We start from the raw sequence: 63,045 nt of genomic DNA on the forward strand, positions 1-63,045 counted from the left end.
AATATTATGTGTTGTCTATAGCACACTATGTACTGTTCAGCACAGTGTTGAATTTAATGTTCCTCGATGTATGTACGTATGTATGTGCGTAGGCATGGCGTGAGGCAGATGAGAACAGGATGGGCCGACGGACCGGAATTTGTGACTCAATGCCCGATCAGGCCGGGAGGGAGCTACACATACCGGTTCACCATCCAAGGGCAAGAGGGAACTCTGTGGTGGCATGCTCACAGCTCCTGGCTCAGAGCAACTGTCTATGGAGCTTTGATCATTCACCCCAAGGATGGAGATTCCTATCCCTTTCCAAAGCCCACCCGCCAGACACCCCTTCTTCTTGGTATCCTTATTATTAATTTCTTTCAGACTCTTTTCTTTCTTTCTTCTTGGTGAATTCAGATTGATCATTTATTAATTAGGTGAATGGTGGAACTCAAATCCCATCGATGTTGTGAGACAAGCCACCAGAACAGGAGCTTCTCCTAATGTTTCCGATGCTTACACCATCAATGGTCAGCCCGGCGATCTTTACAGTTGCTCCGACAAAGGTTTGCTTTTAACCTTAACTTCACTTCTTTTGGAGGAAATGGTGAATGTCATCTGCCCTGAATAATTAAGGGTGGCAATTCGGGTTGACCCGATTTTTTTGTTCTAGCACGGCCTAGTTTCAAAATAAGCTATATAGAGACGGCCCGATTTTGAACTGGATCTGAACAGCTAGGTCCGAGCATGAACCTATAACCAATTGTAAACAACAAAGGACTTTATTGTTAAACTACATCTACATATTTTTTTACTATTTCATTAGTTAATATATATATATACATATATAAATATATTAGATATTATATATTAATTTTAAAAAATTGGGTCAAGCCCAGATACGGCCTGATTTATTCGCGTGTTGGCCAGGCATGGCCGAAAAAATTTGGGCCTATTTTTGGAGACTCAAGGACGGCTTTTCCGTGCCAGATTCGAATCGAATTTTCGGTCCGTGCTTATTTTTGTGACCTCTATGAATCATCAAATAAATTGAAACTTTGTTGCAGATACAGTAATTGTCCCGGTCGGCTCCGGCGAGACGAATCTTCTCAGGGTCGTCAATTCTGCACTAAACCAGCAACTTTTCTTCAAAGTCGCCAACCACAAGCTGACGGTGGTTGGAGCTGATGCGTCGTACGTGAAGCCCTTCACCACTTCAGTTCTCATGCTCGGACCGGGACAAACCACGGATGTCCTAATCACGGCAAATCAGGCCCCTGGAAGATACTACATTGCAGCACGTGCTTATGCCAGCGCTCAAGGCGCGCCATTCGACAACACTACAACCACGGCTATCCTGGAGTATAAATCTGCACCCTGCCCTGCAAAGGGTGCCAAGATCAAGCCAGTTATGCCAACAATGCCGGCGTTTAACGACACTGCAACTGCTTCCGCCTTCACTACCAGTTTCAGAAGTCCAAGAAAAGTGCCCGTGCCGACAAACATTCATCATAATCTCTTCTTCACTGTCGGACTTGGGCTCAACAATTGTCCACCTGGTGCCAGCAGCAGCACCTGTCAGGGTCCAAATGGAACTCGATTCACGGCCAGCATGAACAATGTGTCGTTCCAGCTCCCGTCGAGTTTCTCTTTGCTTCAGGCACATCAACAAGGCATACCAGGTGTCTTCACAAGGGATTTTCCAGCAGCTCCTCCAGTGAGATTTGATTATACTGGAAATGTTAGCAGGTCATTGTGGCAACCCGTTGCAGGGACTAAGGTTTATCCACTAAAATTTGGGGAAAGTGTGCAGTTGGTGTTGCAGGGAACTAGCATCTTCACAGCTGAAAACCACCCAATTCATCTCCATGGTTATGACTTCTATATACTTGCAGAAGGTTTTGGAAATTTCAATCCAAGCAGAGACACGGCCAAATTTAACCTTGTCGATCCTCCTCTACGAAATACTGCAAGCGTTCCGGTTGGTGGATGGACAGTTATACGATTCGTCGCCGATAATCCAGGTAGCATGAACATGTGCTCTTTATTTCAATAGGCAGCACACCCGAGTTACCATATACAATACAGGATATAGTCTCACATAACATATACAATATTTGATTTTAGCACATGGCATACTCTCATGCAACACAAGCTGTAATTATGAATAAACAACACACGCCTTTATTACATACAACACAAATGCTGTATGTAATAAAGGCGTGTGTCAGCACCGCAACCTCGTCAATTTCAATGTATCTATTCCAAAATGGAATCACTAACACTTTATAATTACCTTAACTGCAAACAGGGGTCTGGTTGATGCACTGCCATTTGGACGTCCATATCACTTGGGGTTTAGCGATGGCATTCTTGGTCGAAAACGGCGTTGGCGAACTTCAAACATTGGAAGCTCCACCAGCAGATCTTCCCCTGTGTTGATGCTGATTGAATCAAGAGACAGATAGATTGCAGTATTGTAGCCTCCTATCATGCAAGAAGGTTAAAAAAGAAAGTACACCATGATCATAGTATTACTAAGTTTCATTCTTGTTTCCTCTCCCCACATTGGGGCCTGTTTTTGCCTTTTGTTATGGTTTACAAACAAGCTCACTATTCCATTTCCAATAGAACCTTTGCTAGTCAAGCAAATTTTATTAGCCATTGCTCTTCTTGAATGTAGTTGTACTTGTACTACCATTTGAAAATCATGGAAAACACTTATTATTCATAGATTTCTAATGATTCCACTTTCCCATTCTATCGATCATTTTATTTTTTCGATCCTCAATTCACATAAAACAATGTGAAAAAAATCCATACCAACATTCTAACATAGAGTAGCATGTGATCTTCGCATTGTTTTAGAAAAATATCGAAAAATCTATCCTTTAAGAAAATTTCAATCAATTCTTCCAAGTTCTTCCATTCACGGAAAAAGCCAATTTAATCTAAACAAAAAATTTAAGACAGCTAATTTTAAGATAACCAAAAACTATTCCAAAGATGAATACCTCCATTCTTAAAATTCAAATAAGTTCGAAGAACCTATAACTTCAGTAAAAGTTAGATAGCTCCAGAAATAGACTAAACCTTTACATCTTGCGGACAACAAAATTTGGCTCCATTTTTATTGATGGAAAGAAGCTCTAAATTCACCTTTTCCATTATTTGGATAAAACTTATTAGCTTAATTCATGTAATATGACAACGATAAAGAAATAAACATGCAGTGAGTGTTAAAAATTGTTTGAAGTGAATAAGATAATTTAGTTGCTTGATTTAATCATTTTTATTTTACTTTTATGTTGTAGTAAAAGAAGGCACAAACTTTGTAGTAGTATTCAATAGTAAGTTCGATAATTATCTTGGATTTTGCAACATTTGAGAAAAACCTCCATAATGTGTCGTTTTTGTATGAGTCATTATTTATGATTAAACCTATTATTATTATTATTATTATTATTATTATTTTATTTATTTGTTAATTTTTATGTGATATTCTCAATTGTTTCTCTAAAAAAAACAAGTATTTGTGATTTGTATTTACGTGATAATCCCGCAATAGTGAAGGTGTTTCTGACATCTTCAATGGTCCCAGATATCCCTCTAATCCTTCACACAAATGGATGTGCACACACGCTCCACGAGGTAGTCAACATCGAGCCTATCGATTGTACTTATAAAGTTTTACATTATTTGTTCTTCAGTCCCAATTCAAAGTACTATTTTATCATTTTTATCCATTTCACTCAAAAGTATTTCTTTTATTTCTTTAGTAAAAATAATCATAAACTAATACTAAAGTACTCTTAACTTTTACTTAAATTATAAATATAACATTACATATACAATTACTTTATAAATAAAATCAAATGACAAAAATATTGATACATTTTACACATTTCCACTAATCAATAAAATACTATTATTTTTTTAATCTACTACAAATCCTAAATGGATACATTCAAAGTGGACCGAATGAGTATTTTTTCTTGACATCTACTTAAATTAATTGAAAATAATAAAAATAAACAAATTCGATTTTCACTTTAGCTGATTCGCTACCCCTGAATACTTTTTGAGAAATTGCAGTAATAACGACTATCTTTGTTTTAACTAATACTTATGTTTATTTTTATATCATTTGAATAATGGATATTATGGATGGTTGATAATTTAGATGTTAGTTACTTTGGATATGTGTTGAGGAACAATATTGTATTTATATTTTTGACTTGTCAAAAATATCGGATTGACACCATTTTATATGTTTCTAAATGATTTTTGTATTAGTTATAAAAAATAATATTTTTGAAAAAAATTATTTTTATAACAAATACTACTATTTTTATTATTTTTTTTAGATTGTAACAAAAAGTTTGTTACGTTCAGTAAATAATTGTAACGGTTTTGTTGTTACCGTCAAATTTTGTAATAAATACTTATCCTAATGAGTTTGAAGTATTTATAGCATCTTTTTTGTTACAGAACATTTTTTTACAAAATTTTATTATTAAGATTAAGGACAACTATATCGGCTTTTTTGTAACGTATTCTTTTGTTATAAAAAATAATTTGAACCATCACAAATCATTTTAATAAGTGCGTTTTAGAGGCATTAACCATCAACCTTTTGTTACGAAGAGTGCCCTTACAGATATTTTTTGTTACTCAATTTTTGTAGCGGTCAAAATTCATTACAAAATTAACACAAAATTCTTCTAGTATCAAAAAACAAATGACCTCATTTCAGCTAATGCCATAAATAAGGATTTATTATAAATAAATAAAATTTTAAATAAAAACTAAGTGAGAAAAAAAAAGCTATGCACACTACAACCAAATAAACTACCAAAAACTAATTTTAATTATTAAATTAGCAAATAATTCGGAAAATAAATTAGATTATCATTAAATAAATATAAACTAACTATCAATTATTAAAAAATCACACAAATTGATATATTATATAAAAGATAAATTAGACTAAATTGACTTAAATATAGCTTCTTGTAATAATTAAAAACAATAAAAAATTGCTTAGATAAATATATATAATACAAAACCGCACTATCAAACAAATAACCGATCTCATCACCAAATCTTTTCATTCGGGTCGCTTTCAAACTCTCTTAGGCAAGCTCAAGTTGCTGATTACCGTGTCACTTGAGTTTGAGAGGATATTAGTATATAATTTCTCCGTCCAGAAACTAATGTTCTATTTTTCTATTTTGGATGTCCAACAACTATTGTCGTATTTATTTTTTTAAACATAAATTTTACATTTTTACCCTTCATTCATTTATTACTTTTCATCTCTACCATACGGGCAAATTTGTCAATTCATAAAAAAATAATCACCTAAAAAATCATGCAAAGATACTTTAGGACAATAAAAATTGGACGGAGATAGTATTAGATTACTAGTATATATTATTGCATAATTGGATATATATATAAGGACCCAATTGCCCATAATTAGGTTACATATATGATGTGTAAATATTGTGTTATTATTGAAAGAATATTATCAGATTTTTCGGCAAACACAACAACATCTAATTAATTTTTGATTTAATTCACTTTCATCATGATCAGATTCTGTTTCTTTTTCTCTCTCCCCCTCCCTCTCTCTATATATACTAACATCCGAAAATGCAGACAACAATAGAAGGAGATGATCGATGATGACGATGAAGGCAACTACTACTACTGTCTCTCCACCTCCTCCTTTATCTTCATCTTCTTCTTCTTCTTCGCTGGTGCTATCCCCTCTCTTCTTACTATCGTTCATCCTTTCCATGGCGGTGCTTTACTGCACCACCGGCTTCACCTACTTCTCTAGCATCTATTATTTCAATGCCTTCTCTGATCATCATGTCCCCAGTGAGTAGTATATACTTACAACTTAATACCTAATTAATTAATTAATTAATTAATTATATATATATATGTGTGTGTGTGTGTGTGTGTCTGTGTGGTAGAAGTGGAAAGAAAGGTGGCCTTTGCAATGGGAGAAGCAGATGAAGGGTGCGTGGACTTGTTCGAGGGGAAGTGGGTGAGGGACGATGGGGGGCCGCCGTACGAGGAAGGGAGCTGCCCCTACCTTGACCAACAGACCACCTGTCTCCGCCATGGCCGTCCCGACAAGGAATACCGTTACTGGAGATGGTCCAGCTCCACCTGCTCCATTCCCAGGTCACAAACCCTCTAATACATATACATCTATCAATCATCATTTTCCTTCCATGAAATGGACGGTGCGGATTCATCTGGAGTTCGGGAGTCCCTGGAACGCTTATAGAATATAGATCGAAACGTTCAAGAAGATATATATATATATATATATATAGAACATTATAAGTAATTTCCTGATTGGGGAATGAATCAATCACATGCACTTGAATCTCCAGAAAAAGTATTGGTCTGATCTGAATTCAATGATTCGATGCATGATCATTGTAGGACTCAAATTTGGCAATTTTGGATTTGGCTAATATCCACCAGATATGGTAGTTAATCTTCAATCTGTAATTTGTTTCAGTTTTAACTCGACGTTAATGCTGGAAGCCCTTCGAGGAAAAAGAATGATGTTCGTGGGGGATTCTCTAAATCGTGGCCAGTTCATATCCATGATTTGTCTTCTTCAACGAGCCATCCCTCCACATGCTCATTCCATCGAGGTCTTTCATTCACTCACAGTTTTTACAGCCAAGGTTGTTATCTATATATATATATATATATATATATGTATATCATTCATGAACTCCTGATCAGTACCAGAATTTTGTGAATTAGTCTCCAAAAATTGGCTCAAAATTCATTCCGAGACTATCAAAATAAATATATAATATATATTAAATCAACAAAATTGGATTGCCTCGGATTTAGTTAAAACAGTCGCGAAATTTTCGAGGCCAAATTAAATGTATATTTTATTATATTAAAAGGTCTCGAAATTGTCGAAAATATATTAAAAATATATTTTATTTTATTAAATAGTTTCGAAAATTCCGCGACCATATTCTATATATTATTTTATATAGAATACAAAATTATTTATACACTAAGTGGAATTCTCTATCATTTTATTTATTTGAAGTCCCTGAAAATTAATAATGTCATTAGTTTTATGTAAAAAAGTTGTAGTTTTTCAAAAACCTTATTACTAAGGTAAGATATATATATATATATATATATTACTTTATCTTGATGACATAAAAAGAAAATACACAACTCCAATTTGGAAAAACAAAAACAAAGACATTTATTTAAAAAATCATAGCATTAAATAATTTGATATAGTTATTAGGATGCATGTTTTTTTTTTTTTTTTTTTTTTTTAATTTTTGTCCCTTTTAGGATGTAAGAACAACTTGAGCTACAATTCTTTCACAGTTGATAATGTCAAAATATTATATTTTTGCATCAAATTAAAATTTATATATCTGTTAAGAGTGTTAGAATTGTATATATGTGTGTAGGAGTACAATGCGAGGGTCGAGTTCTACTGGGCGCCATTCCTGTTTGAGTCGAACGCGGACGATCCAATTCACCACCATGTGGTCGATAGAATAATTCGAAACGGTTCTATGGAGAAGCATGGAGGTCACTGGAAAGGAGCTCATATACTTGTATTCAATACGTACATTTGGTGGGTTTCTGGATTGAAACTATTAGTGTACGTACATCCTCCTTCGCTCTCCCTCTCCCTCTCCCTCGTGCAATTTTTATATTTCTTCCGTCATCAAGATTTATACTTATTTGATTAGGCCCCGTTATTAATAAATACTACTTTTTTATAATAAAAAAATACAAAAGTAATATAATTTAAAGTAAAATTACATAAATGAGAATAATTTTGTTGACAATAAAAGAAAAATGGATATAAATTTGAATGACCGAGTGCTTTATTTAAATTAGGTTAGAAATTAACTAGTTGGGTAACTTAGGCAAACTAGTCTTGTATGTATGCACTAGCTAGAAATTAACATAAATTGTATTCTATCTATCTCGGCTACCATGTCTTTTTTTACTATAGATACAAAAATTTAAGAGGGGTATAATTAGTAAATAAGTAATAATGTATTAGTTAAAATAATTATTAGATAATAAAAATAATTTTAAATTAAAATTAAGATAACTAATTGGTCTAATTAATTAAAATTTAAAAAACTATAAATTATAAAATTTATGTATAGATGCTGAACTAGTTACCGGCCAGGTTTACCATTCATAACACTAAGATTGTATTGTTTAATGAATTTGATCTTATAGATATGTTGTAATGATACAATAATTTATAATTGAATTCTTGTGTAGGAGAGGATCTTTGAACGACAAAGTAAAAAATGTGGTGCCCCTCGAAAGGGATGAAGGCTATCGCATGGCTATCAAAGAATTGGTTGAGTGGATAGACAGGAACATTGATGCCAAGACCAAAAGGGTGTTTTTCATATCCATGTCACCTACTCATCAATGGTATATAATAATTGGTTAATAAATAAATAAACCCTATATATTAATCCAAATAATTATTAGGGCGACCGGCACTGTGCTGAATTTACTGTGCTGACAACACACACTGCAGCACGCGGTATGTTGTGAGGCAGTATACGGCGTTGAACTAACAACACATATTATAGTCTTATACACCACAATCAATACTTGATTTCAACACATCATATACTGTTACACAGGACACTTGTAATTAAGAACCAACAACACAAATACAACATGTGAACTGACAGCACATACTCTAATCTTATACAATACAAATACTAATTGATCTTAACACATCGCATATTGTTATACAGCACGCTATAATTATGAAGCAACATCACCTGTCATTATTATACGCAGCACATGTTATTTATAATAAGACTGTGCGTTGTTTGTATTGTGCTGATTTTTCCAATTCAGCACATTAGTTCTCAATTATTAAATACTATATATTACACATTCTTCCTCAGGAGCTATAAATGGGGAGGTGATCCAGAGGGAAACTGCTACAAGCAGACAAGGATGATAGAAAACTCGACATACTTCGCAGCGGAGAAGAGCTTGATGGACATAACGGTAGAAGAGATAAGCAGGTCACGTGCAGTTCCCGTGACGTTGCTTAATATTACACATTTGTCCAGCGTTAGAAAGGATGCGCACGTGTCGATATACAAGAAGCAATCCCGGCCGTTGATTGCGGACGAGCTGGCCAAGCCGGAGACCTATGCGGATTGCATACATTGGTGCTTGCCTGGCCTTCCCGACATTTGGAATCAACTCTTGTTTGCCAAGCTTTTCTATCCTTAATGCTATTACTATTATTCAATTAGTTGGCTTAAATTAAATTAAAGTTTTTATTTTTCTAAATGTCACATGCCACTATGGGTGGAAATAGACCAGACTTTGGCTAAACAGATTAGGCATATTTTAAAAAACTAAGAACTAATAAAAAAATTATACAATCTGAGTCTGACATACTTTTAAGCATATTAAAGTACGAGTCTATTTAAAAGCCTAATAATAATTAATTTTTTATTTTTTAACATTTAATATTAGTAAAAAAATATAAATGCAATTATTATTTTATGTATATATAATTATAGTTACAACTAATCAATTTTATATTTGAGTATTATCACTAAATTAATTATACATATAAATAGTCCGGCATGATAAGCTTAAAAGATTTTTCGTAAAGCCTAAGTCTATTCTAATTAATTATATAAGCTTTAAAACAAACCTATATCAAATTATTTGAATAAATAGGTCAGACCGAGCCAGGCCTTATGCAGGTCAGACTGTAAGCCCCTGGTAAACCGCCTGGCCTATTTCCACCCCTACGTGCCACTGCCAGCCGTTATATGAGACTGACAAAGAACTACTACTAAAATGGTTGGCTTATAATTATATATATATATATATTCTATTGGAAACCTATAAAATTCCAAAAATATTTTGTCTAAACGGAGCCTTAATTTGATTTTGAATTTTGTTTGAACACCAATTAATTATTCACTTGATCCGTATTATCCTCCTTCATTTGTTTTTGTTACGATTTATAGAATAAACTCTATTTTCATTGAAACACAATTAGGGTTCAATATTATATTTATACAAGAGATATATTAGGTAGAATATATATATCAATATATAAAATATATATACTCTATATATATCAACATCCCCCCTCAAACTCAAGGTGGAACGGTGGAGCCCAACTTGAGTTTGCTCAAAAATGACTGAAAACGGCCGGGGAGGTGAGGTTTGGTGAATCCGTCGGCCGTTTGATCAGCAGAGGAAATAGGAGACAAGGAGATGCTTCCATGAGCAACGTGATGACGTACAAGGTGACAGTCGATCTCAATGTGCTTCGTACGCTCGTAGAAGACATCATTTGTTGAAATCTTCATGGCGCTCTGACTGTCGCAATGGATAATAGTGGCAGAGGGCTGAGGCACTCCAAGATCAGCCAAAAGCCAGCGAAGCCATAGAAGCTCGGCAGCGGTATCGGCAAGGGCTCTATATTCAGACTCTGCACTGGACCGGGAGACAACCGTCTGTTTCTTGCTGCGCCATGAAATAAGCGAGTCGCCAAGGAAGAAGCAAAACCCGGTGGTCGAGCGGCGATCAGAGGGATCTCCCGCCCAATCAGCGTCAGAATACCCGGTCAAAACTAAGGAGGAACGAGCGGAATAATGAAGTCCACGAAGAAGGGTACCTTTGACGTACCGGAGAATCCGTAGGACAGCAGAATGATGAGTCGTCCGAGGAGCAGACATAAACTGACTGACGATATGGACGGCATAAGCAATATCCGGTCGAGTGACAGTCAGGTAGATGAGACTTCCCACCAGCTGACGATACAAAGTCGGATCATCAAGGGGAACGCCGTCCATCGGAGTAAGACGACAGTCAGAATCAAGAGGTGTAGGAACAGTCTTGGAGTCAGTGAGACCGGCACTAGATAGGAGGTCGGAGGCATACTTGGCTTGAGAGAGATAATATCCGTCGGAGGTGTCGGAGATCTCAAGTCCTAGGAAGTACCGAAGAGGCCCTAAACTCTTCATCTCGAAGTGGCGGTGTAGATGAGCCTGCAACTCGGAGATTCCTGATGCATCATCTCCCGTAATGATCATGTCATCCACATAAAGCAATAAAATAGTAATTCCAGCTGACCCACGTCGAAGGAAGAGAGCCGAATCATGATCACTAGAAGTAAAGCCAAGCTGGAGTAGAGCAGAGCTAAATTTCGAAAACCAAGCTCGAGGTGCCTGTTTCAAACCATATAGGGCACGGCGAAGTTTGCATACCTTAGAAGAGGTAGGAAAACCAGGAGGAGGAGACATGTAGATATCCTCGGATAAATCACCATGCAAGAACGCATTCTTGACATCAAGCTGATGCAGGGGCCACCGACGAGCGGCAATGATGGCGATAAGACAGCGGACAGAGGTGAGACGAGCAACCGGGGCAAATGTCTCCTCATAGTCAATACCATACTGCTGGGTGTAGCCTTTGGCTACCAAACGCGCCTTGTAGCGCTCGATAGATCCATCAGAGTGAGTTTTGATTCTGAATACCCACTTGCAGCCAATAGGTTTCTTGCCAGGGGGAAGATCAACCATATCCCACGTATGGGTTTTCTCCAAAGCCTGCAACTCCTCAGACATAGCCTGCCGCCACAACGGATCCGCATACGCCTCACGAAAGGACCTGGGCTCATGATGGGACAATGTGGCAGAGAAGCAGTGATAATCAAGTAAGTGAGTAGGAAGGTGACTAACCCGAGTGGAACGACGAGGGCCAGGATCAGGGGCTGAGATCGAAGTCGTGTCAGGCTCTGGTGGTGGTGATGTATCGGAGTCGAGAGTAGGAGTAGACTCGGGGATCAGCTGTGGTTCAGGAGGCGCAACCGGGACAGCGTCAGGAGCGGGAGACGGAGACGAAGCCGTGTCACTGGAAGGGAATAGAGGTGGAGAGGACAAGGTAAAGAACGGAGACGAACGATCAAAGGGGACTCTGAAGTGAGACAAGGAAGAGAATTTGGTATCCTCCCAAAATGTGACATGACGAGAAATACGTAGCCTATTGGAAATGGGATCCCAACAACGATAACCCTTATGTTCTAACCCGTAGCCCAGGAAGCAACACAGACGCGCGCGAGGTTCTAACTTAGTGCGCTCATGAGGAGGGAGGAGGACAAAACTGACACAACCGAAAGGGCGGAGAAGACTATAATCAGGGGTACGATTAAATAGTCTTTCAAAAGGACTGACATTACCTAGGACAGAGGAAGGGACACGATTTATAGTGTGGACAGCGGTGAGTGCGGCTTCCCCCCAAAAGCGATCTGGACAAGAGGCTGATAAGAGAAGGGTGCGGACTGTATCGAGGATATGTCGGTGTTTACGTTCGGCGCGACCATTTTGTGGAGAGGTGTATGGGCAGGAGCGTTGGACAGCAGTACCTTGATCAGATAAGAAACTAAGAAATGATGAATCAGTATACTCAAGAGCATTATCTGTGCGGAGAGTTTTTATGGTAGAGGAAAATTGGGTATGTATCATTTTAGCAAAGGTCATATAAATAGATAGAAGTTCAGAACGATGACGCAGAAAGTAAATCCATGTAAAACGAGAATAGTCATCAATAAAAATCACAAAATAACGAGAACCATTCATAGACACAGTGGGCGAAGGTCCCCAAATATCCGAGTGAACTAAGGAAAACGGAGTATCCGCAATGGAAGTACTATGAGGAAACGACACAGCAGGTTGTTTTCCCAACGAACAATCCACACAATTAAAAGACTCAAACTTAACAGAACCCAAACTACCCTGACTAATCAAATACCTGACTTTATTGGAAGACGCATGACTGAGACGACGATGCCACTGAAGGCAGGATGGTGTAGAGGTGGTGGCAGCTGAGATAGAGAGACGAGGGACCTGGAGTGACGTAAGTTCAAATAAGCGGCCCGTCTTCCGGCCCTTCCCAAGAGTCCGCCCGGTTTGCGCGTCCTGAACCTGCACACCAGTAGAAGAAAATATCACGGTGAGACCTTGATCAACTAATTGACCAACGGAAATCAGATTTAAGGTTAATTGAGGGATACAGTATGTGTCGGGGAGGGATAAGGATGAGGTGGATGTATGTCCGGTATGGGTGATGCGCATATGGGTACCATTGGCAGTAAGGATAGGAGGTAAGGATGGTGCGGTGGATGTGGAGGTCATAAGGCGTATATCAGAGGTCATATGATTACTGCAAGCAGAATCAAAATACCAAAGAGAGTTACCTGATGTGGTAGACATGGCGGTATTGGAAGATAGAACCTGTTTAAGAAGAGCTTCCAGGTCCTGAATCGTAGGAGGCGCAGGCGCAGGCGCAGCAGAGGCTGTGACAGAGGAGGTACCAGACTGAGGTCCACGAAAATTCCGAGGCTTGTAGTTACTACTTCCAGAGCGAGACGGCCTAGTGGGGCAATACTGTATAGTATGGCCTAAAACATGACAGTAGTGACACTCCACCTTTGGGCAATGACCGAAGTCATGATCAGAGGACTGACATCTTTTGCAACGATGAGAACGACTCTGAGTAGGAGTTCGGGCAGTGACCGCAAGAGCAGAATCAAGCTGAGGAGCCTTAGCTAGGTGGAGACGAGTTTCCTCAAACAGAATCTCCTGAATAGCTGCATCCAAGGTAGGAAGTGGATGCCGATGTAACAAAGAGGCACGAACTGCCTCATACTCTGGACGCAAAGCCATCAAGACCTGAATGAGGCGAAGATGATCAGGATTGATCTCTGCTTGATCCAACCGATGCCAAAGGGGTTGCACTTGGGCAAGGAAGTCATTGATAGATTGTCCTGGTTCCTGTTTTAGATCGTGGAGAGTGCTCCATAAATGATAATAATGTGCCAAACCAGTAGCACGGAAGCGGACTGCCAAGAAATCCCACGCTGCCTTGGCAGTGTCAAATTGGGCAAGCTGAACATGGATCGCCGGAGTGGAAGTATTGCGTAACCAAGTGAGAATTTGATGGTTTTTACTATCCCAATCTTCCAATTTTTCAATATAAGATTCAACAACTGTGGTGGTAGGCGTAACTTCTCCTATAGAAACCGGAGCAATGGGGGCAACTATATCTCCCGTAACAATTCGCCACAATTTCCGACCTATCAAAAAACTTTTCATCGATTGTGCCCACAAACTGTAATTATCTCCGGACAGAACAACATTGATCGGAATATGTACATCCATCTTTTCCATAGAAACTCAAGAGAAAACAATATCTCAAACCTCAAGCTGAAAGCCGAAACGACAGAAATCGAATCAAACCCGAAACACAAAAAGTCAACCGGATACAAAAAAACTGCTCAAACGGAAGAAGTGAAGATACCATCGCGGAGGAAATCAAATTCCGAACACGACGGTGCAAAGATCGCCGCCAACGGCCGCCGCACGCGCCTCCACGCTCCGGCGAGGCGTCCGGCCGGAAAACACGTCGGGCGCGTGTGTGGCTCACGCGCCGCCGTTCGCCGAATTGTTCCGGTGTCCGGCCGGTCTCGTGACGGCGAAGACGATGGTGGTGGCGGTGACGGTCGGAAGTGGTCGGAAATATGCTATCTGGAATTCGTGGGTTGTTTCGATTTGGTCGGGAAAAAGCATGGCTCTGATACCATGTTACGATTTATGGAATAAACTCTATTTTCATTGAAACACAATTAGAGTTCAATATTATATTTATACAAGAGATATATTAGGTAGAATATATATATCAATATATAAAATATATATACTATGGGTGTGTTTGTTTGAAGGATTTTGGAGGATTTCCACTATTCATCCAATTTTTTTCCCCCAAAAACATCAAATCAAACACCTATTTTTCATTTTTTATATTATACTAAAAATCAATTTTACATTCAAAACATCACATCAAACCCTATTTATATCACATCATACAACTATTCAAATTCAAAATTTTTACTATTCAAATCCCAATCCAAAATCCAAACCCCCAAACAAACACACCCTATATATATATCAACAGTTTTAATGTTTTGATGTGATTATTATAAAATAAATATTTAACTAATTAAATTAATAATAGTAGATGTTGCATTTAAATACGTTTAGATTAAAAGTGTTATTTTTTTTTTGATTGGATAGATTAAAAGTGTTTTTGTTTGATTAGTTGCTTTGAGAAAATAGAAATTTGAATAACTTAGATCTATATTTGATCTCATATAAACGTATATAAATGAACAATTTAATGATAATTTTTTTAAATAAAATTGTTGATGAATAATACTTCCTTCATCTCGCCACAAATAATTGTTTTTTCTTTTCTAATCGTCCCATGAAAGAACCCTTTTAGTAAATTTACTTCTCTTAAACATACTTTAAAAAATATAAATCAATTTAATTATATTTCTAACTTCCCCACTCAAAGTCCTTTATTTTTATCTCTCTCCACAGCAAATAAATATTTTTATATATATTATCAACACAGTTATCTGTACCCACACAAAAAATCAATAAAGGCTGACTGAAATAGAAAATTAATGAAAAAACACACCCGTAAAATTTAACATAAAAGAGATAAGGCATTCCGGTAAAAAAATAAAAGAGATAACGCATATATAAACTGGAATTTTTTGCATTGTTTCAATGATTTCATCATACTATTATACTGTTAATACTACATATTAATTTGCCTAATTATTTTTAGGGTTTCCTTTTGTTTTTAATGAAAAAAAAAAAAAAAAAAAAAAAAAACAACAACAAACAAACAAACAAAGATAAGCGTACATTGAGTATATTATATGTGTGTGTGTGGCCTACAGAAGTTGGAATGGGGGCAAATGTTGAAACAGGATGAGATGGTGTATGTAATCTCGTGCATTCCTTCCTGCTGCTTGCCCACTTGCAAATAATATATGTATATCTCTTTCTCTTTACCAGAAGAAAATTCAAACACTACAAGAAAATAGTATATTTGTAATAGAATTTCGTCAATAAAGTTCACGTAGCTAATGTAATTTCATTCCTAATTTCGTTTTTAATATCATTTGTAACTAAAAAAGTTGATTTAGAGACGAAAAACCCTTGTTACAAAATTAATATTTTCTTGCAGTGAAATGACACAATAAAACCGTATTACGTACAGGGATAATACAAATTACTTAATTATACAACATATAAATAAAATAACAAAGGAAATAATATATATACATATATAGGCGGCTACAAGACAGTGCAATACTGAATAGCACACCATGTATTACCGTACAACACACAGTGTCATTATAAACAACACACAATATACTTTAATATAATATAAATACAGCACATAACCTAACAATATATAATATAGTATCATACAGTACATACAATACTTGATTTTAGCACATGATATACCAACACACACTATAATTGTGAACTAACAACATATGTTTTTATTACAAACAACACATGTTATATTTAATAAAGACGTGTGCTGTTTCCATATTTTATATATGCTGATTTGGAGAATCAATGCGGTGCTGATTTTTTAAATTCAACATTGTAACCTTCCCTATAATAAAGACGTGTGTTGTTTCTATATTTTATTATATATATATATATATATATCATCAAGTAAGCAAGCAAGTTGGGTTTTGTAAGAACAAGTTGCATATTTATATGTATATTTTTGTAAGAACAAGTTGCATATGTATATGTATATCGGTTGTGAACTTATTTTAACATCAAAGTATTCCATGGCCTTGATCCTCACGTTTCAACTAACTCAATTGAACTTTTCCTTCCTTTTAATTAATTCATTCAGTCAACAATTGCAATTAATTAATTCTATCAAATTTCCATGCCTATAATGTGTTCGATTCTGTCAGATGAGATCCATAAGTTTCATCCTTATTGTTCTTCTGCCCAACAAAATATTAGTAATTTTTATATAATATACTCCCTCCTTCCACGAACTAACGTCCAACTTTCTTATTTGGAATGTCCAACAATTATTGTCTTCTTTCTATTTTTATACATAAAATTTACTCTTTTACCCTTACTTTATTTACTCTTTCATTTTCTATACACAAGATTAAGACAAATTTGTCATTTTATAACAAAAACTCTAATTACTTAAAAATACGTGAAAATATCAAATAGAACGTTAGAAAATAGACGGAGAGTATATAATTTGATTAGTTAATTATATTAATTAATTGATGCAACTAGTTTATTTCATTGTTACAATCTATTGACTATTGTTTTTGTACTTCAAAAAAATCAGATGATTACATCCTCATTCTGATTTATATATTCAATACAACATTAATTTATCATTCAAGATGATGATGATGATGATGATGTCAAGTGAAGTTAAAATAGATATATATATATATATACAAATTTTTATTTTTATTTTTTATATAGTCATTAGTCCTAGTCCTGTTCTTTTTACTTTGCTCGTGAGATTATATAATTTCTCAGTCTCAGTGCAAGATTTTTGTTTACTTTTACACATAAATTTTTAAATATTAGTATTATAATGGGTTGCAATGAAAAAAACGAAAGTATCTCTATTAATATTGTGCAATATAAAAGTAATATTATTTATATAATATAATGTAAATTGAAAGGGCATTTATTATGTTAGGTATGTAATATAATTACTAAATTAGAAAATTGTAAGCTTCTTTCGGGACGGATGAAAATGAAAAATTGCAACATTTCAATGGGACGAAGAGAGTATAACAAATTTTATATTTTGTTCGTTACAATTTATATTCTTTTTTTTTTCAAAAGTTTAGAAAATAACACTCATTTTATGTCCTAAAATTTTGTAATTCTTTTTGTTGTCTACTAAATTTATGCACAATTTATTTATAAAAATAATAATAATAATTTTATCTACCTACAATTTTATTAATACTACTTAAAAAAATAATAACGAATTTGCTATTATTTTTTTTCTATTTATCTCACTATATTTTTATTAATTATTTAATAAATTTTCTATAATAAATTAACTTTAGTTTTTATCTATCTAATTTTAATATAAAAAAAATATTATTTTTTATTGTCCACACCCAATCAAACCTACAAAATAATACTATTTTTGTTCCGTGTCATAATTACGGTAGATACGACATAAAATAAAAAATTTATAATTAATAAATAATTAAGAATATATTAATAAAATAATTATATTTAATGTGTAATTGTATTAAATATATATATATATGTATAAGATGTGAAAAAAGATCAAAATAAAAATGATGATATAATATATCAATGGACGGAGATAGTATAGATATATAATGAAGAAAATACATATATATTACTCCCTTCGTTCTACGTAAATTGTTTATATTTTTCATTTTCGTACGTTTTATATAATTTTTCATTTTTTTTTGGACATATAATTATACATTTTAATCATATTTTAAATTTTAAATTTTAAATTTTATAATTTTTTAATCTTAATTGTATTATTCGGTTATCTTAATTTTAATTTATAATTATTTTTATTATATTATAATAATTTATAATAATATATTTTTTAATTATTTATTAATTATATTTTATTTAAATTTTGGTACGTGGATAATTTATCCGGGACAGAGGAAGTATTCGATGAGAGGGAAGATTATAATGAAGAAAATACATATATACCATTTCATGCGATGGTGATCCAATTTCCATTTCCAACAATCTTCATTTAACAAATTAGAGACGAAGAGAAAAGAAACAGTTGTTCGCAAAAATCAAGATCCAAATTCCCTAAATTTACATCAGATGAATAATTAATATAATTACTTAAAACTAATTAGGGTGATCTCTGGCCAAATTGTGAGCGATCTGAGCCAATGAGTGCAGATTGCAGCGCAGGATGGTATCCACAAATGCACACGTCTCCTCCTTGGTGTTTCCCGGCGGCACATCCACCACGTACGACTCCACCACCACCGCCCCGCCGCAGGCCGCCGCATGCACCGTCGTGACGGAGCGGTAGTTGCGGAGGCGGTGGTCGCCGCCGATGACGCTGAAGCTCATCACGTGCTTCTCGTCGTCGAGGATCTCCAGCCTCTCGGTGCTGCATTCTGCGGGGAGGCCGGACACCACGCGCACCTCCCTGAGCGTGCCCACACCGCCCTCCCCGACGATGACGTGGCAGCTCTTCAGGAAGTGCTTGTACTCCTGCGGCCGGTCGAACCGGCGGACCACGGACCACACCACGTCGACCGGAGCCGACTCGATCGCGCGCACCGCCGCCGAGCAGCACTGGTTCGGTCCCATTGGGTGCGTGTGGTGGCGCAGCACGCGTTCCGGCACTACAACATCATTGTCGCCGCCAGTGACGGGACAAACCCACGAAACCCTACCCGACTTCTGATGCCCGACGGAGGCGGTTATTGAATTAATTCTATGAAGGTGAAGCGAGGAGGGCATTTTTGTGCTCACCCGCACAACAATGGATAATTAATCCACGGCGCCGATGGAGATTTGATTTATATACCTGTATATATATATACGTATAAATACGTATGAAAACGTATTGAAAGAGAGGGAGAGAGACATGGAAATTGTGTAGCTCCCTCCCTGCTAGTTGCAATAAAGATAGATAAAGATATTGATAATTAATTAATAAAAAAGTTGTAATGAAAGTGCAAGTGGGCGGGATAAGCAAGTGGCAGAAAGATTAATCTAATCTAGCAGTCACCACACCAGGAAGGAAGGAAGGAAGACTGACTGCTCTGCCCCTGCCCTACCAATAGTCAGCCTGGCAATGGCATGGGTTCGGTGTAATGACCAGAATACCCCTGATGTTGGCTGGATGCGGGGTCGGAATCTGGTCTGGTGAATGGAACTCCTGCACGTACGGAGCAAGGTAAGACCAATTACAGTGCCGCGTTTTAGAATTCCTCCTTCTACAAGACTTTTTTGGCGGACATTCAAAAACTCGCCCGCAAAATTCAGACAATAGTCCGACTGACTCGTATTTTGTTTTAGGGATTCTAAATTCTCATAATTATATGAAATATTAGGGTCTGTTTTTTTTTTTTTAGGAGAATTTAGAATCCTAATATTAGGGTCTGTTTTTTTATAACCTTAACCTCTAATCATTGAATGATTAGTGGTAATTCATCCTGCAAAAACTTAATAAATAGATTTTTTTTTTTCAAATAATGTGCGAAAGTCTCCGTAGCATGCACTATACAAAAAAATCGTTCTTTAATATCTTCAAAATTATTCATAAATTTTACATTTAAAGACATTTATTTTTTTAAAGAATTATCTCAAGCCTCATCAATCAAAAGAGAAAATCATTCATCTCTAATATCTACTAGAATAAAATTCTTCACCTTTGAACCACAAGCACTCATAATTTGTTCATGAATGTATAAAGATGTCAACTGCTTATTTTCTGAAGCATTTAAATAAATTACCGTTTTAACATTTTCATTGCTATCACCATATCACTTGTAAAACTCAAAAAATTACCATAGTGTATGGATTTTGTCGATTCATCATGGCCACAAAAAGCTAAGCCATTCCCTAAAGTATATTGAATCACTTTCTCAATTGCAGTCAATTGAGTATGATAAGTATCGTCCATTTCAGAACTTTTTTGCATCATAACATAATCTACATTGGTTCTTTGATTTTTATATCCAATACACATAGTGCTAGCAAAATTGTGTGAACTAAATATTGACCCTTGATGACTATTAATTTTTTTCAAAATCTTAAATCCAATTTCAGTAAATGCGGTATCCCCATATTTATCTTCATTAAAAATAAATAGCACCATAGACCATATGCAACATTGTAGATATGTACTCTAACCAATCATACGTCTTAAACCACTGATCTTGAAACAATATTCGAATCTCACCAAATTTTGTAATTGGAAAGTTATGCCCACGATGTTGACAAAGGCCCTTAGCCAAATATTTTCTTCGCAATTTGTCTCTAACTCTTACTAGATAACTATCAATCAATTTACATAATCTAAGATCTACAATAATATCATTTTCTGAAATCTGAATTTGTCATCATATTATTTTATTATTTCATTATCTTTGTCATTCCTGTATTTTGTACTAAATTTTTCACTAATTGAATTGAAACCTTTAGGTGCTTTACAAAAAAATCTCTTCATTCTAACAAAATATTTTAATAAAAATTATCTTATTAAAAACCATAAATTAATTTCAATTAAATTAAAAAATATATACCATTAGAATTAAAATAAATTAAATTAAATTATTTTTTAAAATATTTTTTATCACAAAATTTTCATCCAAAAAAAAAAAAAAAAAATCTAAAACTAAACACTCACATTCACATAACATAGTTCTAATTGTAAATACACAAAACATAACTCAAAACATACGTGTTATAACATTTAAATAAGTGTGTTTGGTTGGGGGATTGATTTTATTTTCACTATTCATCTAATTTTTTCTCCCCAAAAACATCAAATCAAACACTTATTTTTCATTTTTTATATTATATTAAAAATTAATTTTACATTCAAAATATCACATCAACACCTATTTATATCACATCATACAATTATTCAAATTCAAAATTTTTACTATTCAAATCCTAACTAAAAATTCAAACCCCCAAACAAACACACCCTATAGACCAAAACACATTTTTTAATCTCTTCATACGATAACACAAACAGTCAAACAAAATTCTAAAAAAATTTTAAAAAATAAATTAAAGATGAAATAAATCTATCTCAAATCCCAATTAAATTAAATTAAAATCCATTTATGAATCCTAAATTAGCCAAGGAGATAAATAAAGAACAAGATAAACATAAATAACTAGTAAAAATTAAATATATATATATATATAAAATAAAAAATAGGTGTTTGATTTGATGTTTTTGGGGGGAAAATTTTGGATGAATAGTGAGATTTTGTCCAAATCTCTCAACCGAACACACCCTAAGTGTGTTTGTTTGGGGGTTTGGATTTTGAGTTGGGATTTGAATAGTAAAAATTTTGAATTTGAATAGTTCTATAATGTGATGTTTTGAATGTAAAATTGATTTTTAGTATCCATATCTTTTCCAACGTCCCAATGTTACCATCTTCTCTTCAATTCAATATGCGATTGCAACTCTTCGACAGACATCGCACAGCGGCGGTCTGACATAAACTTGCTCATTCGGTTTCGAACTGCCGGTTCGTCGATTTTTGAACCTTCGATTACGGTTCAAACCAAACTCGGACACAAATCGAACCGAAACCATCGTTTAAACGGTCGGTTTCAATTTTGAATTTGTTTTTTATTTTTGAAAACGGTCGGTTTCAATTTTGAATTTGTGTTTTATTTTTTTTCAAAAATAAAAAACTAAGGTCACTTAGTTTTCGTGTTTAGAAATTTTGTGTTTTGTTGTAAGTTATTGAAAATTGTAAAAATATTTAATTATATTACCTTTGTCCACCGTGTATTTTATCCATTTATTCTTTGTAAGTTGATATTTGCATATTAATTATTATATCAAAATGTAGTACAAATTAAAGGAAAATAACAAAAATATTTTTATTAGTATTTTATAATACTAGTATAATGACATTTAAAAAAATTTATATAAAATGCAAAAAGTAAATGGATAGATACGCAAGTGGTGGAGATAGTATTATTTTTTAAAAAAAAAATGTATTATTATTAGAAACGATGGTCAATATTTTATGAAAGTGGATAAATTTAAAAACTCATTTATAATATTTATCATTATAAATAATTAAATTTAATTTATGTCTTTCATTTTCCAGTATTTACTTTTTGGAAGAATTTTATATAAAATATTATTTAAATTAAAAATTATGGGTGTTCTTTTTGTAAGAAACCTCACACAAATTTCCCACAAAAATGAGTATATTATACTTATTTATCATTTTAATATTATAACACAATTTCTTATATAAAATATTTTTTAAAATTATTTTACAAAATGAACGCACCTATATAATCACACTATATTTTTATTTTTTAATTATGTTAAAATTATTAGAATTAATTACTTTTTTTTTTGTTATCTCGTTACCATTTTACAATTGATAGAATAATCTTTTTAAGTATTAATTTGAAAATATAAAATATAAAATATTTAACATTAAAAAATAAAAATATATTTCAATATTTTATTAAATAAAAAACAATTAAAATAACAATGCATTACAAATACTACACAAATTAATTAAACTAATTATATTACTATATTTTTTTAACTGTGTGTTGTACATATATAATTTATGTATATAGCCCAGTCCATATCTCCTTGTATAAATATGTCGATGTATTCAAATTATTATTTTCGAGAAATATACTTTATACAAATTATTCCAACGTAATATCAAAGCCTCAATTTTTCTCCAGATAACTTAAGCACACTCCCCATTCCATTTTTTACCTTCCGGTGACCTTCGATCGACACCGTCCCCACCACCAAGTACGCCGCCGCGAGACTTGCCGGCATCCGAAAAATCACGGCGAATGGCGGCGTGTGGAGCTCTCACGCACCTGACAAAAATTTCGCCGTTGGACGCCTAGGCGGTGCGTAACGGCGTGTGTGGCGATGGCTGCTAGATATTTTTCCGGCGTTTTGCTCGGATTCGATTTTATCTTTCATGGTATAATTTGTTTTATCGTTTGAACACTATTCTGTGATCGTCAGTTCTTTTGTGTTTCGAATTTGATTCGATCTTCTGTTCGTGCTTCTGTCAGTTAATTTTTTATCTTGCGATTTCAGCTTTGGATATTATTTGTTATTGTTTATTTCTCTTTTGATATGGAAAAGATGGATCACCATGTTCCGATAAATATTACTTTACCTGGGGATAGTTATAATTTATGGACACAATCGATTAAAATCTTTTTGATAGGTAGGAAATTATGGCGGATTGTTACCGGGGATATAGTTAGGGATGGGAATAGGCCAGACCGCCTGTTAGGGGCCTACGGCCTGGCCTACGTGAGGCCTAGCCTGGTCAAATTTTTTTTTAAAGCCTTTTTATTTAAATAGAACATGCTTAGGCTTTAAAATATATATATATATTTTTAATTAACAGGTCAGCCTACTTAATATTATTATTTGTTTATAAAAATACTTTTTATAATTATATATTAAATTATAACTTTCTATCTAATAATAATATTTATTAAATAATTTTAATTATAAATTTATTATAAAAAATAGAATTTTTTAACTTTTGTATATATTAAATAATTGTTTATACTTTATTTATTTTTTATTTCTAACTAAATTTGCAGATAAATAAATATATAAAAATATTATGTAGTTTTAAAATAGGCTTCTAGGCCAGGTTAAAAAAAAAAATTCAGCCTTACCAGCCTATTTTCATCCCTAGATATAGTTGCTTCTATTGTTCCCATTTCTATAGGTGAAAGCGCGCCTACCCATAAAGCCGTTGAAGCATATATTGAAAATTTTGAGGATTGTGACAGTAAGAACCATCAGAGTCTTACCTGGTTGCAGAATACTTCCACTCCGGTAATACATGTGCAACTTGCCCAATTTGAAACTGTTAAGGCAACGTGGGATTTCTTGGCAGTCCGCTTCCATCCTATTGGTTTGGCGTACTATTATCAGCCATAAAGTACACTCCATGGTCTAAAACAGGAACCATGACAATTTTTCAACGACTTTCTTACGCAAGTGCAATCCATTTGGCTTCGGTTGGATCAGACTGAGATCAATCCTGATCATCTCCGCCTCATTCAGATTTTGATGGATTTGCATCCTGAGTATGAGGCAGTTCGTGCCTCCTTGTTACATTCGACACCAGCTTCCTACATTGGACGTGGCTATTCAGGATATTCTTTTTCAAGAAACTCGTTTTCACCTGGCCAAGGCTCCTCCACTTGATTCTGCTCTTGCAGTCACAGCTCGAACTCCTACTCAGAGTCGTCAACTCCACTGCAAACTATGTCAGTCTTCTGATCACAACTTCGGTCACTGCCCCAATGTGGAGTGCCATTATTGTCATGTTTTAGGCCATACTATACAGTATTTCCCTACTAGGCTGTCTCTCTCTGGCAGCAGTAGTTTCAAGCCTCGGCATGTTCGTGGATCTCCTCAGTCTAGTACCTCATTCGTCACAGCCTTTGCCACGCCTGCGCGTGCGCCTCCTACGATTCAGAACTTGGAGGCTCTTCTTACATCAGCTTGGTATTTTGATTCTACTTGTGTGTTTGTTTGGGAGATTAAATTTTAAATACACTATTTATCTCATTTTTTCTCCCAAAAAATATCAAATCAAACACCTATTTTTTATTTTTTATATTATACTAAAAATCAATCAACACCTATTTATATCACATCACAGAACGATTCAAATTCAAAATTTTTACTATTCAAATTCCAACTCAAAATCTATACCCCCAAACAAACACACCTTGTAGTAATCATATGACCTCGCCTTTTGACCTCTACATCAACCGCATCATCCCTACCCCCTATTATTACTACAAATGGTACCCATATGCGTATCACCCACACCGAATGTATATTCACTTCGTCTTTATCCCTTCCTAATACCTATTGTATTCCCTAATTAAATTTAAACTTGATCTCAGTTGGTCAATTAGTTGATCAAGGTCTCACAGCGATCCTCTTTTTCTGATGTGCAGGTTCAGGATGTACAAACCGAGAGGACCCTCGGAAAGGGCAGGAAGCCAACTTATTTAAGCTTGAGTCTTTTCAGCTCCCTCGTCCTTCTATTTCTGTTGTCACTACCTCTACACCATTCTTTCTTCAGTGACATCATTGTCTTAGTCATGCGTCCTCCAATAAACTCAGATATTTGATTAGTCAGGATCTTTTGGGTTATGTCAGTTTTAAGTCTTTTAATTGTGTGAATTATTCGTTGGGGAAACAACTTGCTTTGTCATTCTCTCATAGTACTTCTATTGTGAATACGTTGTTTTCATTAGTTCACTATATATTTTGGGACCTTCACCCGGTGTCTCTACGAATGATTTTCGTTACTTTGTCTTTTTTAATCGATGACTATTCACACTTTAAATGAATTTATTTTATGCAAAAGCGTTCTAAACTCTCCTCTATTTATACGAACTTCGCCAAAACGATAAAAACTCAATTTTCCTCCACCATCAAAACTCTCCGAACAGATAACACTTGAGTATACAAACCCTTCCCTTCTTCGTTTCTTCTCTGATCAGAACATCATTGTCCAGCATTCATATCCGTACACACTTATCCAATATAATAATAATGTTTCTAAAATTTTTGTAAGAAACAAACAAATAGCTAGATATATGATCAAAGAAATTTTTTCTAATTTGTTACAAAAGCTCCCAGAAGACCCATTAGACCCATTTGAAATGAGACACAAAGAATAATAAATAAAATATATATTTTTTAGTTTTAAATATTATAACAAAACTATTTTCCGTATATATTATTAAATTCAATATTTATTATATCACATTAAATATTTATTTGTTATTTAATAATCTATTATTTTCAACCAAAACTTAAAATGTATCTAAATACAATCACAATCGCTTCCAACAAATTCTGCATTTTGGAGGAAAATAATGCTGCAAAATATTGACACTAAAGCATAAATTAACTGTGTAAACCACAGGGTTAAATCAATAATCAAAGAAAAAAAAATAGAAGACTGCACTATTATGTACATGGAATTACTTACGGAGTAAGTGCTTGGTTATGAGCACCAAGATATACAAAATAATCATACAAAAAATAAAAGTTAATCGACAGCCTCTCCCTCACAGAGCTAAAACTTGGGGGATTCAGGTAAAAAAAATGAAAGAAAAAAATAAATAAACAAATGGAAAAGAATACATCAAAACATACAACAAGTCTCGGTACTGTGTTGTGTTGTCTGTGAGCAGAGATTGAATTTCTACAACTCTGCTGTAATTTCTAGAAAAACCATACTATGTTCTGTATAATTCATACTTCCCCTCTGTGTCTTCTCCTTTGGAACTCTTAAATAGCTCTCCATCATAATCACACGCACAAGTCAAAATCGAAATCAAAATCCAAGAGAGTATCATTCCATAAATAGTTGTCGTCTTCCGGTCTACCCGGCCTCAAGAAATCCAATCCGTTGTCTCGTGGATGCTCTTGCTCTCGATTTTGATCATCACCAAGGCTGTCGGGCCGCCGGGCATCTGGATGCTGCCATTGAGCTGATCCCACATTGCCTGAGGTAGAATCCAATTCTATGAGAAGCTCTTCGGCATCAAACATCTCATCCAATGGAAAGTTTTCCATGAATGGATAAGACCCGATGTTGTGACCATTGTAGCCACCCGGATCAGTTTTCTTTGGGCCAGTAAAGTTCCCAACATAGGCATCCATGTTCGAATCAACTTTAGCCTTTTCTTTTAATTCTTTGTCGGGTTCTGCATCGACTACTTCGTCTTTGATTGTGCTCATTGGAGTGCTCGCCTCATGGCACTGGCGTTCTTGAGTTTTCATCGGTGGAACTTCGGTCATCATAGATTTGACATCATCATGGCAGACTTCGGAGAGGCTAGAACTTGTGGACTCTGTAGCAGATGGAGCAGGCAAATCTTTAACATCTTCTACCTTGGAAGGGCTGTGATTCGGGAAATTAAGCCTTGCAGTTTGGCCATACATTGCTTTGGCTGCTTCGTCGTATGCTAAAGCAGCTTCTAGTGCAGTACCAAAAGTGCCTAACCAGAGCCTGCTTCCCCTGTGGGGCTCCCGAATCTCGGCAACCCATTTGCCCCATGTTCTTTGCCTAACCCCTCTGTATTTGCAATGATAATTCTCAGGACCTCCCTTCCCTTTCATACATCCCTTTTTTGATCCTTTTGCAGGAGCTTTGCGCTCCAATTTGTTGCCATTTTCAAGGGAATCAAGTTTTACGTTGTATTCCTTCCACATAGCGAGTGTTTCTGCAATACTTTTGTTGCCGCTCTTCCGGCTCCTTGATCTCCTTCTCTTTGTGTAATCAATGGGTTGAGAAACCACGTGAGATCTTTGATCCAACATAGCCATATTTGTTTATCTGTAGAATCAACAAAGTTCAAGTTATTACTGATAAGTGAAAAAACATATGGTTGCCAAATTCAATAAAAACAGCTGACTTAGAAGAAACGCTTGCTGTTTATCATTTCATCAAAGACACTGTTAAAAAAAAATTATTGAAACGAGAGAACAATTAGGTATTAAACAACGTTTTCGTGAAAGAAGATCAGCTACTATGCAATTTGTAAATCATCCAAAACCTCTTGCACTAAGAAAGCGATCATTTTCTCTTTGGAAGCAAAGCTCAGAGAATATCCAACTTTACCAAAACATAAATTAAAACGGCATACATATATGTATATGATAACAAGAGAGCTCTATTAAGCTTGCCACAAAAAATGATGCACAAAATCAAAATCGAAGAACAAAACGATGACATCTGATTCTCAAACACAGCCCGACGTACCTCTTCACTACCTCCGTTAGCGACGCAAGCTTGTGACTCCAAAACTACAGATTTGCACACAGGATTAAGAACAGGTTTACTAGGTGTTGAAATTGAAATGAGTTGATGGGCAAATGTGAATTGTGAAGCGAAATCGGATTAGGAGAGAGCGAATGGGGTATTTATATCTATCCTCGTCTAGATATTTCTGAATAGGGAGCATCCAGATTTTTCGATATGTTTCAGACGGTGACGTGGCAGTTCCTGCGCCGAGATTTCTGCACGTGTCACGTGAACCTTCTCGAACCACACAATTTTACTAGATGGAGAGAAGTACAGGGTTTCGTTTCTTCTTTTGCTTGGGAGCTAAGCAACAGTCTTCTCCCTTTAATTATTATTTAATTATGTTTTATTACATTTTTGACCTTACCAATTTGGTCAGCACTGCTATACTTGCCAACCGAATTCGTAAACCCGTTGGAAGGGCCGGCGGTTCACCGTTTTTTAATCCGATCGCCTTTAAGTTAAAATTAAAGTCAAATTTTCCACTCTTGGATTTCTATTACTCCCTAGCGATACAAATATATGTGTATTTGATCGGACAATGAAGTTTAATAAAATAAATTATTATTATTATTTTTATTTTTATAGTAAATAAATAATAAAATAATTAAAATATTTTTTTCACGATAATCAATATAGACATGACGCAATACAATATTATTTGAATCATACGCCTAATCGAACTGTTGGCTGTCCGGTTCGAAAATTTCCTTCGCGAAAAAACTGATGCGCTTTTTCACTTCCACATAATCGGTTTCTGCCTTCTGCAATTCGCCTTGATTGTTTAACGAATGGAAGAAAAAAAAAAAAAAAAAAAAGGTATATTCTATATGAGATTTAAAGAATATTAATATTATATTGATAGTTAGTAAAAAGTACAGATAAAAAATTTCTTTACTCTTGTGAGCGAATGTATTAGTATAAAAAGTAGTGACAATACTGTAATAAAAATGAAAAAATATGGATAGTTTTATAGTGATATAGTTATTTATGAAAATAAAACTATTATTTTGGGACGAACAAAAATGATAAAGAAGACTATTGTATTGGAATGGAGGGAGAAACATATATAAGTATATAGATAGTAATACTAATATATACCTATGACCTTTTTTTTACACTTGAAATGACTCTAATACCCTTATTTTTATTTATTATTTGCAACCTCGCATTGCTTGTCTATTGCATTTGTATATTTGTTTCAATTTTTGTTTCTATCCTATCCTATTGTCACTTATTTGATTTTTGGATTTCTATTATTATTTTATAAAATTTTACTAAATCTTTATTATTCATTAATTTTTTTAAAAAAATATCAAATCAAATACTTAGTTGTTATTCTTTATATTATATTAAAAATTATTTTTAAATTTAAAATACTACATCAATAACTATTTATATCACATCATACATCTATTCAAATTCAAAATACTTATTATTTAAATCTTAAAATCAAAATCCAAATTCCGAACATACATACCGATATTTGTTGTAATTAATAATATAGACATTTCAGATATTGCACTAACATTTCAGATATTGCACTAACAACTTCTTTGCTTTGTAAACAATTGTGTTCGTTTTGTGAAATAGTTCGAATATATATTTTTTATATGAAGTATAAAGAATATTTTTGTTTCAAAAAAATACCGTGTATTGTTTTTGACAAAAAAAATAATAATAATAATAAATTAATTAATTACTCATTCTCCCCTTAACAACCCACCATCCCCTGTTTTGCTTATATTTAATTATACTTTTAATAAAATTATTATGATATTCCTTAACATGAAAAATTGTATTTAATTTATTTTTGTGATTTTTGCGCCAATTATTTAAAAATATGTAATAAATTTAAGCAACAATTTATTATGATTATCAAGAACATAAACATTTTTTTGTTTAATATTATTATTCTTGTACGGTTTTATAAGTGTCTAATTTAAATTTTGTTCAATAACTATATTTCTTTTTTTTCTTTCTTACATAGATTAAGTCTTATTACTCATAAATAAATGATTTTAATAATAATAGAAATATATAGGGTTTGTTGTATATATGTATATATATGTATATTTATATGAAGTATAAAAGTTGAATAAGTAATATAAATATAATACTATCTCCGTCCAACTTTAAAGATCTTATTTATTTTTTGCATGTTGATTTTTAAATATTAATTATTATATCGAAACGTAGTACAAATAAAGAGAAATGACAAAAATACGTCTATTTGTGTCTTATAATATTATTATAATGATATTTGCACAAAAAATTATACAAATATAAAAATATTTTTAATATTAAATACAATTAAGCAAAAGATAAATGAGAACTTTAGAGCTGTAAGGAGGAAATATTTTTTATGAGATATTAATTTTTTATGAGATAATAAATATATATATACTCCCTCCGTCCCAAAACTATGGTCTTATTTGAGTTGGGCACGAAATTTAAAGAATATTGATATTATATTGATAGTTGGTAAAAAGTATAAATAAAAGATTTTTTTGCTCTTGTGAGTGTATTAGTATAAAAAGTAGTGACATTTTTGTAATAATAATGAAAAAGTAAGAATAATTTTATGGTGATATGAGTATTTATGGAAATGAGACTATTGTTTTGAGACGGACAAAAATGATAAACAAGACTATTATATTGAGACAGATGGAGTATTATATATTGATAATCGTATAAGAAAAATTTGTCGAAAGAACAAACATATAATTATTGATATTTTCATCGTAACAATATTTATTATTAAATTACTTAGTATACATAGAATGTTAGTAATTAAATTTTACAATACCAATATACATCAAAATTTATATTACAAAATATATCATCCGACGTGACGCAGCGTAGCGCGTCAGCGGGCCACTAGAGTATATATATATACACGAAATTGTGTGTTAGTGTTGAGTGGTGTATACTATATACTCCATCCGTCCCAAAAATACAATCTTATTGTGTTGTGCACGAGATTTAAAAAATATTGATATTATATTAATAGTTGGTAAAAAGTAAAGATAAATGACTTTTTTACCCTTGTAAGTATATTAGTGTAAAAAGTAGTAGCAATTGTGTAATAATATTGAAAAAGTAGGGATAATTTTATGATAATATGATTATTTATGGAAATGAGACCATTATTTTGGGACGAACAAAAATGGTAAATAACGCTATTATATTGGAACGGAGGAGTATTATTATATATTGTATGGTAAGTATATATATATATATATATATATGTATGGAAAGAGAGAGGTTCGAGAGAGAGATTGGATTGAGACAAGATTGACGACGTTGTTGTGATGTAATTATAGCAAGATATACAAGATTGATGATGTTGTTGTGATGTAATTATACTATTCCTTTGTACTACAAAAATTTATCTTTTTTTTTTTTCTGTTTTATATAATTTTTTTTTATTTTTTTGAAAATATCAATCATATGTGCTAATTATATTTTAAATTTTAAATTTTTTAAAATTTTTAGTTTTAGTTAAACTGTTTATTTATGTTATACAATAATTATTTTTACTAATACAGTTCTTAGTTACTTACTAATTATATTTTACGTAAATTTTTGTATATGCAGTAATATATCCATATTACATGGACGAAATGAGTAAGATATAAGAATTAAGAAACAACTCTATGGTGTTTGTATTTTATTTCATATTTATGAGTGTTATCCTAAAATTTTATTTTGAGAATAATTATTGGAGACAGTTCAATTAACAAAGATAAGACAAGCAAGTACCAAGGAGTGGTAATTTTAGAAGAAAAAAAAGGTCCATATTAAAATTCAGTTGAAGCTAAGGTCCAAACAGATTTGATTTATTTGATATTGAGAGATTATGGATAAATCAATACGTAAAGCTAGATTAGAAAATAGTGTTATATATATATATATATATATATTTGTAAAGCTTAATTATTTTGAGAGTGCCTACACCATATTTCTGAGACTAAAATTTTATGCAGCTTATTTTCTTTTCATTACTTTTTTCTTCATGTAGAGCCTATCTCGTTTCTTTTCTTTTTCTTGTTTTACTTTTGTTTTTTTTTTTTTTTTTTTTTTTTTTTGCTTTCCTAAGTTTCTTGCTACTTTTTCCTACTTTCTTTAAACTTTCCTTCTTTACATCCCTTTTATCAAACGTTCTGACGTGGTTCCAGATATTTTTTGGAAGAAGTCGAAGAATTCACCCAATTTTCAGTTCATTCGCTCCAATAAATTGCTGAAACATATTTTGAGCGACAATAATAGGGTAAGTTGAAGAAAAAGTGTAGTATAAAGTAGACTGCGTAGCATCCACTTAATGACTATACAATTTCTACTACTTTATGTCTTTGTATAAGTTATTTAGTGCATAATACCCTTTGGATACTTTATAATATGTGTAATTAAAATCTTATTAGAAAAAACTTTGTGAAAAAAAAAAAAAATCTAATGAAGAAAAAAAAGTACAAGATTTTTGTGAAAAACTTTATTTGATGTCTTCTAACCAACGTATTTCAATTTCTCACACAAATTTGTTGAATGTTATAGTCGGTAGCTTTGGTTAATAAATTTGCAAAATTTTCAAAAGTTTGAATTTATTGCATATTAATTTTACCATTTTTTTTTAAGATCGTGAGTGAAAAAAAAAAAAAACTTTTGGGATATGTGTTTTGTTCGATCGTCTTTAATATATTCTCTTTTTAACTAAGCTATACAAACTGCATTATCTTCAAATGAAATTGTGGGAGGTAATGCATCATCAGATTTCAAGCCATAAATTTTTTTAATATGGCGAGTCATTAACCTTAACCAAATGCATTCACGAATAGCTTCGTGAATTGCTAAAATTTTAGCATGGTTTGAAGAAGTTATTGTTATCGTTTGTTTAACAGATCTTCAATAGATTGTTGTCCCACCACAAGAAAATAAATAGCCCATTTGAAATTTTGTTTTATATGGATCAGAATGATAACCAGCATCAACTTAACCAATTAATTCATTTCGAGATTCACTCGAATAAAATAAACCGAAGTCATATATCCCTTAAAGATAACGAAAAATGTGGATGATATCATTTCAATGACACTTTATGGGAAATATGCTTAATCTTGTCAATAGGGAAATATGCTTAATCTTGTCAATATATGTACTGAAAATATATATCTAGTTTTTTACAATTTGTAAGGTATATTAGTGCACCAATAACACTAAGATAAATTACTCCAACGTCAAAGTATTTTTTCATTATCTTCTCTTGGAATAAATGGATCTTTATTGGGATAAAGAGATCTTACCATCATTAGTGTACTCAAATAGTTATTTTTATACATTTTGGTATATATGCATATTAATGGATAAATATCTCATTGTTTATATAATTCACTTGTAATCTCAAACAATATTTAGTCTTTCAAAAATATTTGATCTCAAATTCTTTTTTCAGATATTCAAATGCAATTTGGATTTTTTTCAATTAAATTGATATCATCAACATATATTACAATAATGACAAATTTTAATTTATTTTCCTTTACAAAGACGCATAGATATATAAGATCATAAGTATAATTTTTTTTTTAAGACATTCAGTGGGATGATTATACCACATTTTCTCTAATTATTTAAATTTATACAATAATTTTTTTCAATTTGATGGAATATAATTTCTTTTGGTATCCACTCGGCCGGTAGGCTGACTGCTACCTCTGTGATGGGTATGACTAAAGTAGGTATTTCCATAGTAAGTACTCTAGTGGAGACACCAGACGTTTGTACTTGAGATCCTGCTATGTGAATCATTTCGATAATTCATTTAGATCGTAGTTGTATAAAAGCTTCTTCGGATTTCGGATCTACAATTTTGCCTTAACTCCCACAGTGGTCGCCAATTTATTGAACATATTTTAACAAAAAAATGAAGTAAAATTCAAATATATGAATCCAAACTTGATTTTATGGACTTAAAATGATGGATCTCTAAGCTCCGGAATTAAACAAAGATTTAGAGGGTGTTTGGGAAACAGCTTTTTGAAGAGCTTTTAGCTTATTGAACAACTTTTAATTATTTGACCAGTCAAAAAGCTAATTTAGGTGTTTGGTAAATTAGCTCTTTGAAAGAATTTTTTGGACCAAAAAAACTATTTTCTGAAAAGCTCACTTACTTAGCATTTTGAAATAGCTTTTTTATTTTAATTTTGGTTATTCCTTATTTACCCTTAAAACTTAATTATTTATTTTACACATATAAATATATTTTTATAGCAGTATTTATTAATTATTTTTAATCTATTTAATTTATTAACTTATATTTTTATTTTTATAAATTTAAAATAATTACTATTATTAATTATTACATATAAATTATTTTATTTGTAAAATATATAAATTTTTATAACTAAATCAAATAGAAAAAACAAAGGCTATTAATTTATTTATATACATTAAAATAATAATTAACATAATAAAAATATATATACAAAAGATTTATTATTTTATATTTTATATAATTTCAATAAAAAATTATTATTTTTTAGTATAAATAATTTTTTCAGATCTAAATAATAAAAATAAAAATAAATATTTCATAATATTTTTATAATTTTCAATAATTAATAACAAAAATTCTCATAAATTTCAAATCAAAATGAACAAAATTAAAAAATATTTTCAAAAATAAATATATCAATGTCCTTAATAGTCATTTTATGTATAAACAGCTAATGTCAAACAGTTGTTTTACCAAACACTTTAATACAGACCGCTAATTGAACCAGCTAGTCAAACAAGCTAATTGAATCAGCTAGTCAAACCAGCTAATTGAATCAGCTAACAGCTAAAAACTATTAGCTAATTGCCAAACGCACCCTTAAAATACAAAGAACAAAATTAAACAGTGATATCCAATAGATTTTCTTTGAAATTTGTATTTAATTTAAAATCCCTCGTGATGACTCCAAATATCAGCATATTCTTAGGCTGACAAAAATGTGTATTACTTGAATTTCTGCATAAGAACCATCAAAATAATTCGTAATCGGCATACAATATTGATTTATATCACTAGGCATGATCCAGAATTCGTTGTTGAGACTATTAACGATTTTTGCCCTCTTAAGCGGTATTCTGGAGCCAGAAAAGCTAAGGCAGACGCCACAAGCGACAGCCGCCTTCGCTCGCAAGCGCCCAAGACACACCTTGAAAACACTAATGCATGAGAGGCAAGCGGCCACCTTCATAGCCGCAAGCGATAGCCTCTCCCGCTTGCAAGCTACAGTCCAGATACCCGCCGCTGCAGACTATCACCAGATTTCAACTAAGTACTTCAAATGCAGCGGTACAGCCATTCCAATTCCAGCTAGCTCAAGCGAGCCGAGCTACGCTGATGCCCTCCTGCTCTCCAGCAAGCGAGGAAGATCTGTGCCCTCAACGCAAGCGAAGCGGGCACCTTGGGAGTTATGACCAGCAACAACTTTAACAGAATAACCACCAGCAACCGCCTAACTGCCCAACCGTTGGAACTACCTAACAACTTCTTGCAACCGTCTCTTTACACCTGCTATAAATAGGGCCAGATATCTTTATGTAAGGGGATCGAATTCTTGGATAATTTCAGAATATACACAGCGCTCGTCGTCTTCCTGTTTCCGAGAGCTCCAACCCTGTAAGGGAGTTCTCCACAGGAAATGCCAAGGGAGTGGGCGTCTTCCCTCTCCCTTGGCCACGTCTTTAATGCTTTCTTAGATTAGATTACTGCTTTCATTTACAGCTTTGTAATTTAATTCTTTTCGCGTTTTCGTAGTATATAAAGAAATATCATTCACTTCTTCAAATTAAATTCTTTCACAATTTTCATACTTATATAAATCAATTTTAGAGAATTTCATATCACTGGTATAGAGCGAGAGACGAATTGATTAATTAAGCCTTGTGATGCGCCAAAAGCGGTCTCAAGGTAGTTCAACGTAGTTAAGTACGCGGGAGCCTTGTCGACCTACTTAATTACTGTGCTAAATTTGATTCTGATAAAATAATACCAACATCAGGGGGTAAAGCCACTAATGAGGCAGAATTGGAAAAATTAACGGGACATAGACGGGGTCTATTAGGTCGCAAAAATTCCTAGTGACAGTAGGGTTTCTTTCTTATAATGTCTTAATTCTGGGTGTCATTGAAGTCTTGTTGTAAATCCCCCCAGGCCAAAATACCAGTGTGATGAGTTCTTTATAATCGAATATATATAATTACAACATCTTTCTATCACCATTTTCGTAATATACATATATGCTTCCGATAACACATTTACGTCATTCGCTCGCTGCATCCAGGGAAATCTATCCATTTCGTAACGCACAGTTCAGACACAACACCTCTTATTCACTCTCATTCGCTCATATACATATACATATAATATGCCGCTCACTCACATCCCAATCCTCTCACTTTCGCTTCGCTCGTCTCCGCTCATTTTTTATTGCTTTGTTTACCGCTTTTAGTAGTAGAAGATTTAAGCCCGCTTCAAGCGCCCCCTTTTCGTTTCTTCGTCGCTTCTCCAAGATTTTTATCATTGAAATTCATGACTTTAAATCCCTGTGTTCGACCTGGAAACTCACCAGTAAAAGAGTATAAATAATTGTGATAACTATCCAGGGTCTGCAACCACACAATTGCTATATCTGATTGTTCTTCTATAAAAACTCTACTCATTGATTTTCGAATAAAATTCCCTGCGAATTGATATACAACCTAACTATATACAAAACCTGTTATCACCTCGCCTTCACCGTTGATGGGTTATTTAAAGAATCATGCAAACCGCTTATTTTCCAGGTCTGATCGGTTACGCTAAATATGGACTAACCGACGGCGGTTTCCGACTCCACGACCACCACCTTTGGAAAGGTAGTTATATCGGGCACTCAGAAGGCTCTGATCTCCCTAAGCTCCAAAAACGGCCCGTAAACTGTTCTCAACAACTTAATGATTCTGACATGGACCGAATTCTTCTGTATTCAATGCCTGTTACCCGACTAGCACCAAACCCACAATGGATCAAAAATTCTTGGGCTTGGCCTTTAGTGGCCTCCTTTTGGTCATAAATTCAACAATATTATGTTCTGGCCGAACCCTAGAGTCTGATTTTAGGACTCGGTTCATATTTCTTTGCATCTTATATATATATATATATATGTATGATTGTCATTTACGTTATTCTACGTATCAAACTTGTAATGTATAAAGCTGAATGCTAAAAAATACTTCATTCGTCTCATATCTATTTATTTATTTACTTTTTTTACAGAATTTTAAAAATATTAGTATTATATTGAGACGTAGTAGAAATAAAAAATAAGAAAAAAAGACTAAACTAACATTATTAGTATTGTATGATATAAATGTAATGACATTTGTGTAATATATTGTACATTGAAATGATTGTTAGGTAGATAGTACAATTACTTAAAAAAAAAAATGACTACTTTGTTATAAGACAAATTAAAATAAAAAAATAGATAAATTATTAAGGAATGGAAAAAGTATGTTTTTAGAAAAATAATATTTTATGAGCATAATCAAGAATTTTGAAGTTATATGATCAACTTTCTACTGTGTTTTTAACTTAACTTACACTATTATATTTATATTTATTTATTATAAAATTTAAACAATATTTTAAAAATACCAATAATATCACAAAAATAATAAATAATAATAATAAATTAATAGCATAATTATTATCAGTAATTCTCTAAACCAATAGTGTTCAAATCAAACACGTCCACTGTTGCTGTAGAACAAAGAAAAATATATAAAAGTATATTACAACATTTGATACTCCCTCCGTTTCGGACATTTCGTCAACGTATTACTGCTGACACGAGAATTTAGGAGGGGTATAATTAGTAAATAATTAAAAATATATTAGTAAAAATAATTATCATATAATAATAATTATTATAAATTAAAATTAATAATAATTGATTAGTATAATTAAAATTAAAAAAATTATAAATTAATTTTTTTAAAATAAAATTAAAATGTATAATTCTTTTCCAGAAAAAAAAAAAAGTGACAAAATAAGTGGAGAAAACAAAAATGAAAAGGTGGACATAAGAAGCAGAACGAAGGGAGTATAATTTATGGAAAGTAGCACAGGATTGACGCTAGTGAAAAATATAAGCGGAGATCCTACCTAAAATAATATTGTTTGTCTTTAAAAAATAAATAATATAAATGCCAACAGTCTCATGCTAATACAGTTAGTGAAATGCTCTCTCTCTCTCTATATATATATATATTCTCTCTCTCTATATATATATTTATATAATATGGTAATCAGCAGCCGCTATCCATCAACTCTAATCGAACCTTATAGCTTCTATATTTTCTTACAATTGCAAACCTTAAGGAGCATATTACATAACATAAATTTGTTCAAAAAAATCAATTATATAAATGTATATATAGATATATGTATAATTTATATGAAGAAGCTCATCTTGTATTCCTTAATTTGTTTACTAATACTCCCTCCGACCCACGAAATATGGGTCTATTACTGTAGATACGGAAATACGAGAATTCAGGTAAAATATAATTAGTAAGTAATTAAAAAGTGTATTAATAAAAATAATTATTATATAATAAAAATAATTATAAATTAAGATTAAGATAAGTAAATAGTTTAATTAAGATTAAAAATATTATAAAATATAAAATTTAAAATGTGATTAAAGTATATAATCAATATTTCCGAAAAAAAAAAGAAAAAACAAATTATGCGGACGGACGAAAATAAAAAATAAGGACAAATTATATGGGACGGAGGGAGTAGTAATTAGGGATAGAAGAGCTTGGTAAACAAGAGCTCATTCCATGTATCTTGAAGGCCTGGCAGACACCAATGAACACAATCTGCATAGCTCACTGGATCGGCAATCTCTTCTGGTGTTAAAGCCCTCCACTGCTTCTTGTAAATTGATGTGTGCGCGTCTTTCCGGTACCCCGACAGCGCTGTGATGTTGAGATAAGTTATGGAAACTTTCGACTTTTTCAAAACCTCATCTATCACTTGCATTATGCCAGCGCTTTTCCGTGAATCCGATCCCCAATACGCCGGGTCTTCGATCACATTTGTCTCGTTGTAGCAGTTGCCTCTCTGATCATCTCCTCCCCAGTCATTGCTGAATCAAGAAATATTTTAATTAAAATTAAAAAAAAAAAATTCAAAATTAAAATTTAAAATGTGATTAAAGTGTATAATTATATTTTTTTTTAAAAAAAAAGTGACAAATTATGTGGGACGGAAGAAAATATAAAATCTGGACAAATTATGTGTGATGGAGGGAGTATATTTTACATGTATAAATATACTAATTGTGCTTAAATCAACAATATATTATACTATGTAAAATTATATTATATGCTGTTAGAATATGTATGCTTTATTGCTTTATTGTATATGTACTAATTGGATCAAATTAATCGATATTATGCTTATTCGATCCAATCAGTATGAAAAATGAGACGATATATATGTTGTACTTACATTGCATGGGAAGGTGACATAGAAGTGAAAAAGACTCGGGTTTTGGTGGGATCCATGTTTTGGTTGATCCATCGCGACATGCCTTTCATTGCCATGCGGTATGCTTCCTCCTTTGGGATTCGGACAATATGGCGTTTGTTTTGATCCGCCAAGGATCCTTTCCTGGTAATTAATTGCAAAGGACATGAAATTAGCTAGGTTAAAATTAGAAAAAAATAAATAAATTGAAAATTATTAATTGTATTTCATGAAATTATTTAGATAAAATATGTAATGCATTTGTGGTTAAATATACGTACAGTAATACGTTGAAGCGTTGGCCAGTCATCCACCATAGGTGTGTGTTGAAGACTATTATATCAACTCCTTTCCAGTGTTTCCCATGCTTGTTGATCGACCCTTTCACAACCACTCTATCACTTAGTTTTATTCTGTGTGACGATGCGTCATCGGAGTTGGATTCAAGGAGGAATGGCGCCCAGTAGAACTCGATCGTCGCATTGTAATCCTGCACACCCATTCATGTGTATATATATATATATATATATATATCTTAAGAAAATACATACATAGGCAGAGACGAAACGACATAGGATATTTTTTTCTTTTCTTTTTTAAATAAATAAAAAAAAATTATGTAATTTTTAATTATAAATTTTTAAATATAAAATATAATATTTTATTCTAAATATTACTCCCTCCATCTCAGAAAATATGAGACTATTACTGTAGATACGAGAATTTAGATAAAGTATAATTAGTAAATAATTAAGAAGTGTATTAGTAAAAATAATTATTATTTAGTAAAAATAATTATAGATTAAGATTAAGATAAGTAAATAGTTTAATTAAAATTAATAAAATTATAAAATTTAAAATGCGATTAAAGTGCATAATTATATTTCCAAAAATAGAAAAGACAAGTTATGTGAGACGAACGAAAATAGAAAATATGGACAAATTATATGGGACGGAAGGAGTAATATAATTTTATTACTCCCTCCGTCCAGCTAGAAAGTATACATATTTCTATTTTGGGACGTCCAATTATAAAGTAACCATTTCATTAAATACTTCATTTTTTCCACAAATATCCTACTTTACATCACATCATTACTTTTTTACGAAAAAAGTAAAGGCAAAAATGTCATTTCACTACTTTTACCTACACACTATAATTAAAATACTATTATTCCTTAATCTCCGCGCCAAAAATAAATGTATACTTTTAGCTTGGACGGAGGGAGTATATTTTTCTCTCTTTTTTTCTTTTCAATTATATATATATATTTTTTTCATTATCTCACTGTAATGTCAAGAGGAATCAAAAGAGATAGAGTAACTCAAAATTCAATCGAAGTGAATCGACAAGTTAGTTCTTACAACTTTTTTTTTCACACACAAAAAAACCAAATTACCTGATTAAATAAAAAAATAAAAATTTAACAGTTAAAAATATGCTGAAATTGAAATAGAATAGTCAAAAAATAAACAGAAAATATAAAATTTTAGCCCCCAAAGTTGGAAAGCTAATTCTGTCACTATACATAAGTAATTAATCGTGTTAGTTGTCGAATCGAGTACTGCAATATTCATCAGTACTACGTACCTTTGCCTTGAAGACGGTGGTGGAAGAACCAATTTGAATGGACTTGGAATTGTTGGGGATGATCGTGTGGAGAAGGCAGATCAAAGAGACGTACTGGCCTCGGTTGAGGGAATCGCCAACGAACATCATTCGCTTGCCTCGAAGCCTTTCCAGCATTAGTGTTGCATTGAAACTGCACTGCATATAATTATATGGGCTTTGTTCATCCAATACTAATTTCTAATTGCAACTTTTTAAAAATAATATTTCATTCTTCCTAAAATTATAGTATGAGTTATGTTCGATACGAAATTTAAGAAATATTGATATTATATTAGTAGTGGGTAAAAAGTATATGTAAAAGACTTTTTTTGTCTTTGCGAGTGTATTAGTGTAAAAAGTAGTGGCAATTGTGTAATAATAATGAAAAAGTAAGGATAATTTTATAGTGATATGATTATTTATGAAAAAGAGACTATTGTTTTAATATGAACAAAAATGGTAAACAAGAATATTGTATTGGGACGGAGATAGTACAAAATATTTCTATAAAAGTTAAAAAGTAAAAAGAAAATTCAAATACTCATTACAAAAAATCAAAAAGTCGAAATATTCGACTTAAAATAATATATTTTATATTTTTGACACAATTATCTGTATCACACCAAAAATCAATTCATTTAAAAAAAAAAAGCATCATATATGTACCAGGTACACAACACTAATTATTATCGACAAATTAAACAGAAGTCGGCAAGTGACCAAATATACAAAATATAATAATGAGTTTACAGGAATATATTTGGAAAGAATTTGAGGTATTTCTAAAGACTGCGCTTAAAAACTAACACTCCTCCGTTCACAAAATTTACGTTATGTTTTTATTTTTACTTTTACAAAAAATATACTTTTTTAGTCCCCATCAAAAGCATCAGTCTAGAATTTTATAGTAAATTAATAAATAATATTTTTTGATTGGTTAGTGGATACATGTAAAATGTTTTGATATTTTCTATTATATAAAATTATGGTATGTATAATGATATATTTGTAATGTAAATAAAAAAAAAATATGTAATAATAATGTATAATTAGTGAGACACACAAAAATAGTGAAAAAATACTTTGAGCTCGGGACGAGATAGCATATAATTTTTATTTATATATAGATATTTTTTAATTTATATTCTTCATTATTAAAATTATTTACAAATATGTTACAATTACTTACACATTCACTTTATTAAAAAAATATTTCTCATTTCATGAAGTCACTCCTATACTTTTTCAAATATATATCTTATGTCAGAATCAACTAATACTTCATCCGTTTCAAAATAATAATCTAATTTTGTCATTTTTATTTGTTTCAAAACAATAGTCTCATTTTCATTTTTTTTTTAGTAATAAGCTTCCCATCTTTTTACAAAACTATCCCCACTTTGTTTACAATAATTACATAAAGACAGGCATTTTGTTCTTTTAAAAATATTTTTATACCCACTGTCAATATAATACTATTATTTGTAAATTTTTATGTTAATTCCAAATGTCTCTGTTGCTTTAAGATGAAGATAGTACAATATTATATTTATTAAAATATAAAATATACGTGCAATCCATATAAACAGACATTTTATCGATGGAGTGAGTAATATATAAGTATATATTAATATGTAAATTAAAATGATTAGTTTTTAAAAATTCAGTATTAGGTTTGCTAATCGTGCTGATTTCTAAACCTATACGTATATTTCTAAATACAATCCACAAGTGAAGTGCTAATTAAGCATGCTATGAAAATAAATAAATAAATAAATACAAATACCTAGCTAGCCTGTTTGTGATGAGTTTTCAATTTGAATTTTAATATTCACTCATTTTTTCTCCCAAAAGTATACAATAATATTCCTATTTCTTTTATATCACATTAAAATAAAATTTATATCTAATAAAGATCATATGAATTTATTTATAATAAATTAAACAAATTTTAGTTTAATTTAAAATCTATTAATCAAAATGCACATCCAACCCTATAACCTACAATTAAATGACTTTAAGTTCTCTAGTAAGAAATAATTCAGTGGTAGAATAAATTTGTGACTGTAAAATGTTCAAATCTCTGATACCTTCATGTTTCTCTCGCATATGATTTAGTCGGAAGTTATAATAATAATAATAATAATAATAATAATAATAATAATAAAAGACAAGAACTCTAAGTTAAGACCAATACCAATAATACAATTAAAATAATACTTTATCCTCTAACATTTTACTCTTTTCGGTAACATATTTAAATATCACACTACAAGAAAATATCAATTTTGTAACAAGAAATTTTTAGTTTCTAAATGTATTTTTTCTGTTACTAATGATATTAGAGACGAAATTAGTAATGAAATTACGTTAGCTACGTGAACTTTAGGAACATAATTCTGTTACAAATATACTAATTTTTTTTCTAGCGTCATGTCTTGCATTTATCGATAAAAACATGTGCATATGCAAATAAAAAAAAAAAAAAAAAAAAAGCAATTTTCCCATTTGGGTTTGTGGGCTCGGCCCTCTTTTTCTAGTTGTCAGTTTCAATAATTTTTTTTAAAAAGATAAAAAATTATTTTTATTCAAATGTAATCAAAATTTATCAATTTTGGCATAAATATAAAAATTTTATCAATTTTGGTCTCAATATAACCAAAACTCATCATTCTTGGTCCCAATAAATTTTTTTTATCAATTTTAGTCTCAATATAAAAAAAACTCATCATTTTTTGTCCAAATATAATCAAACCTTATCTTTTTTTGTCATACCGTCAACAAACCAAAATGCTGACGTGGACTTGCAAGATTGTGCAATTTTTCAAATATAAATATAAGATTTGATTTCTTTTCACGTCAGCATTTTCCATCGGTTTGTTGATGATGGAACCAAAAAAGATAAAGTTTGATTATATTGGAACAAAAAATGATGAATTTTTGTTATATTGGGACTAAAATTGATAAAAAAATTTATATTTGGACCAAAAATAATGAGTTTTGGTTATATTGTGACCAAAATTGATAAAAAAAAATTTATATTGGGACCAAAATTGATAAATTTTAATTATATTGGGACTAAAAATAATTTTTCCCTGTTTTTTTTTTCCAATCAAATTTAATATTTCATCTGAGAAAGGAAATTACTTAATTGTCTAACTATCTAATATAATTAACATATTTATAATTTTTAATATATTATACAAATATTATTATTTTAATTTATCATAATCATATAAGGATATTTTTGTTATTTTCACTATAAATTAATATAATAATAATAATATTTTTTTACGTAAAAAAAATAAATAATCTTATATTTTATGGTATGGAGGTAGTAGTTGATTCGATTTAAATATGTTGTGAAAATAATTTTTATTTGAAATCATTTTGAAAATAATAATAAATTAAATAAAAAAATAAATATTTAATATAATATAAAAAAATATAATATTTCTCTATTAACTAACAAATTCAACAATTTGATTAATATATTGAAAAACACAATTCAGGGAATCAACATAGCAATAATAGTCAGTTGGGCACACAAAATGGAATTATTATCCTCCTAGTTTCTAATAATCATTAAATTCCCAAATTTAATAAATACATAAATAAAAATTTTAATTTTAAAAAAAAAAAAAAAAAAAAAACTTGGATGGATGCCCTACACAATGTATGTTAGATGCCATGATTGTTTTTTCTTATGGTGTTCTTTTGTTTATATGCTTGTCTTTTTGCTTTTTATATATTTTTTTAATATAATAATTATTGAATACATTTTCATAGGAAAATGTTTAAATTATATTTTAAAAAATATAAAAAAATTTGAAAGAAAAATATTATTTATTTGTGTTTATTAAAGTATATATATATATATTATATTATATTGTACTTATGAATATATCTTTTATTTTTTATAATATTTATAGAGTATTATGCTATTAAAAAATATTGGATGAACAGATATTACTTAAGGCATCATTTGTTTTTTATTATTGTATTTAATATTTAAAATATTTTTATATTTGTATAAATTATTTACAAATATTATTGTATTTATATTATAAATAACTAATAGAGATATTTTTTATTTTTTACTTTTTAATTTCTACTGTATCAATATAATTAATATTCATATATATATATATGCATACAACATTGGCATTCTTATTTTGAGACGAATGTAATATTTTTTTTCTAAAATAAAAAAATAAATAACAAAAAGATACAAATAACATTAAAATTCATGTACAAAAGTTTTGAGCCTATTTATATATATTATATCAGAGGAAATATTAGGTGTATTTAGTTTGTATTTGAAATATAAATCGACACTATTTCGCGAACACGATTTTTAATATAATATACTATTTAATATTATAAAATATCAAATAAAATAGTATTTAAACTAAAACTAAGTCACAAACCCAATTTCGAATTAAATCAAAACCAAATTAATACTCCTCCGTCCACAAATTAAAAAAATGATTGTCATTTTTCTATTTTTATATATAGAATTTACCTTTTTACCCTTATTTTATTTATCTTTTATATTTATACACAAAATAAAGGGCTATTTTGTCAATTTACAGCAAAAAAACTAACTACCTAAAAAAATGTGTAAATATCACTTAGGACGTTAGAAAATGGTCGGAAGGAGTATAATTTATTGAACATGAATTTAGTTATAATTGATAGGAAAAGAGAGATAATGTGATATTGACTAGGTGCGGTGTGCTGGCTATAGCTAAGAGATAAGAAGCAGCAGCATCAGCTAGCAATTCAATCGTTAACAGTAGCAATCGACAACTTTCAATCCAATTCATCGATTTCTTTAATTAATAATAATGTTAATAACTAATCTATCTCCTCTTCTCTCCTATCCAACCAACCAACAACTAATTGATGTCAACGGAACGGGTTTTGTAGGTCCCGGGATCCGCTTTGCTAGAAAATATTAGGATCCAAGAGCCGTTTCGTTTCGCTTCAATCCGGTCCTAGGACCCGTCCTGCTTCGAACCCGGAGGGTTCAAAGCCAACCCGATAAATCCGTTTTTTTTTAAATAAATAAATAATTTTTTTAAAAAATAATTTAATACTAAAAAAAAGTATGCGTTAAAAATACAAAAAAAAACATTATAGTTCTAAAAATAAAAACAATCAAATATTAACGATAGTACGTAGTGATGCGAAGATCAATTTGATTTACATTGAAGATTCTATTTTATATTTAAAATATTTTAAATAAATAAATAATACTCCATAATTTATATTGTATAAATATATAAATGAATTATAATAATTATTAAAATATCTTGGTTCGAGTCCGAGTCCGGAGTGGGACAAGTTTATAATAAAACCCGTAACCCGCCCCGAACCTGACCGGGTCTAAAACTCAAAATCCACGCACCATCCGGAACTAATTTTTAAAGACCAGAACCTGCCCAATTATGACCGGGTCCGGGCGGTTACGGACTACCGGCCCATTTGACATCCCTATTACATACCTGGGAAGATAACAGGCATGAGGCTGCCATCGCCAGCGCTGGTAGTCTTTATCAGGGCGGCCGTGTTGTTGGCAGGTGAGCTGCGGTTGGATGTAAGGACACTCCTGTTCTTCGTAGTACAACGGTCGGTTGTCGCGAACCCACCTCCCTGCAAACACATCACAATCACCTTCTCCGACTCCCATGGCAAATGGCTTTAGCCCAGACTGGTTCAGAGTGAGACGACCAATATCATCATCATATGGTGATGGCTGCAAGTACTGTAACTGTAACTGACTGCTTCTGTGGAAGATGATGACGACGGACACCAAGCCAAGAATTGTGGTGGTGAATAGAAGAATTAAAATGAACAAGATTTGAGGATAATTAGGGAAGAGGAGGTTGTAAGAAGCAGCAGCAGCAGCAGCCTTATGGAGATGGAAGTAAGAACACCGAGACCAAGATGACGATGAAGATGAGGATGAAGATGATGATGAAGATGAAGATGAAGATGGCAACGGATTCATTTACCCTAGCATTGAATTCGAATTGGGATCTATCTATCTATCTATCAATCTCTTTCATTTATACAATGATTAATTTATGGCTATGGTTGGTTGTTTAAACAGGAACACGCCCAATCTCTAATATAATTAATTAGTACAACTTACTTAGTTTTAGTTATATAAGCTTACTTGCCCTTATGACAAAGGACCCTCGGTTTAAAACTTACACAGTTTAATCAATTATTTTATAACATTTGTTCTGACTTTTTAATATTTTTTTTAAAATAAAAAAAAATAATTAACTTAACTAAAATTATAATTTACCTCTCCAATATTTTATTTATTTCCTACCATTTTTATTAAACACTCCCACCCAATTTACTTTTTCTCTTCCAGCCCTAATCTTTTAACAAGAAAAATACTTCGATGAAGAAAAAAAGAAGAGGGGGAGGAGAGATGATGGCCGCTTCGGTGGAGCAGACCCCAATGGCTGGTGTCGCGGTCGACGACGAGTAGAAAAAAGGCTGAACGGCGGATGGTGGCTTTGGCAGCGGCGCAGGGCGTGAATCTATGATCAATGAAGGGGGAAGAAAATAAGAGAGAGTTGTGAGGAAGAGAAAGAAATAAAAAATGAGTGCAGGTTTGGGAAGTTTAATTTGGGAATTATGATGAAATTTGGGTGGCCGTCGGCATCACGAGAAAATTAGGGGTAGAGAGTCGATGATATTACGGGAGAAAAATTTAGATTGAAGTGTTTACGAATGAAAGAAAAAATAAAAGATTGGAGGGTAAAATTGTTTTTTTTATTTTAAAAAAATATTAAAAAGTCAAAACACATGTTATAAAATAATTGATTAAACTGGGTAAATTTTAAACCGACGGATCTCTTGCCCCCAAGATTTTGTTATGTTTCGATGCAAATATCACATTTGTTTATCAAAAAAATATAATAAATAAACTCCATTCTTCTTGCCTATGTATGTATAATGTATGTAACTAGTAGGACAGCCATTGCAAATTCTAAACATACAAAAAATGCTACAAACAAAACGCAACAATGAACGCTAGTGTGTGCATGTGAGCTCGAACCCTGTTCTTGTCTGTGTCCCGAAATCATTAATCAATAAAATTACTTTAATTTTATTTAAATTCTAGCTGAATCTATTCAAAATTTTGTATTTCTATCTCTATAATCTATAAACAAACTCCATATTTATTTATATAATTAATTTATTTTATAATTATAAATGAATATATATATATTTCTTTTATGCCCTTTGTATTATATAAAATTTATTTATATTATATATATTTTATTAAAATTCAGTCATTTAATTACTTAAATACACATTTTAATTTTTTTGTAATCTTATATAAATATATTACATTATAAATTAAATATTGATTAAATAAATCACTTCCAACCAAACTTTCAATTAAAAACAACGTACCCTTTAAACCCTTTTATTCAAACTTATCAGTGCAGCACATATTCGTAGAACTTTTGTATTCAACAAATGCATCATCATCCAGTTAGCCACATTTCTTCTTTGCATACAACACAACAGCTCTGCTGCCTGTCTCTCCACATAAACCATAACTATCTGTACCTAATTCCTACCCCAATGTTTCCACCTCCGTCTTGTTCTTGAAGCAGATGAGCTAGACATACATGCGCAAATACACGGATAAATGTCGCTCGTCGTTAACAACGGGGATTAAAGAAGGGTTATATCCTCGGACTAATATGTTACTGCATCTGCTGCTATAAAGAATGTGACTACCTCGAGCAAAAATGAGTTCGAATTTTCCAGGCCAGATAATCGTGTAAATGCCTAATGCGGGGACTTTGAAGTACATAGTATTTGATGCAACGGAACAAATCAACTGCCCTGGCCTAAAAATTAACCGGTGAATATGAACTCCTGTAACCATGTGAAGGTCCTCGGAATCGCCTCAATAAAGAGAGATAACAACTCTGGAAATGATAAGTGGTAACAAAAATCATAATACAGTATGTGTGGAAACAGGAAAACATTCGACAAGTTGGAGCACTTATTGCCAGTGGCATACCTGTATTCTATGCGGTAAGCTAGCCCAAAACTCCAAATTTGGAATCACCTAGAAGTGAGGAAATGACATTTAATGAATATACGAGATGAGCATACAACTATGAATGATCAATTCTTGTCTTTGTAGATGCTATGAAATGTACAGCATTTCAGTAGTAAGCGGATACCGTAGACAGGATAACAATTACGATGGAAATGGTTAGTTTCATAGGTTTTAATTCAATTGAAAAATCAAGCAGTTACTGGGAAAGGTAGGTGTTCTTACATCTATACCACGGACATGCAAATAGAAATATCGGTAAGCTGCTCCACCCACTAAGTAAGCTCCAAACAGGCATAACAATCTGCAAACCGAATTCAACAATATTAAAACAAATTAAAGAAGCAGCCAGTAATAAAATGGAAGGCTCTAAAAATAAAACATAATACATTATCACGAAGGAGCCAAACCATCCTAATCCACCTCCATGAGAGGATACAATCTTGGCACAGCCTAATGGATGCTTTAGCTCTGTTTTCTGTCAGTGGAAAAGAAAAGCAAATTTGTGGGTAACACTTGGGGATCATAAGCGACCAGAATCATTTATACACAAACAATTATTTTCCGATAATTCCAACATCAGAAATCAGAAAGGTTTTTCCCAAAAACTATTGCTAGTTGTATACTCACAGTGCAACAAGAATTCTGACATAGGTTATTCTAGTGTATTTTTCTTGTGCCTCTCGTGGAGTTTTTAATCTATATATTTTCCTAGATTGAATCTAATCAGGCACTTTCGCATCTCTAAGTCTAGTTGGCATATGTGCCTCAATCTACTTGCGAGCCAGGGTAACTAATATTGAGCATTTTAAGCTTCATGGCAATCATACTAGATTGGTGATCAGTTATTGTCCAGTAGGTGCTGCACCATTCTTTGCACCAGCCCTGGAATTCAATGCACACTACAGGTCTATCTAGCATGCCCGGCAGGAACCAAAATCATAACAAATTAACGAAACATACGAGGTGCAAAAGTGTAATTAGCAAATGGATTAAGCCACAGCACAGAGCAAATAAAGCAGAGTATAAGCTTGTGGGGCACAATACTTAATTGAAACTCACAGTTAAAAACAAAAAAGAAAATCATATATTAACATGATAGCTTAGTTTGAAAAAACTGAATGAGACTCCACAGGGAATTTAAAAACTCACAAAATCACAGACTCCAACAGCCTCCAATGTATGAGGGCCCTGTAAAACACCAATTAAGAAGCATGTACTGAAATCTATTCTGATGATTAAAGGGAAAGAGTGCAATTGCATATATGGACATAACAAACAAAATCATACTTTGACTCCAAGTGCATTGCATACGACTGATACAGAGAGCGAACAATTATGCATCAGGGCCTTGTTTGTCATTTTTACTTTGACTCCCATCTGAGGATTGTTTTTATCTGCCACAAAATGTGCCAATGAACGAAAAAAGTAATACTTAGGGTGCCAAAGTTTCACAATGATCGGTAGCCAGTGTTGGTTTCCAATTACTATAGAACCAATGAAGCTCGTAATGACATTCCACAAATTTTATTGAAGGAAAGATTAACATAACATACCAAGAACTTCAATGACTGTCGTTGAAGGCTGTCCAAGTGTTGTACAAACAGGATAGCCTGCACAACAAATTGAAGTTAACAAAAAGCGAAGAACAAAAGCACAGGGAGAAATAAGATACTATTTTATCACAATATACAGGCAAATGAGGTGACTGTATAGCATCAGCTGCCTTCAGGACAAGAACTTTCAAAGTAATGGAAAATCATCACAAGAAGAGAATATGTGAAAGACAGGAAACACTCACATAATTGAACTTCAGTTTCACGTAAGTCATAACTGAATAAAATGATCACTATCACATTACAGCCTAAACAAAACCAATCTGTTGCAAGTGGCACACTTTATAAAAATTGTTTATAACTTTATGTAAATCTTAGAACAACACAGTACTGTAGATAAAAATTCATTTTTCTTTTGTTTGTAAATATAAAAATGAATGTATACAAGGGTAGAAGGTAATAACCTCTTTTATTTAAACAACAAAAATGACTGGAATTTATAGTTTGTACAATCAGAAGGGGTTGATGCACGGAAAAGTTAGTATGCTGCCATTAATTCTGTATAGGTTTTCAAGGGCATACATTCAGTCATAGTCTGCAGCCTAAGTGAAACCTGGTACGCATTATTGTAGAATAGTATATTCGAGAGAATTTCCTACTTCTCCAGCCAATTTATGGGTGGTTGGAGAAAGAAAATTTCAGGTCATTTTGCTGACTTCATGATATCTGCTTGTTTAGATTATATTTAACCGATTACTTGTAGCTTCTAGCAAAACTAGAGTATATAACATTAAGCTGACAGGTGACTAAAGAGTTAATAGTCCCCCCGGTTTGCTTGTTTTGCATTTAAGTTACGTTCACAGGCTTAAGCAATAATTCCCACAAATTCTAGATTAATATTTGACCAAAAATATTTCACAAGAAACTGCCTGTAATACTTCAGAAGAATTTACCTTGAATTCTTTGGGACACAAGTGCATTGCAGCGCATACCACAGTTTGAAGAACCACCACAACCCTAAACAAATAAAGACAGCACCTAAAGGTCAAATTCCTAACATTTCCACCAGCAGTTACGACCAAGTCTAAGGATCATGTGAGTCAAGAGCATTTTAATTAAAATAACCACAAAGAATGAATATAAAATTTCTCGCGAAGTAGCATAAGCAGAGCACTAGTATTATTCTACTCACACTACCTTGGTTGGAAAGAGAACATGTTATAAGTTAAACACAGCAATGTGTTATACATCAATACAGAGGAGATCGCATCATAATAACTTAATCAAAATACTGTTGCAACATGTGGCCCTGTCTAAAATTTAAAGAGGGGTTAACGATGATTATGTCGAAAACAGCTTATATCAGTCGGCCATTCCAAATTAAGCCAGTAATCATCATTATCATCATCATCATTTTTATCCCTAACAAACATAATTAGTTGGTGTCCAAGTTCAACACATGCAAGTTGTCATATAAAAAATTTTCAACTACAATATTTAAATTCCTAACCACTATTTCAGCAATTGCAACTGTGACTAAAGATAGCCATATGTATGATTAGGAAAAATACTGATTAACTGACTCCTTAAATTTGTATAAAGTACATGCTAGACGTTGTAGAATGTTACCAATGCAATAAAGTCCTCACCTTACAATCAACACATGTAGGAGGGTCATGATTGAAAATCATTGAACTGCAAAGCTGCTCCACAACAAACAAAAACAAAATATCAAACTCGAAAACCAATGACTTGAATCTAACATAACCAACCACAGAACATCCACCTCGGATTATCAATCTCATCTTTTATTATTCTCTCACCCACAATAAATTACACTCCATGACCAAAAAGAGCTTGAATCTCATTCAAAGTTAGCCAACTAAAAATATCCAAAAAAGTGATATTTGGGTCCCACCATAATCACTACTATGCTTAACATGACAATGAATCAGCTCTCATCATCATCATCATCATCACCATCACCATTACCATCATACGGCCGTATCAATACCCCATATGACACACCATTAGAGATAGCCTATTAGAAATCTCTCTTTAGATAATATCACGTAAGCAATTAGCAAAGCAAGATCGGAAATCTCAACAGTAGAATCACTCCCACAATCTAAGCCTGTTTTATACAAGAGAAAGAAACATGAAATTGTGACCTGATGCCAACCTGAAACCAAAGCACGGACCCATTGGCAGCCACTTTATAAAACCTAAAAGAAAAAAGGTCATTTAGCCAAAAAAAAAAAAAAAAGGAGAAAAAAAGACATTCAACAGCGATCCTCCATTCAAGTCCGCTCTAAACGACCAATTACGTGTAACTGCGGAGCAAGTAATCAACATTACCTCAATAAAAATCGCAATCAACATATCTTATAGACGAATAAAGGAATAAGTAAAGGACACGTGCGATTGAACCTCGTACAAACTTCCTATGAACAATTAAGAAGATGAAGAGGATTCAACAATTTACCCATCTTCGCTGAGGATGCCGTGGGGGAAGCCGCGGACTGGAGAGGCCAGGCTGTAGTAGTAAACCTTGTGTTTGTCCTTAAAGGTGAGCTCGCATTGCTCGGGAACCGAGCCGCCGGCGACTCGGCAGAAAATCGTTGCCGTGAAAACCAGAATAATAAATCGCGGGATGACAGAAATGCCACCAGTGTTCATTTCTTCTCCAGGAATCACATCCCCGACATAAAAATTTCAATATTTTCACAAAGCGACCACGAAGACAAACGAATCGGACGTTGTTTCCAATGGAAAAATTGGCAGAAAAATCCAACGGAGGACGCTGGGGAGACGAAGAAGTGTTTGTGCGTTTGTGTGGACTTGAAGGCCCAATTCCCAAAAAGGCAATGGCCCAATGTTTTTTGTTCCGAAGACCAGGACCAGCAGGCCCAAATTTTGCTCTAAATTTACTTTAAATTATTTTAGGATAAATTATACGCGATTGTATTTTAATAAAAATAAACAAAAATACTTGTTTTTCGGAAAACGTTCTTCTGTTAATTTAAAAGATATAAAAGATATAAAATATCTAAAATAATTTTTTAAATAAAATAAATAAATAAATGATTGATCACTTATTTATTTTTATAATTTTTATATTTTTATAAAAATTATATAAAAATTTATCAAAAAAAAATACTTGTCAAATTAGAAAGTATATATATTTCTATTTTGGGACGTCCAATTACAAAGTAATCATTTCATTAAATACTCAATTTTTTTCACAAATACTCCTACTTATCATTACTTTTATACCAAAAAAGTAAGGACAAAAATGTCATTTCATTACTTTACCTGCACACTATAATTAAAATATTATTATTCTTTAATCTTCGCGCCAAAAGTAAATGTATATTTTTAGTTTGGACGGAGAGAGTATTAAATAAAAGATTAATCATTTATTTATTTATTTTATTCACAAAAAATTACTTAATATATTTTACGTTTTTTATTTATATAAAATTTGCATAATTTTGATTTTTATTTAGAATTAAAAATCAGCTTTGATATTTGTACAAATTTAAATTAACACAAGAAGTTTAAAAAAAAATATATATATACAAAATATTTTGCACTTTTTTATTAAAATATTATTTTGCGTGTGTTTCTTTTGCAACAATTTTGGAGTTTGCACTGTTTCGCAACTGTGCAGCTTGAGATGAGTGGGAAACCTGCCCGAGAATCACCAAATTTGACCGCCTACTTCCTAGGCCTGTAAAAAAATGATTTCTTGTGTAAATATTTATTTATTTGTTCTTTTTATCGGCTTATGTGGAAGAGTTTTTGGGTCAAATGGTAGTTTCTTTTTTATTTTAATATATTTATAATTAAAAATAATATATTATAAATTAAATAATATTATTATTATTAATAATAAATTAAATTTATTTAATATAATATAATATAATTAATACCTATCAAAACTTTTCAAATTCAAACGAAAAACATATAACTCAAAGCAACACAATAAATTAAACTAATCTTAAAATTCAAACTCAATCCAAATTCAATTCAAAATTTCTCAAAATCATTCAGAAGAAACACACTTTATAATTTAGATGTTACAACTTGTGGATGAAAAAATTGATATGATAGAAATTAATAAAATAATGATATGCAGAAGTATGATTTTGCTCCTTCTAAATTTCTTTCCTATTTTTTATATGTAATTTTATCACTTTTTCTAAAAAAAAAAAAAAAAAAGAAAAAAAATTAGTAATTTAAATATAAAGTATAACTTTCACAAATATTGGACGTCGAATAAATCAAACTCTAAGATTGACCGAATGGCATTGGAAGAAGTATTGAAGTGGATTCGGTCATGATAGAATTGAAGCAAAGACAAAGACAGGCCAAGCATATGGGCGGGATGCTGAATTATTAAGTTCAGCTCCTTATCCTTACTGATAAGGAATAGTCACGCGAAGTCATGCTATTCAATAATAATAATAATAATAATAATAATAATAATAATAAGGCAAAATTGTCCATAATTCCTTTGTAGTTTCGAAACTCAGCGTAAATTTTTCTTTTACTTTAAAAATTGCATGTAGTTTCGAAACTCAGCATAAATCCCAATTTTACGTTAAAAAATTACATGACGCTCACTTATACTTTCAAAAATATTGTATAAAACCCCCATGCCATGCAAAACATCTAGATAGGAAATCATCTTCTTATCACACGAAGAAAGTTTCATGGTGGTGGGTTTCATACAATATTTTTTAAAGTATAAAGGAGTATCATGCAATTTTTAAAATACATAGAGATTTTATACTGAATTTCGAAACCACGTGGAAGTTATAAGCAATTTTACCTAATAATAATAATAATGCAAGAACGTTATCCACGTGGAAAAGATTATTGCCATGAATCATGGACATGTGCTTTTTGTCTGAATTCTTTATTTCATGTCATTATTATTATTATTATTATTATTATTATTATTATTATTGTTATTATTATTTTTTATGACATAAAAATCCGCGGTCGCTACCCGAAAGTGCGTACTAAATAAATTTTCGATTGAATTTAATACCCTATAAATTAGATTCAATAGACAAATCACACTAAATGAACCATGTGTTACAGATGACCTAAGACAAACGAGATAACTGTATATATTCTATTTAAGAAGATAATACTATTAATTAATTTCAATTATATATATATATATATTCTATTCAAGAAGATAATACTATTATTTAATTTCAATTATATGTAAATGGTGTAACTACTTGGTGTGAAAGAGTACGGACAAAAAGTTCAATGGTAGGTCTCAATCTCCTCTACCATTGCACGTCACTCTTTTACCTTAAAATAAATGCTTATTTCTTTTTTGCCTTTTACGAGTTAGGGTTTTTTTTTTTTTTTTTTGAAGTTAAAAAAAAATTAAATTTATATTAAAATAATATTTAATTTGTTCACATTCAAAATATTTTTAATACCACTCAAAAAGTATCAATTTTTTCTTTACAATTAAACATACGATTATTTTTTATATAAAGTCAAGTGCAAAAAATATCAAAACTTTTTACACACCTCCACTAACTAATAAAATACTATTATTTTTTAATTTACTACAAAACTTAAAAATAATTGCTACAAATTGAAAATAATTGATTGAAATTTCAAAAATATTTGTAAAATAATTGCTGCAAATTGAAAATAATTTGAAATGTGTTTAGATACATTTGAGATTATTTTTTAATGTAATACTTTCTCTATTATCCAAATTTATTCCTATTTTTCTTTTTTTTATTGTCATTCAAATTTATTCTCGTTTCTCTTTATAGTAAAAAATACCATTTTTTCTATCTTTTTTATCATTAAAAAAGTTCTACTTTTATCGACTTTTCTTAAAATTTGTGCCCGATCGAATGGATATAAATTTACACTACGGAGGGATTGAATACATAGTAATAAACATTTTTTTTTATGGTGTGAAAATAAAATTTAATTTAACATATTTGATTAAAAATACATTAAAGATATGCATTAAGTATTTTTAAAATTCAATCTTAATAAAATATCCCCAGTAATTTGTCCACTTTAGTTAGGGCACAAAGTTTTAGATATTATGTAATTAGTAAATAAATAAAAAATATATTAGTAAAAATAATTATGATATAATAAAAATAATGATAGATTAAGATTAATATGTTTAAAGAGTTCAATTAAAATAAAAAAAAATTATAAATTATGAATTTTAAAATTTGATTAAAGTGTATAACTATATTTCTATAAAAAAAAAAAAACAATTTATATGGAAGGTAGGAATATGGAAAGACTAGACAAATTTAGTGGGATGGAGGAAATATATACTCCCTCCATCCCATAAGAAGGATACAATTTTCTATTTTTGTCCGTCTCAAACCAAGAGTATCCTTTTGTAATTTAGTAATTGTACATTTACAACTTACAATTTATTACAAAAATGTCATTATTTTTATAACACACCACACTAATAGGGGCATTTTTGTCATTTTTACTACAAACTAATATAATACTAATATTCAAAAATTTACGTGCAAAAAACAAACGGTGTTTTTCTTGCGGAATTGAGGGAATATTACAAATAAATATGATACCTTATTTCATAAAGAATTAAATTTTACACATAAAATATAAATAAAATAAAATATTGATATATTATCAATCCAAATAAATTAATTTTGCAATATTGTTATACCACTATTTTGAAATATCCGATCAAGTTAAGTGTCTATGAGTGTGTGTAAAGTTTTTGGTAATATGCCTAAGAAGACCTTTTCTCTTCTTGTCAATCTAGACAAAATACCATGTATTTTGAAATGCAATCCTTCATTGATAATTACACCTAGTTTCTTAGCAATTTATCAAAAAATAGAAAGTCTGAAGGAGTGTAAGTGCGGTTTTTCCAAATTAATTACAAGCCCGACAGGAAAGTCACACTATATGAACCATGTGTAGCGGATGACCTGAGACGTTGGGGATTTGAACCAATAAGGTTTTTGTTGTTGCAAAATGATTTAGGATATGGGTACTACATTTTCATTATTATGAGGTGTGTGTTTCTAATATACAAATTGTTACAATAAAATTTAGCAAATATACTTACTAATAAGGAACAATTGTAAAATTTTTAGAATTTACAAAACACGAAAAAATATAATTCAATAAAGTTTGAACAACCGTTAACATATTCATCCTTCCACAAAAATAATACAACTGCCTTCGAACGGAGGTTTATCCGTAGTATACCTGCTGACTGGGTAGCGCTGCGGATCACGTTATAAATAATAATAATAATAATAATACATCTGTCGCACCATATGGTGTGCAATTGCATTATTTTATCTTCAAAAAACTTTGAATTGTTGCGGCAATAATAATAATAATAATACATCTGACGCCTTTTAAGTCTAATTCGTGGCTGTCGTCTCTCCTCCGGCACAAAATCAGCTTGCGGTAACTCTTTTTTCCAGGTCAAAAATCAACCCGTCCATGAAGACAGATGTGAGCCACTGTGTCGTTTTTTTGCTCTTTCAAAATCAAACTTCGACACGTGGGATAGACATTTTTTTGAGTTTGGCCATTGTCTGTGCTCTAATAATGTCTGCCCAGCGAGCCTGAGCCTGAGCCCGAGCCTGAGCCAAAAAGTCTTATTAGAAACTCAGATGTATAATGAGGGAAGGTAAGAATACTAATAATGTACAGATCGATCGAAGCGAGACGAGACGAGACAAGGCTGCGTGTGTGCAAATAGTTGAGTTAAGCTAAGCTGCATTAGCCTGGGAGCAGAGGAGGATGGAGAGGTTTGTCTGGATGACGCCGCGCTCGGATTCGACCTTGCGGCTATAGCACCCGAATCTGTCGTCCAGCTTGTAGCTCTGCTCCACGGAGGCGGAGCCGGACAGCACGTCGCGCCCTAAAACGAACATCCATCCGCTGCACTCCTGGCTGTCCCGGAGCTTGCTACTGTACCCGCTGTCCTTCTGGTTCACCTCCAATGACTGCTCCAGCTTGGTCGTCAGCAATCTGCTGTGCTCGCCGGAGCCGTCATTGTCGATGATCCGCATTTTCAAAGGGAATTTGGACTCCACGTCGAGCTTGGCGACGGAGTCGCCGGACTTTGTCTTCACCCGGATTTGTGACTCGATCTTCACCTCCTGATCAACCTCTTTCTCGGCGCCGTTGCTCTTGTACTCGATAGTGTTCTCGAACTCGAGTTTACGGGTGACTTGCGTCGTGTAGTTGCCGAGGCTCGAGTTTACCCACCCGGACCACTCGCTTTTGCGCTCCCCCTCGATTTCGAACTTGCCTTCGCGCTGCTCGAATTTGTATTCTCTCTCGATGCAGGTTGAGGGGTTCTTGTATTTGATCGGGCCGGCTAGAACTTGCTGCCCTGATTTATCGAGCCATATGTGGAGATTGGCGTCGGCTAGCCAGTACCCGATAGCGTCGGGGATGTTCAGCCCGTAGTAATGGTTCCTACCGTCTAGAAGCATCCCGAGAAATGGAGTCAGCTCAAACTCGTAGGTCGGAAAATCGAAGGATTTTATCGCGGCCAGGGGATCCCAAAACAGGGGATTCACGCCGCCGCCGTAGATCACCGGAAACGGAATCGTTGACCCCACCACATTGTTGTTGATCTTCACCACTAGCTCTCGGTAGGCGCCGTGGCCGCGATTCGTCGGCAGTCCGTTCATGTCGAGGTAGGAATCCGGCGGATTGGCGAACCATGTCTCGTCGTCGCCATGAGGGGAGACGTATACCTCAATTACTGCTCGGTATGTATTCCGGGGAATCGTGATTCCCTGGATTACGGAATCCAATCCGGTGTTGATTTTGAACCAGAATCCGTGCTCTCCGGTTGAGCAGATCGGGATTATTATATCTGCCGGGTATTCGTCGAGTACCAGCGAGATATGCTTGTTCATGTCGTCTTCGAGTTTTCCGGCGGCGGCGGCGGCGGGGAGCAGCGGTAGAGAGATTTTTGCGGCGGCGGCGGTTGTCTGAGTATCGTAGTACAAGAAAGTGATGTTGAGGAAGTAACTTCCGTAGTGGATAAGGTCGATGGAGTTCTCGAGCATGACCGAGAGAGTGATGTTGGTCTGCCGGAGGAGATACTGGTAACGCGTGATGTCCTTTCGAACTTTCCAGAAGGTTCCTTCCGACCGGGACTGGGGCGTGCTCGTGCGGATGAGCTCCACGCCGGAGAGCCACGCGCCGCCGATGCGGTCGTACTGAGTTCCGTTACAGTGACCGGCGATTTCGAGGACCGCCCGGTTCCAGCTGCACGAGGGAGCGTAGTACGTCGCCGTCGCCGGAGGGAGGCCGACGGTGTGCCCGAAGGCGTGGGACAGGACGCGCTGGATAGACACTGGCGTCAGCTTCTCCGTCGGGAGAGGGCGGACCACGGCGATGTGCTCCACCGGCGGCCCGCCGGAGCTCAATCGATTTTCTTGGTGCGTAGAGAAGCGAATATTCTCTTGCTCCACCAGAACGGGGTCAGCGAGTATGGCTCGAAAGAGGAAGAAAACGTGGAGGAGGAGGAGGAGCGGCGGCGGCGGCGGCGGCATTTTGATGGCGGAGGAGCGGCGGGAGTCAATTGACTTGAATGATAGGTTTTACATTGTATTTTATTTCAATGCCTCTAATATATTATATTAAATGAATAATAATAAATATATATATATATATATAATGCAGTGATTATGCCACGTCAAACCTGTTTTTGTTTCAGATTATGTTTTTATCTCTAAAACTGCAAGAATTCCTGCTTATTTGGCAATATAGAATGCTTCAAAACCTTTCTTCTTTCTTTTGGCCAATTTATTTATGTTAAATTCACATCTGAATGCAAAATTCTCGTACTTTTAAAACTACTTCGTAGGTTTTATAAATTTTGTCACTAATTTTTCTACTATTTTTATTTAACGGGTATTTAACTTAAATGCGTTTAAATTGCGAATAAATTTTAAAATTTTAATTTTTAAACCCTTAAAATTACAAATATATATTTTTTTATATTTAACCTCAAAAATAAATATACTTATAGTTTAAAAATTGAGATTCTAAAAAATTTATTATTAAATATAGAATCTTGAGACAATTTCATCGAATCAAAAATAATTTTTGTACAATTTAGTCATTTATTTATATATTTGTTTAATTTATATATATTATAGGTGCGAATTAAAGGGCAAAGGCCAAAGGATGTACAGTGGTGTACTAAATTGGATGTATGGTTTCGAAAGTTGAATGCAACCCAAGCTGTTGGCCACCACTGATTGGACTGACGCCTTAATTATAACTTGCTCTGTTTATTTTTTAACATATCTTGTAGTTATTTTTAACATAGATCATTAGGGGTGTATTTATTTTTATGAGTTTCAAAAAAATTTAGTTTGAATTTGATATAAAAATAATGTTTGATGGGATGTTTTGTGAACGCAGAGTCCAAATAGTAAAATTTGGAAAAATTGCGGTAAAAAAACAAAAATAAGCAAATTTTCTTGCACAAATGACTATTAAAGCTAGAGCTTTTGAAAATAATAAAAATTGAATAGAATTTGATGTATTATGAGAAAAAAAAATGTTAAATTTAATCCTAAAAAAGTTATTTTATATTAATAATGTCAAAATGTACCAAAAGTATCTATATAAGCATAATCTAATACTTTTAGGATGATAGGATGCTTAAAAATTTGAGATAAACTTGTTAGAAGACAAAACAACACTTGAAATGGACTTACAAAGGGTTTCATGTCTTGGAAAATAATATTTTCAACAAGGGCACCAATTATTGTGTAGATATTTTATAGTGTGTAATGCAATACACAATTAATATCAATAGTATAGTCAGACTATGTAGAACATTCCTTAGATTAGATTGAATTTTAATATTTCAGCACCATACTATATCGACCCTAGCTGTCCCATAGAAAGAAAAGATCTAGAGTTGATATTTACACGCAAAGAATATAACATCAAATTTCATCAAAAACATCCTAGTAGTCAATTGATTACTTAAATTAGGTAACAATAAATTGAAGCAGCGAGAATAATCACAATTATACTATCCATGGTGACAGAAATCAAGGGTATGTTTGTTTTTTTTATTACAAATAAAAAATTACATTATTCAACAATATTGTTTCCAATAACCTATATTATTTTTTATCACAAAATATTAAATTAAAATATTATTTAAATCGACATTCAAATCAAAATTAAACAAAATCTTCGTTACAATAAGTTGTTGTTAGCCTCTGGAAGAAGTTGGAGAGTTTATATATGACAAAATCTCTAATCAATAAGTTATTTTTGAAGCAACATCTGTAGGCTATGAATGCAGGAAGGAACTGCCGATAATCGTGCTGATATGTTCACCAAATCGGTCTTTCATAGCAAGTTTCGACATTGTTTGGACTTGCTAAATGTCACAAGCTGGTAGTTGCCTGAGGGGGGCAAATTTGAGGCAGAATTGAGGAGTTTGTTTATCTTATATTGTAACGCATATGAAAGTGGAATTCAAGTGAAAGTGGAGATTTGTTGATATGCTTTGAATCTAGTTTGTCACTTTGCTGAATTGTCACGTGGTCTCAGCGAGTCAGGGGATCAAGGAGGGGGGGGGAGGGGGGGAAAGTCCCCTTTGTT

The 63,045-nt window shown here is 32.4% G+C and overlaps 7 protein-coding genes across 7 annotated transcripts in view; 2 read left to right on the plus strand and 5 right to left on the minus strand.

Annotated features, from left to right (window-relative positions):
• The window catches only part of LOC127256345 (laccase-12), a 3,430-nt gene extending 725 nt beyond the window's left edge, over positions 1-2,705 (plus strand). The window contains exons 3-6 of the mRNA XM_051282318.1: positions 93-337; positions 417-545; positions 1,047-2,003; positions 2,291-2,705. Coding sequence (XP_051138275.1) covers positions 93-337; positions 417-545; positions 1,047-2,003; positions 2,291-2,421 — 1,462 coding nt within the window. The 3' untranslated portion in view covers positions 2,422-2,705. The remainder of the gene's footprint in view (positions 1-92; positions 338-416; positions 546-1,046; positions 2,004-2,290) is intronic.
• Positions 2,706-5,669: 2,964 nt separating this feature from the next.
• On the plus strand, positions 5,670-9,291 carry LOC127256079 (protein trichome birefringence-like 33). Its single transcript, XM_051281910.1, has 6 exons — positions 5,670-5,868; positions 5,967-6,180; positions 6,527-6,698; positions 7,467-7,663; positions 8,305-8,463; positions 8,955-9,291. The coding sequence occupies exons 1-6, from the start codon at positions 5,670-5,672 to the stop codon at positions 9,289-9,291; spliced, it is 1,278 nt and encodes a 425-aa protein (XP_051137867.1).
• A 9,448-nt stretch (positions 9,292-18,739) lies between these two features.
• LOC127256336 (abscisic acid receptor PYL4-like) lies at positions 18,740-19,508 on the minus strand. The gene has a single exon (XM_051282307.1). It carries the CDS (start codon positions 19,440-19,442, stop codon positions 18,816-18,818), a length of 627 nt encoding a protein of 208 aa, XP_051138264.1. The 5' UTR covers positions 19,443-19,508; the 3' UTR covers positions 18,740-18,815.
• A 7,325-nt stretch (positions 19,509-26,833) lies between these two features.
• LOC127256517 (dehydration-responsive element-binding protein 2A-like) lies at positions 26,834-28,637 on the minus strand. Its single transcript, XM_051282567.1, has 2 exons — positions 28,496-28,637; positions 26,834-28,069 (listed from the first exon to the last, which is right to left on the minus strand). Exon 2 carries the CDS (start codon positions 28,057-28,059, stop codon positions 27,040-27,042), a length of 1,020 nt encoding a protein of 339 aa, XP_051138524.1. The 5' UTR covers positions 28,060-28,069; positions 28,496-28,637; the 3' UTR covers positions 26,834-27,039.
• A 10,636-nt stretch (positions 28,638-39,273) lies between these two features.
• On the minus strand, positions 39,274-47,838 carry LOC127256491 (protein trichome birefringence-like 33). Its single transcript, XM_051282526.1, has 5 exons — positions 47,229-47,838; positions 41,698-41,869; positions 40,388-40,596; positions 40,089-40,250; positions 39,274-39,723 (listed from the first exon to the last, which is right to left on the minus strand). The coding sequence occupies exons 1-5, from the start codon at positions 47,732-47,734 to the stop codon at positions 39,378-39,380; spliced, it is 1,395 nt and encodes a 464-aa protein (XP_051138483.1). The 5' UTR covers positions 47,735-47,838; the 3' UTR covers positions 39,274-39,377.
• A 1,306-nt stretch (positions 47,839-49,144) lies between these two features.
• Positions 49,145-54,174, minus strand: LOC127256526 (uncharacterized). The gene is made up of 11 exons (XM_051282577.1): positions 53,867-54,174; positions 53,564-53,606; positions 53,031-53,084; positions 52,335-52,398; positions 51,382-51,438; positions 51,116-51,222; positions 50,978-51,016; positions 50,215-50,303; positions 50,051-50,129; positions 49,787-49,834; positions 49,145-49,691 (listed from the first exon to the last, which is right to left on the minus strand). Exons 1-11 carry the CDS (start codon positions 54,058-54,060, stop codon positions 49,611-49,613), a joined length of 855 nt encoding a protein of 284 aa, XP_051138534.1. The 5' UTR covers positions 54,061-54,174; the 3' UTR covers positions 49,145-49,610.
• A 4,985-nt stretch (positions 54,175-59,159) lies between these two features.
• On the minus strand, positions 59,160-60,965 carry LOC127256080 (peptide-N4-(N-acetyl-beta-glucosaminyl)asparagine amidase A-like). Its single transcript, XM_051281912.1, has one exon. The coding sequence runs from the start codon at positions 60,963-60,965 to the stop codon at positions 59,160-59,162; it is 1,806 nt and encodes a 601-aa protein (XP_051137869.1).
• Positions 60,966-63,045: the final 2,080 nt, after the last annotated feature.

Source organism: Andrographis paniculata, unplaced genomic scaffold (assembly GCF_009805555.1).
Source record: "Andrographis paniculata isolate CXL003 unplaced genomic scaffold, ASM980555v1 Contig55END, whole genome shotgun sequence".
Taxonomy (NCBI): domain Eukaryota; kingdom Viridiplantae; phylum Streptophyta; class Magnoliopsida; order Lamiales; family Acanthaceae; genus Andrographis; species Andrographis paniculata.

What these genes read in the sequence shown, in the direction of transcription:
- LOC127256517 (XM_051282567.1), bottom strand. Translation starts at nt 28,059, where the DNA reads ATGGCTATGTTGGATCAAAGATCTCACGTGGTTTCTCAACCCATTGAT.
- LOC127256079 (XM_051281910.1), top strand. Translation starts at nt 5,670, where the DNA reads ATGACGATGAAGGCAACTACTACTACTGTCTCTCCACCTCCTCCTTTA. An exon ending in CTCTGATCATCATGTCCCCA is followed by an intron (nt 5,869 to 5,966) that starts GTGAGTAGTATA and finishes TCTGTGTGGTAG; the next exon opens with AAGTGGAAAGAAAGGTGGCC. An exon ending in TCTGGATTGAAACTATTAGT is followed by an intron (nt 7,664 to 8,304) that starts GTACGTACATCC and finishes ATTCTTGTGTAG; the next exon opens with GAGAGGATCTTTGAACGACA.
- LOC127256336 (XM_051282307.1), bottom strand. Translation starts at nt 19,442, where the DNA reads ATGCCCTCCTCGCTTCACCTTCATAGAATTAATTCAATAACCGCCTCC.
- LOC127256491 (XM_051282526.1), bottom strand. Translation starts at nt 47,734, where the DNA reads ATGAATCCGTTGCCATCTTCATCTTCATCTTCATCATCATCTTCATCC. An exon ending in CCACCGTCTTCAAGGCAAAG is followed by an intron (nt 40,597 to 41,697) that starts GTACGTAGTACT and finishes ATGGGTGTGCAG; the next exon opens with GATTACAATGCGACGATCGA. An exon ending in ATGTCACCTTCCCATGCAAT is followed by an intron (nt 39,724 to 40,088) that starts GTAAGTACAACA and finishes TTCTTGATTCAG; the next exon opens with CAATGACTGGGGAGGAGATG.
- LOC127256080 (XM_051281912.1), bottom strand. Translation starts at nt 60,965, where the DNA reads ATGCCGCCGCCGCCGCCGCCGCTCCTCCTCCTCCTCCACGTTTTCTTC.
- LOC127256526 (XM_051282577.1), bottom strand. Translation starts at nt 54,060, where the DNA reads ATGAACACTGGTGGCATTTCTGTCATCCCGCGATTTATTATTCTGGTT. An exon ending in GGTCCGTGCTTTGGTTTCAG is followed by an intron (nt 53,085 to 53,563) that starts GTTGGCATCAGG and finishes GTTGTGGAGCAG; the next exon opens with CTTTGCAGTTCAATGATTTT. An exon ending in GCTTACCGCATAGAATACAG is followed by an intron (nt 49,692 to 49,786) that starts GTATGCCACTGG and finishes TATCATTTCCAG; the next exon opens with AGTTGTTATCTCTCTTTATT.